We start from the raw sequence: 72089 nt of genomic DNA on the forward strand, positions 1-72089 counted from the left end.
TTGGTCTGTTCATGAAACTAGACAAGAGAAAAGGTTTTTTCATAGTTAACGTCATACTCCTAATGAACCCTTAGGCCACAAGATGAACTTTATATTTCTCAGTAGTGTTATTGGAATTAGTTTTAATCTTGAGGACATGCGGAACCAAATACATGAAAGTGTTGATAGTCAAGAGTTGAACCAAACACCCTCTCATAATGTTATAATGCTATTATCTAATCTTTTTTAAATCCACATTTTTCTACATCATTATTAGGCGTGTACAAAAAACCGTTTAGACTGAACTAACCGACCAAATTGGATTGAAAATTTGGTCTCGTTTGATTTTTTTTAGGGATCCAATCAATCCCAGTCCTCCATTTTTAAAAATTTGGGCTTCAATCTTGGTCTCGGTTTTGCAAACAAAAAAAAGACCAGACTGAACCAAATTCTTTATACATGTAATTTTTTTACTATTTTATAAATACTTTTTTATATAAAAAAAAAAACCCTAATGTGATCTTCAAAAAAAACTTAATTTTTTACCCTAACACATAGTACTGTAATTTCACACAATATCCCTGCCATTGGATTATATGTCCTTTACGTTTTTAAAATTTGTGCCAAATATTGTGTTAATCAAACTTTATTTTCTATTTGATTCATAAACCCATTTTTTATTCATAATTTTAAACTATAAAAAACTTGAACTTTAAACATTTAATTAATAACATAGTTATTGATATTTAATCATCTTTAAATTTTACAAGTATGGAGAATATACAAAGATAATGTAACCTAAAGATAGATTTGCCAGAATTCATATTCAATTAAAAAATATAGAGTGTAATAATATGTATGTAATGTGTTTTTTTTTTTTTTTTTTGAAGGGATATTTTCTTGAGTTACAAATAGTATTAAATTATATTAGTTTAAGATCATTAGCATTGGGTGTGTTAAAACCTAAAACACCCAAAATGATATTTTAGCACATCACATACCAAACAATGACCTTCATCCAATTGCTATTTGCCAAAAAAATTTAGCATTTGTTACAGTGATTAGTTACTAGCAATGCTACTTAATTTTTATTCACATCTTTTCTCTCCTCTTAGAGCTCTCTCTTTTCTCTCAAGTGACAGCGTTGTGGGTGGCAATGATGGGTCAGCATTGTTGGGTTGTGTATATTGGTTGTGGGTGGTTCGTGGGTTTATAGTGGTGGTGGGTTCTAATCTGGTCACATGTTATGGGGTGGTGGTGCTAGATTTTGAGGGTTCTAATCCGTTCATTTTAACTAATCTAATTGAAATTAAATGAGAAGTGTATGTTTTTCAATGTCCAACTTATATTCTTATGTCTTTCAATTCTCTTTAAATTTATGTATCTTTATACCATCAATAGGGTGTTTTGTTTGTTTGTTTGTTTGTTTGTTTTTTTTTTTTTTTTTTTTTTGAGATGAAAGATAGATACCATCAATAGTTTTAAAAGTAATATATGGTGTATTTATGTGTTGTGGTTGCAAGAATGGGGAAATTAAAAAATCTATGCGTTAATATAAATACTTTTGTTCCTTATTCCGTGTATTTTTTAGTTTTATAAATTTATAGGCGATTTAGGGCCCGTTTGGTAGAAGAGTTTGAGTAATGTTGTTTGTATTTTTTTGAAATACGTATGGTGAAAAATTGTGTAAAAATGCATGTAATGTTGTTTAAAAACTGAAAACATGTTATTAAAATGCTCTACCAAGCAGGCCCTTAATTTTTTTTTATACAAGATAAAATTTATACTCTAACTTAATTTAAGTGTATATGTGTGTGAAACTTCCTCCTGAAAACTTGAACCCTAACCCTTACTCCCCACACCCCACAAGCATTTATACATATGGAATGACCACCACACCAAAGGTGCACGGTGGTCAATTTTGAAACTAAAGACATTCAACATTTTCTTATATATTAAATTTTGATTTGATTAAAAATTTGAACCATGTAGTTTTTATTTATATATATTTTTTTTATTTCTAATTATTCTTGAAACTTCAATGGGCATATACCAAAAATGATGACACTAAGAAAAAAAATCTATTTATTTATAACTTTTGTCTTTTGCGTGTAGTCTAATTAATAGACTATTTCGTGATCTTCAAAAAAAAAAACAAAATCGTGATCTTTATCTTTAATTAGTAGACTATTTGGCTTCAATTAATAGGCCACATTCCATCTCCTTTGGCTTCCCCCATTAATTAATAGGCCACACTCCAGCTTCTGAACAGTCATCGAATTCGAAAGCCATGGCTTCAACAAAGAACGACTACGTTGTCTACTCCCCTCTCCCTCCCAACCCCACCGCCCAAAACGTCGTCTTCCTCCCTGTATACCACCCCGCTCCAACACGACGCCGACTTCTCCTCCGCAAATTCCTCATCGGCGCCACCTCTCTCTTCCTCCTCTCCCTCTCCATCTATTTCCTCTACCCCTACGACCCCACCATCCAACTCGCCCGCCTCAGACTCAACCGCATCAAAGTCAACTCGTCCCTGGGACTCACTCTCGACCTCTCGTTCTCTCTCACCGTCATGGTCCACAACCGTGACTTCTTCTCGCTCGACTACGATTCCCTCGACGTGTCGGTGGGGTACAGAGCGAGAGAGCTAGGGTTTGTGAGCTCCCAAGGTGGCCGCGTCAGGTCCAGAGCTTCGTCCTACGTGAATGCCACGCTCGATCTCAACGGATTGGAGGTCATTCACGACGTCTTTTACTTGCTTGAAGATTTGGCCAAGGGAGTGATCCCTTTCGATACTGATACCCAAGTCAATGGCGTGTTAGGGTTCTTCTTGTTCAAAATTCCTCTCAAGGTATATATACATTATAGAACCTTGCTCATCATAATTCAATAGTGTTGCATTTGATTTTTACATTTGTTGGCATTGTTTTCGATTTATGGTATGATTTGATTGGATTAAATGAGTGCTTGTGCTTTAATTAACTTATGCTTACATGGTGGGGCTAGGGTTTGGTAAAATTAGGGAAATTCGGAATCTAGGGTTTCAAGTGGTTAAGGAGAGGCATTGGTGTTCTTGTTAGAATGAATAGAGATTAAATTGCTAGGATTTTTTTTTTTTTTTTTCCTGATAAGTGATGAAATTTTATTGAAAAGAATTGCTCCATATTCACAATGATGAACACAAAGTATCTAAAAGAATTACTAGAATTAACCAGAAAAACTAAGAGAGTTGTGAAACTCAAAAAGTGGAAGTATAATGTGTAAATCCCCAAGCTGTAGACCACTCAAACAAGGTACAAACTACAAATCAATGAGGATCTCAAATGATTGCTTTTGTTTGAAATTATAATTAATAACTTGTAATGATATGGAGGAGAAACCTCTTTTACACCGGGTGTGCTCACTAAGTGTTTCTAAAGAAATATGTTATATAAGGCTTCAAGGTTTATTAAAAGGTCTAAAAGAGATCATGGTGTTGTAGTTGCTCTGTTTAGTAGTTGGCATATGAAGGCTTAGAAAGCATAATGCTATCTGCTAATTGGTTGGGTGAATTTACAAAGATGGAAATATTGTGGTGGATATGCATGGACTTAGAGAGGAGTGGCTGGATTGGTGATATGGTTATTGAGTTTCATGTTCATCACCTTCCTAACTAATTAACAAACTAGGATGGAATTTTTTTTTAAAAAGAAATATCGAAAAAAAAAAAAATATATATATATATATATATGGAAAATGAGAAGGATGGGGAAGGGGGATTCTAAAAAGTGAGCTCTGTTTAATGGTTTGTGTCTTGCGAAGATGAGTACCAATTATCTTTGTAAATGTGGTATACTTATGGATATAATGGTGAATGAGAGAAAGATCATAATAGAGTTTTTCTGTTTTTTGGATAGAAGATTCAATAATATATATAGAGAGAGTACTGGTTAACAATGGTCTAGCTGAGAGGATGTGAAGTTAGCAACTTAGCATGGTTTGAATGTGTAGAAAGGAAGGGAGGGGAGTGGTGGGTTTATCTTTGAGGATTAATGCCTTAATTAAGGATGTGATTTTTCACAAGGTCATATGTCTCAATTATATATGCCCATGCTGCAGTTTCAAAATCTTCAAGGCAAAGCTCAAATAATGTCACGATAACAATTGATTTAGATATGTGCATCAAATAAGTTGGCAAATTTACTCTTTTACCTTTTTATATACTATCATTATTTGCTTTACTTGACATAAACCAGTCATCAGTTCACATAAGTAAAGAAACAATCTTGAGCTCTGAATCTATAGATTGATTATTTGGAAATATTTGTATGTGATTGCGTGGCTTTTTGCAATAACTAAGTATGTTGCAAAACAGAAGCAGTACGCTCACTGCATTAAGAAACGGTATGTTAAGGAAATTTTAGTTTGTTCTGATAATTCCATAGCATTCTCCTACAAGCTTTATTCTGTTACATGATGCATCTTCTTTCTCCATGTGTTTAAACTGTGTTCCAACATGTACATCAGGCAAGAGTATCCTGTGAGGTGTATGTAAATACGAACAACCAGACAATTGTCCACCAGGATTGCTACCCTGAGGTGAGCTTTTACTTACTTTACTGTATTGCAGATTATATAAAATTGCTGTTTCAGTTGCACACATAAGGAAACTTTTCTGTCATATCAAAACTAGCTTTTGATTTCGAGATTGAAAATTTGGTGCTCGCTAAGTATAAACACTTACTAAATCTAGCTGAAACACAGTTCTTGATGTTATAATTATACATTAAAAGGATCACTCCAATTCTAATGAGCTCTAGCTCAACTGGCTCTTCCTCCCCTTATAAGTAGTGCTCAGTGGAGGGTGAGGTTGTTGGATCAAGACCCATTGGGTGCATGTGTAACTTACCAATAAAAAAAAGGTTAAGCCCAGTTCCATCTATAGATGAAGTTGAGTTACCTCCAGCTCCAAAATTAACTATCATCCAGTTTGGTTTCCTACTAAGGCACATGGTTATGAAAATCACAACCCAGATTGTAGGATAGAATGAGAAATAGATCTTGATCAGTGCACCATCATTAATACAGCAAACTGGGGTAGAATCTCATAGGATCTCAATCCCAAGCCAATCTATATGATTATATACCACAAGTACTGCCGATTTGAAAGGGATATTGTTTGAGAGAGGAGTTTAAGAAATATATGGTTGGTGCTAATATGTGTTTGGTGACCTCAAGAAATGGCCATATATTGTAACTGACTTTTGGGAGGGGGTGGGGGGTGGAAGTTCAGATATATTACTATTGGGTTTGTTTTGTTCTATATCCATTGACGAAAAATAAGGATCAAACTAGGTTTAGAAGAGAGGTGACATTTGGAGGACTGGAATTTTGTCACTGATGGGATTTGAATCATATGATATTGTGGATAGCCAGCTTGGTAGGTGGACCTTTCACCTTTGTTGTTTTTTATTTGTTTGGTCAATTTGACAGGAAAACCCATTCTGCTTCTTACAAATTTCCCGAAAGGCAAATTTGCCTCCTTGTTTCTGATGCTATATAGATACCTATATGCAACCCTGGATGATATTTAAGTTCCTATATACTAAGCAAATTGAAAGTTGAAATTAGAGGTGATGAAAGTATAAATATATTACAAGTTTTGCCCATCCATTAGGTTGAGTCTAGGGTGCTAAAAGATGTTAAGATTTGATGAATTGAAAGTTGAAAGCATCTTTGAATTTTGATTATGTTTGTCATGAATAATTTTTGAGCTTGAACAACCATAATTGGAGTTGGTCTTGAACCGAACTTAAGGTTGCAAAACTGAAAGAGTGCTAAATGAGTTTCATTAGCTTTTGCGCACTGAGAAGGAAATTCCATCTCCTGGGATGATTAATGAAATACTCAAGTTCCATCAATTGTATAAATTAATTACTAGCTTCTTCGCACTTGCTCCCATGCGTGTTTAAAACTTTAAAGACTCCTTTTTTTATTAAATAAAAGCTAATTTTATTCCTCTATTTGTAGTTTTAGATTGTTATAGATAATTTAATTTGATACTTAGCAACATGGTGTCAAATTTTTCTTCTTTCTTTTTTTATTTTATTTTTATTTTATTGATTCTTTAAAATACATAATCATTTTTATTTATATTTAATGGAAGGTAGTCTACTAGTCTTACAATCCTCAATCCAACCACATAATCCAATTCGTGAGACCCTCTCACCAATCATACATGGGATCCTAATTTTGACAACCATGTTGATTGCTAATGCATACCCATCCTTTCCCAACAGAGAGGGTAGCAATTTACAGGATATGCTGCCCGTGTGAAATGTGGTTTCCTGTGCATGGCGAGTGGAAACCAAACAAGAAATGAGATGAAATGTGAGGAGTGGTTAAGCTCATGTAATTGTCCTAATACTGTAGCTATAATTGTTGATTTCCCCCCATTTTTTGGTTACATATTTAATATTTTGAAGCATCAAGGTTTCTTTTGCTAATCCATTTACTGGTTTTTGTTTTTTGCAGTGATGGGGTAGATATTATATAAATGCAGCAGAGATTCTTAATGACAATTGACAAGATGGAAGCTGAACATTGAGTTGGGTGTCGGAGGTAAATTATTGAAGGCCTTGGGACCCAAGTGAAGAATACAAATACCTGATTCCTGTTTATTCTCAGTGCATTTGTGGCCCAAAATTCTGAGGGATGATTGGTATGGTTTGTATTGGTCTTAGTCTGGGTGTTGAACCAGCAGATCTTCTGTCAAACTCTCTTTTTCTCCTGTATATATATATATGAAGAGATGTAATACAGTCTTTGTGATATGGTGTGACCTTTTCTAAAATCTCAGTAATAATTAGAATATTTACTTTACAGATGGGTGGATTAAGAAACAAAAATTTAACAACCTCAGCAAATTAAGTGAAAAATATTGAGTGATGGTGCCAAACGGGTAGGGTATTTTGAGTGATGAGTGATGAGTGATGGAAATTGAGTAACGGAAATTGAGTGACGGAAATTGAGTGATGAAAAAAATGGATCCAAACACTGCCTAAGTCTTGTTATCTCTTTCTTGTTGGACATGCCTGATGGTTGTGTCCGATTGGCTTGTAAGAGAATTTTCAGTTGGGCACATGTTTGGCTGCGAGGTATGTGTGGCTTATGTGATACCTGTCATATGGGGTCTAATAAAGGAGTTCTTGTTATCAAGAGTTTTGGAACTCATTAGTATTATCTGCACTCTTTTTTAAAAAATGTCAGGCATAGTTGTCAAAATCGCGATCTAAATCGTAGGATCACACGATGTTACGATCTTACCGCACCAAAACGTTTAAGATTGCACTAGGATTGTAAAAAATGTGAGATCGTATGAGATTTTATCGATCCTACTAAAAACATAAATTTTTGGTTTTTTTTTTTAATGAAGCTTTAAGGGGTTTATTTTTTATGTTGTGATGGTATGACTTTTTATTTTATTTTTATAAAATTATGTTAACCTAAGCAAATGTTTTTTAGTTTCTAGTTCATTTGTAATCAAAATGAATGAATGCTTCATTATTTCTAAATGAAGAATTTGATGTTGGCTTTGTTGTCTTTTAAGCTATAATGTTATTCAATTTGTTTGGTCAATATACTAATTTGTTTTTTAATATTACTAAAATATTTTTTTTTTATCAGTTATGCTTGTATTTGTATCTTGATTGATTGATTGATTTTTTTGAGTATGTTCTTTAATTGTTGCTGAGTGGTATAACTTGAATAGTTGAGTGTGAAATTGTATCTTAATGTCTTTTGCAGTTCTAGTATACAAATATATAATGTCTACATAGATGATGAAATGGATGATGATATCTTTTACAGTTCTAGCATACAAATATATAATGTCTACATAGATGATGAAATAGATGATGATGTTAGGAATTTAGGATGGTCGTTATAAGAACCTTAGAATGGAAATAATTAAATGTTCACTTCACCTTAATATTCATCTTGCTTTTGGATTTTATATTATAGTTAGCTAGTTTCCATTTGCTAACTTATTTTGGATTTCAAACTTGGAACTTAGAACTTAGAAAATATTTTTCATATGTTTTGATAAATATTTTGGTATTTGATTGCTAATTAAATATTTATTGAACTTTTTAAATATATTGGGTCAAAACTTAAATATATTTGTTTTGTTAGTATAGATTTAGCGATGTATGACATGTAAATTACATCATATGATGTAAATCTTAGTTTTTTTATGAATGAATTTATAATTTACGTGATTATTCAATATACAAAGTCATTATCAATGTGTTTTTTGCTTTAAATCTGAAAATATGTAGGATCTTATGATTCACGATCCGATCCTACGATCTTACCTATCTTCAATGATCCTACGTAGGATCTTGATTTTGACAACCTTGATTCCAGGATTTGAATCCCTCTTCCCTAATTATTATACCTATCGAATTATCTTTAAAACTAAATCATGATATAGGAGCTACAATTGTATACTCCCAAGGGGAGTCTGAATTACTCACTCAAATGCAATTATTAATTACTTACGCCTAACATTATTGGGTATCTAATACGGAGGTTTCCAAAATTAGAATTTTTCATTGGATGTGAATCCATGATGATTCTTTTTTTTTCTAAGCTTGATTACTATTGACGTATATTCTAGCAAAAACTAGAATCCTTCGTTAGACGTGAATACTTTGATTACTACTGAAGTCTATTCTAGCAAAAAGAAAAATCATCTACGGCATTCTAGCTTATTCTAGGAATTGGATATGTGCCCGGTTCCTCCTACATGAAATATACAAAAATCAGCCTTGTAAGGATAAACATACAGACTATTGGCATGGGTTCTTAATTCTTATTTCATAAATCTGTGAGCTCCGATCCTGACCTCTGCACCACCTCAAAACACTTTCTTTCCACAATCCACTAATTTAATCACACCTTGAATACTATGGAAGCATTGTAATGCGGCAAGATAAATGATTTTTTAGTTATTTTTCCATCAAATTCATCGTTGAGAAAGCCAATGTTTTTTCCTATATAACTGCATGAGAGGCAAAAGGCTAAAGTCTTCTCATGGATGTCTTATTGCATGTTTAACATTGGCTTCCACAATGCAGAATTCATCACTATCGCTATAAGTATTATACAAATACAACCCTCGCTTTTTTTTCTTTCTTTCTTTCTTTCTTTTTTTCTTCTTTTTTTTTCATTTTGGGAAATTATTTGGAGGACTTAAAAAACCTCATTTCAGACAGACCAAAAATAAAGGAGAGAGAAGAAAAGTGATTAATATAAACAATTAAACAAAGACTGAAAACATAAGCCGTATACGGTATAAGAGAAAGAGAGGACTCAAATTTCCTCTGATCCATCCAGAAATATCCAAATTCATTCATGAGAAACCGTGAAAGGAAGGGATTATATATAGAACAACCATAAATCAGTATATCATATTCCTTTGTTCTCTTACAGAACTCAACAAACAGACCTTTTAACATACTTTAACTAGTTGTGGACCCATATTCTCTTAGCACCCGACCACCCCAAACATACCCAGCTGCATGATGTTGCCTGCAACGAAATGAACCTGGATGCCCCGTTGGTGAACACACACACTGCTTTATCGAGCCTCCACCACCACCACCACCACCTCCTGAACCCTCTCCAGCCACAGCTGTTGATGCATGCCTTGTCACTGTTTCAACCACCATAGGTGCCTGCAACTGCAAAACAAACCATCTGTGATGCACCGTTAAGTCTCTAACGCCACCCAAAGGCATTCCTGCAGGGTAGCACATTTTTCCTCTCCTTTTTTTTTTTTTTTTTTTTTTTTTTTTTTTTTTTTTTTTTTTTTTTTTTTTGTATGTGAGGAGAGGTTTAAAAGAAAAGAATCTTTATGGCATTATATGGGTAGGAAGGAAAGAAAAGGAAGGAGAGGTGACTAAGTAAAGTTTTGGCATAAAGAGCTTTTTTAGTTATTCCCCTCAAAGGTTATATATATATATATATTTGCTCCTTCCTAATTAAGCTTTAAGAAGGAGTTGTCATTTTTGTGTGTGTAATGTGTAGTGTATGGGTGAAAAATTCTAGTACTACAACTCATTTTATATTTGTTTTCACAACTATTCATTCATAACTATTCAATATGACAAAATATAAATAATAATAAAAAACGATAAATTTATATAAAAGTAATAAACACTATTCTTAAACAGACTATTATTGTATAGACTGGAACTATATTAGTTCTCCCTTACAAAGAAGTGAGTTCCAGGAAAAAAATGGGTAATTACCCATAAAAAACAAACTATTTAGTTAGTAGGGTCCGTTTACAAACTATATATATTTTTAGCAACTCGAGCCTCAAAGACTCGATTTTGGCCCCTAAATCGAGCCTCTAAGGCTCGATTTTCATGGGTTATTCCTGTCTGATGTGGCACTTTGTCCAGGTGGCATCTACATGGAAATCGAGTCTCTAAGACTCGATTTCCAACCCAAAAATAAAATATTAATAACCCAAAATGCAACCCAAAATGCAGAAACAGCGGAAAAAAAGGCAGAAAGAAAGAAAAAAAAAAAAAAAAAAAAAGAGAGAAGAAGAAGAAGAAGGAATGGCGACACAGGCCGCACGCGACAGATCCAGGCCGGCGACCCAGGCCGCCGCGCGACCCGGCGACCCAGGTCGCCACGCGACTGTTTTTGGGTTTTTTTTTTTTTTTTTTTTTTTTTTCTTTCTTCTCTGATGAACACATTCTTCTCTGGTTTTTTTTTTTTTTTTTTTTTTTTTTTTTTTCCTTTCTTCTCTGATGAACGCGTTGTTGTGGTTTTCTTTTCCTGCTGCCCTTGTGGTTTTTTTTTGTTTTCGTTTTAAATGTAAATCGAGTCTTAGAAACTCGATTCTCATGTAGATGCCATGTAGAAAAAGTGTCACATCAGACAGGAACAACCCATGAAAATCAAGCTTTAGAGGCTCGATTTAGGGGCCCAAAATCGAGTCTTTGAGGCTCGAGTTGCTAGAAATATATATAGTTTGTAAACGGACCCTACTAACTATATAGTTTGTTTTTTATGGGTAATTACCCATTTTCGCCTGAGTTCCATCATGCAATAATTTTCCATCATAAACCTGCCACTTACAATAATCATTAAAGTTGATATGGCAATGGTGGTATTCTTTTGGAATAATTATGTATGCGTTCGTTAAGGTGACGAGGCCTAAGAGAGGAGACACTCACATGTACACCTGTCCAGACCATTGCCTAATAAGATAAGGCACCGGCCTACATGTTTCCCATCAAAGATTGGGTGCCACGTAGGTTAGTTACATACAGTTAGTGCTGCCATCTGGCACTGCACCACTGGCTTTGGCAGACTGGCACATAAAACTAAGTGCCACTTCGTATTTGCTAAGGTGCCTAAGTTTTTCATTAGGTCTTGTTTGTAGCTGATTATTTCTTTGACTTGGATGAATTAGGGGGTGTTTAGTATATTCATTTAAAAATTAAAAATACGTGTGGAAATATATGTGAATGAAAAAATATATAAAAATACGTATAATATTGTTTAAAAACTGAAAATATCTATTTAAGTGAGTGTACCAAATGCGACTGTAAGGACACAATTTGTAGCGACCCCAAAATGATATTGGGTTCGTATGTTTAAGGGCCCAAACAATATCATTTGTAGAGCGTGGGCTTGAAAGGCTAGACCTGGGTCACTGAACAGCGGTTAGCCATGGTTTTTATGGAAATTTACATGAAGGTAAACCTAACGTGTCTAACAAAACCTTTTTCTGATGCGGCAATGAGTGGTTCCGGTCTTTAGACCTCGTCCGAGGAGCTTAGCGTTCTTCTTCTTCTCCTTTTTTAAGACTTCGTGGTCTGGGGAACCCCCTTTCCATTGGTTCTTTTTCCCTTTTATATTAACATTTACCCTCCCTCTAGTATCCACGTGTAAGCTCCACTTTCTGGGGTTGAGACTTGTCCTATCAGCCCATACCTAGAGTGGTTAGGAGTAGTTGTAAAAGTTGAATAGTATGGTGAAGAGCATGGACCTATCAGACGCGGAGTTCTTTATTACAGTATTGGCAGCTTTTTCACTTGGCCTGTTCCTGCACTGGGCTCGTCCTTTCCTTTAGGGGCTCTATGGGGTGCCGAGCATAAGATCGTCCCCGGCCATATCCTTAGCCCTTTTTTAGACTTTCATTATGCGTCCTCGGCAATAGTTCTCCTCGGCTCAGACTTTGGACCCTAATGTAAAGGGGGTCGGGGCCACAAATTCTCTGACCCCACAGCAACCTTAACCCCTAATTTCTCAAGATGCCTGCATGCATGGCTTTATTTGGTAATTGGTAAAGGAAATTGGTATGAGATTAATTAGAATCTAGAATTATAGGAAAGTAAAACTCTTTTTTTTTTAAGGAGGAAAGTAAAACTAAAAGAAAGTTTACATCCACAATATTTTCACAACAATATATTTCACAACAAACCCTAAATAGTAAATTGTTATTAGTTTTAATTTGAATCCACCACTAAAATTATTATTTTTACCTATTAATAACAGCTAATAATAACTTACCATTTAAAATTTTTTTGTAAAAGTATTATAAAAATATTGCGAGCTAGCATTTCTTAAAACTAATAAAATCAGTAAATGCTTTTAGCTTAATTTCTAAACTGCCAATTTTAGGTTAGAGTGGACGATTTTTTTCAATCAAGGGGATGAAACTTTTAGGTGGGTGAAGGATGAACGTAGGCTCTACTTTTCCTAGTCAGATTCTTAACCTTAGTTCGGTTCCTTTATGGATGGTAGGAACTAGCACTGTGGCTGTAAAGCAGTGCCACTTCTAGTACGTGCGGCGGTGCGGGTTGCAGCCACACATGCCCTTTGGGAAATAACAATAGAGATGCCAAGAAAGGCACTTATGATATCACACATCCAATTTAATACTGAAAATGTTATATAACCTTTACTGTCTAAGGTTTAGTGGGTTTTAAAAATATGAAATTGTTACTAAGTTCGTTGTAGGTTAAAACTTCTTTTAAAAAATCGATTAATTCAATCCCTTGCCTATACCAAAAACTAATTGATATCTTAATCTGATGATAATAAACTATTATCAAGAGCAGATATTATAAGTTGAAACTTTCTTTACAAAATTAACATTATTAAATATTTTTAAAATACAACCGTTAGATTGTATATTCTTTATGCTTTTATTGCATATGTCAAATTTTGTGCTAATCAAATATTATTTACACTTCATAATCTATAAACTTATTTTATATGTATAATTTTAGATTACAAAAAATTGCAATTTAAACAATTGCTTGATAATATATCTATTGTTCTTTAATTTTTTGAAAATTTTGCAAGCATGGATAATATAAAATAAAAATGTAATCCAACGGTTAATTTGTCAAAATTTGCATCCAATAAAAAGTTATTAAGTGAAGTTGTAACATTAGACTACAATCAAGTTTACAGCCAAACTTTGCTCTTAAAAATATAATAAATAAATATCATAATTATTTTTGTGATTCGGAAGACAGTGATACTGATATGATATCTAATCTGTTGCACCTTACTTGATTCAAATGGTAGAGTTTATTTATTTATTTATATAATTATTTTTCTGAATAAATGAGAATACAAAAGCCTAAGGGCCAAGCCCATCTCAACTTTGACAAAAAAAACTAAGACGGGAAGGTAGAGCTGAGGACAGGCCCCCGGGAAGAACAAAAAACAGCCCAAAAAGCTAAATTATGGGCTAGAAAATTTAAGTCTTTCTGAACAAAATTAGCTAGCCAGATCGAGCAAAATGAATCCAAAATTGATCTAACCTCAGCAACATTGTTTTTTCAATTTCTCGATTAGAGTAACTTGGGACTTGGTTTATTGAATTGATGACATTCAGCATCCAAGAAAACATATTTGAGCTCAAGCTTTGATGCTTCCTCAGCCATCAAAAGAGACGCATGGGCCTCGGCCCAATTTACAGATTCTTTAACGTGAGATCCTGTCCAAAGTCCTAACATGGCATAGCATTCCAAATCGAAAGTTTCAAACTACCTTTACTTATTTATAGACAATATTTTTACAACAAATCCTAATAGCAGGTTATTACTAGTTGTTATTGTCGAGGCAAAAAATAAATCTTAGTGTTAGGTTCAAATTTAAACTAATAACAACTAACTACCTATGATTTGTTGTAAAAATGTTGTAAACATAACATCTCTCTCACTTATAACGTTGGTAATAATTAAAACAATGTACGTTGAGAAAGAGTTGCTTATAACCCTTTTTTTTTTCCTTTTTTTTTTTTTTTGAGAAAGAAGTCCGCATATTATTAAGGGAGGCCAGTGAAAGAGTTGCTAACTTGATATGCTCTTCTCTTAGCAACAACAAAAATAATAATAAGGCGAAAAACTCATTTTCATCCCTACATTTTAACGCGATTCCCACTTTGGTTCCTATCTTTTATTTTCACCGCTTTTAGTCCATATTTAGAAAAACGCGTTCTGTTTTAGTCTCTACCGTCATCTCACTAACAGAAAATATCCACATGACAGACAGAGTGCATTGTTGGCACTCGAAACGCCTACGTGTCCATTAAAATAATAATAATAAATTTTAATTTGGCATTTAAATAATGCTACATCAGCATTTTAATATTAAAAAAAGCCACATCATTCTTTTTTCTTTTCTTTAATTATTTTAAAATAAAATAAATTAATAATTAATAATTAAAATAAAATTTTCTTTTCTTTTCATTATTTTGTTGGAAGATCATCTTTGTGTTCTTCGTGTTCTTACCATTCATATTCTTCATGTTTTTAGTAAATTAATTCCTATTTTCTTGTCTTTTCTTTTCTTTGCCTTTCCAGTACTTTCTTTATAACCAAACAAATCAAAATTCAAAACTTAGATCAAACAATAATCAACATACACCAACCGAAATCCAGAAATCAACATACACCCACTAAATTGAAAACCTAGAAATCAACATACACCAACAATCAAACCCAGAAACATATCTGCATATTCAGAAATTTTAACCCAACATACACCCACTAAAATCAAAAGACCCACATCCTCTTTGTTCACAAAATCAACACCAATCTCCAAGTTGGAAACCCACCAATCCATCGAAACACAAAATCAAATCCAACTTGGAAACCCATCGATCTCCACCATCCTCCAAATCCCACCATTCTCTCAAACCCAACCTTTGGAATCATAACCCACAAATCCACCACAGATCAATGTACCAATCCACCATAAACCCAAATCAACAAATCTCACAAACCCACGAACCCACAAATCCATAAACCCAAATTAGCAAAACTCACAAACCCACAACCCACAAACCCAGATCTACACCACTAAGTTGAGAGATAGAGAGATGAAAGAGAGAAACTTGCCTATCTGGGAGAGAGAGACAACGATTCGTGAGAGTGGGTCGGTCACAGGTGGTCAAAGAGAGACTTGAGCGAATCATGAGAGTGGGTCAGTCACAGGTGGTGAGGCGATGAACCACCGTCGGTTTTAGTGGCGGCGGTAGTGGAGATGAGCAAAAAGGCCGGCCATGGAGTTAGAAAGAGTTGTAAGCTTAGTTGGGGAAGAAAATGAAGAACACATAGTTCTAAGTTCTTCATGTTCTTCCAAAAAAAAAGAAAAAAAAATTAACTAATTTCTTTTCTTTTTAAAAAAAAATAATTAGGTTAGAAATTTTATTATTATTTTTATTTGATGTAACTTTTTTTAAAAATTAAATTGCTGACGTGCCATTTTTAAAAATGCAAATAAATTTTTTATTATTATTTTAATAGATGCGTAGGTGTTCTGAGTGTCAATAGTGCACTTCGTCTGCCACGTGGAAATTTTCTGTTAGTGAGATGAAGATAGGGACTTAAACAGAACATGTTTTTCTAAATAGGGACTAAAAGCGGTGAAAATAAAATATAGGGACCAAAGTAGAAATCGTGTGAAAATATAGGGACGAAAATGAGTTTTTCGCCTAATAATAATAATAACATGCTCTTCATTTTGTACATCTTGCTCTTAACTAAATGCAGCTTGACGGTATAAAGTTTAAACATTAATGTCTCGCATTGGTAGAATGATGGTTCTTTTTTTTTTTTTTTTTTTTTTTGGCTAAGTATGATGGTTCATATTCTTGGTAACTTTTAGGCCGTGCTTTTGCAATGGAGAAAGTTTGCCCTCCAATCCTGATTAAAAACTGACACGTGTCATTGTCATATACAAAACATATGACCAACTTCCATACTTTATAGTTAACTACACCCATCTATTTCTGTCAATTAAAAGAAAAAATAATAATTTAAACTAATCTGCTCTCTCTCTCTCTCTCTCTCTCTCTCTCTCTCTCTCTCTCTCAAATAACTCAAACTAGTTTGAAGCCAAACTTTGTGCCTTTTGTAATTATGCATGTTTTCACTAAGCTACCAAAAGAGTCTAAATTTTCAAAGAATTTTTATAATATTGCATAACAACAATATTGTAAGAATTTGAAAACTTTTGGCTTTTTCTTTCCAAAAAAGCATTAAAAAAATATATATCTATTAACAAAAAGTTTGGATTTATTAGAACATCTCTACCGGATTTTACTTTCTCACCCAATTAACGACGAGAGAAGAAACCATTTTTTTTATTTTGCCTACTTACTTTTTCAAATACACTATTTATTATCTCATTTAAATATTATAATCTTCTTTTATTCTTCCTTTACTCTTTCTTTCTCAATAAATATATTTGAGAATTGGATCTCGCGAAGCACTTGCATTAACAACATATTCAATCATAGGATTGTATCATTTTAATTTTCATACTAACATTTTTTTTTCAAGAGCTATATTTTTCAAATCAGATCTCACAAAGCACATGCAGCAACATCATATCTAGTCATAGGATTATCAAATTTTAATTTTTGTACTCACATTATTTAACTATGTTTTTTTATTATAATAAAATTATTTAATTATGTTATTCTTTGTTGTAATTTGAAAATTTTCTAATCTATATTAGTCTTATTAGAAAAACAGAGGAGAGTTCTGGAGAATTGAAACTCTACTTCATTGAACAATCAAAATGAATTGAATACACTGATACAATCAAATGCGTATATATATACATCAAATCCCTCCACAAGTAACTAACTAGCAGCTAGCAGAAATAACAAAACTAATACACGTGCCTGTCACATGCTGAGTTAAATACATATACAAAACTAAACTACATGCCGTTTACTGTACAAACTGATTCTCTGGAACTTTGCTTCTTATCTGTGCTCTTGATTTTGCTCCTCTTAGCTCCATTACTTCCTTTAGCATCTTGACACCCCCCCCCCCCTTCAAGTGGAAGAGGGCCATGAATATTGACCATATTCAACTTGGATACAAGAAAGAAAAATTGTTGGGCATTCAAGGCTTTGGTTAACAAGTCTACAATTTGAGAATTGGTCCTAACATGTAACATTCTGACATACCCTTCCAAGACTTTATCTCTGACAAGGTGACAATCAATCTCTATATGCTTTGTTCTTTCATGAAAAACAGGGTTTGCAGCAATGTGAAGGGTTGCCTGACTATCACAGAACAAGAGGGTTGCTTGAGGGTGCTTTATTTGAAAATCATGAAGAACATATAAGAGCTAAATGATCTCATAGACTGCTACTGCCATTGATCTGTACTCAGACTTTGCTGAAGACCTTGAGACTGTTTGTTGCTTCTTTGACTTCCATGAAATCAAAGATTCACCAAGGAATATGCAAAAACCAGTGATAGATCTCCTAATGTTAGGGCATGAAGCCCAGTCTGCATTAGCAAAAGCCTTCAAGTGTAGTTCTGATTTGCTTGAGAAAAACAACCCTTGGCCTGGTGAACTTTTTAGATATTGCAAGACCTTATGAGCTGCTTACAAATGAGACTCTCTAGGATGTGCCATGAACTGGCTTTAGTCTATTCATAGCAAAGGTTATGTCAGGCCTAGTTATTGTCAAGTATAGCAACCTTCCTATCAATCTTTTGTAGGAGCTTGGATCTTGAAACTCCTTCCCCTCATACTTACTAAGCTTGAGATTTTGATCCATAGGCACTTTGGCTGGTTTACAACCTAACATGCTAGCATCACCCAACACCTCAAGTGTGTACTTTCTTTGGCATAAATTGATACCATCAGTAGTCCTTGCAACTTCAAGGCCTCAGAAAAACTTCAAATCACCCAAATCTTTTAACTTGAACTGTTGATCCAATAAAATCTTCAACTCATCAACTGCTTGCTTGTTATCACTAGCAATCAATATATCATCAACATAAACCAATAGAGCAATAAAGGAAGTAGAGGTCTTCTTAATGAAAAGAGAGTAATCAGCCTTGGACTGTGTAAATCCGAGAAGAACCAATGTAGTGGAAAACTTGGCAAATCACTACCTTGAAGCTTGTTTTAGTCCATACAAGGATTTAGTAAGCTTGCATACCAGTGACTTCTTCCTTCAATTCACCATGAAGGAAGGCATTATTTACATCATGTTGACAAAGATACCAACCTTGCACATCAGCCACTGCAAGAAGACATTTAACAGTAACAAGCTTTGCAACAGGTGAGAAAGTTTCAATGTAATCAAGGCCTTCTTTCTGTATGAAGCCTTTAGCCACCAACCTGGCTTTATATCTTTCCACAGTGCCATCAGATTTGTACTTCACCCTATATACCCACTTACAACCAATTGTCTTTTTATGAAATGGAAGAGCTGTGGGAGTCCAAGTGTGATTAGCTTCAAGGGCAGAAATCTCAGCTGCCATAGCCTCTCTCCACTTGGGATCTTAAACTACTTGGTGATAGAATTTAGGCTCCTCAATTGAAGAAATGGCATTATAGAAATGCCAATATCTAGGAGACAATTTGTGGGAAGACAGGTAAGAGGATAAAGGGTAAGCAATACTAGGTTGAACTTGAGACACCTGATTGCACTTATAAGCTTGCAAATAAACAGGCCTGTGTGAAATCCTAGTTGATTTTCTAAGAGGTGGAATGGAAGCAGGAGGTGCAGCTGGAGGTGTAGTATGGACAGAAGATGAGGAATGATCAAGGAAAACATTAGACTGATTAGGATGGACATTAGATTAATTAGGGGGAATAGCAGACTGATTAGAAACATCAGAATGACCCAAGTGAATCGGTAAGGAACCAATAAGAATAGAAGAAGAAGAAGAAGAAGAAGAGGAAGAAGTGTCTGAACAAGTATGGGAATGAGGAACATGCTCAATAATAGAAGTGGAGTCTGCAAGTGGAAGTGGAATAGAAATTGGACAAGAGGAAGAGTCAAAATTAGGAGTAGATGAATTAGATAAAGGAAAAGAGGTGACACCAGATAAGGAAGAAGAAGAATTTGAAAAAGGGAAGATAGACTCATCAAAGACAACATCTCTAGAGATAGTAATCTTTCTAGTATGAAGGTTAAGGACTTTGTAACCTTTCATATTAAAAGGGTAGCCTAAAAAGACCCATGGGGAAGCTCTAGAATCAAACTTCAACCTGTGGACAGAATGGGTTGAAACAAAACACAAGCAACCAAACACTCTAAGATGAGTAAAAGAAGGCTGTTTATGAAACAAAAGCTCAAATGGGGATTTATGACCTAACAATGGCATAGGCAACCTGTTAAGCAGATAAGTAGCTATCAAAATACATTCTCCCAATATGCTGAGGGCAGATTGGATTGAAACTTAAGAGATCTAGCAACATTCAAAAGATGTTGGTATTTTCTCTTAACCACAGAATTTTGTTGAGGTGTATAAACACAACTCTTTTGATGCACAATGCCATGATCACTATAAAAGTTGGACAAAGAGAATTCAGGAGCATTATTTGATCTGATTGCCTTAATGCCAATGTTAAATTGAGTCAAAATCATATTATAAAATGAAATCAAAAGCTGTTTAACATCAGACTTAGCTTTCATGAGATATACCCAAGTAGACCTAGTGGCATCATCAACAATGGTAAGAAAGAACCTAAAACCATCATAAGTGCAAACAGAATAGGGACCCCAAACATCTACATGAATCAAAGCAAATGGCTCAATACTCATATTATTGTTTGAAGGAAATGGCAACCTCTTCTGCTTAGCCAAAGGACAGATGGTACAAATGTCATTACATTTGGAAGAAAAAGGCAAAACATCTTGCAAAGATGACATTTTATTAAAAGAAGGGTGTCCTAATCTAAAATGCCACAAAATGGATATATCTTTATTATAGACAGATGCTAAAAAAGCTGACTTGGGAAGCTTGTTGGTGGAGAGGTAGTCTGACAGAAAAGGTGGAGTCCTAGAAGTGTTGTTCTGCAGCAAGTACAGACCATGTTGGACTTCACCCACTCCAATCGTCCTCCAACATGAAAGGTCCTAAATGAAGCAAAATTGAGACAAAAAGGCAATCTTTGAGTGAGTTGACTGACAGACACAAGATTAAATGAAAAAGAAGGAACACAAAGAACATGTTCAAGGGTAAGTGAATTGGACAGTTTGACAGTACCAATGTGAGTAACATGAGCAGATTCACCATTAGGTAATTCAACAACACAATGGGAAACAACAATATAAGAGTGAAAAAGTGAAAGAGAACAAGCAATATGATCACTTGCACCTGTGTCAAGAACCCAAGTACTACCACCAAAAACAAATCTATTCACAAGCTTAGCAGAGAAAATGGAATGCTTAAGATTACCTGCCAAAAGAGTTGATTGAGAAGTAGAAGCTTGGTTGGAAGAAACACTGTTAGCCATAGCAATTGAACTATTCTGAGAATCAGATCCTCCAATCATGGCAAGCAATTTCTGACATTGCTCCATTGTGAAAGGAAATTGCTATGGAGTTGGTGTTGCAACAAACTCTTGAACAAAATCAAGAGAAGAGACCTGATTTGCCCTTGCCTTAGTCTTATATCCAGGAGGATATCCATGAATTTTGTAGCATTTTTCCACAGTATGACCAAGCAATCCACAATGGCTGCAAGTAGGCCCCTCCTTTCCTTTCTTGAAAGTCTTGGAACCAGAACCAAGATTCATTGTTTGGCTGTAAGGGCTGTGGATTTAACAAAAGGACCATTGTTGCTATATCCAACTGACCTCTGCCTTTCATCTTGAACCAACAATGAATGTACCTTATCAATAGAAGGAATGGGATCCATTAACAGAATTTGGCCTCGAATGTAAGAGAATGAATCATTGAGACCCATTAGAAGCTGCATAATTGCTTCTCTGTGATGAAGATTGGAAATCTTTTCATTCACATGGCACACACACTTCTCACAAGAACAAAGAGGAAGTTTTTTTTTTTTTTTTTTTTGAGAATCAAGAACAAAGAGGAAGTGGTTCATAGTTTTGTGTTTCATCCCATAAGATTGAGAGATTGGTAAAATAATCACTCACAGTGAGTCCCCCCTGAGAAATTATAGCAAGATCTTTCTGCAATTGGTAAACCCTAGGTCCATTGCCTTGAAAGAACATATTCTGAAGCTTCTTCCAAACTTCCTTGGCAGTCCTCTGATACACCCTACTAGTTGCAATTTTAGGGGAAACACAATTGATGATCCAAGAAACCACAATTTCATTGCTTCGTGACCAACTTTGAATAAGAAGAGGAACTTTCTCCATGGCAGAAGTCAGAGAAGTAGAGCCATCAATTAACCAAAATTTATTCTTGATCCTAAGAGCTCTCTCCATAGATCATGCCCATGTAGGGTAGTTTTCTCCTCCAATCAGTGGCTAAGATACAAGAATTGCACCACGGCTCTCGACGTGGTGAAGGAAGAAGGATGTGATTCATCAATGGTAATGCTTGTAGAAGCTTGATCAAAAGACGCCAATGATGAAGCTTTGAAAGGAAAACCCTAGCTTTTGAAAAAGAAGAAATTGAAACGAAGAAATTAGGCGGAAGCAAGAAATGATTGCTCCGACACCATATTGGAAAAACAGAGGAGAGTTCTGGAGAATTGAAACTCTATTTCATTGAACAATCAAAATGAATTGAATACACTGATACAATCAGATGCGTATATATATACATTAAATCCCTCCACAAGTAACTAACTAGCAGCTAACAGAAATAACAAAACTAATAGACGTGCCTGTCACATGCTGAGTTAAATACATATACAGAACTAAAATTACATGTCGTTTTTATCTATTATGTGAGATGACTATTGTCGTTTACTGAACAAATTGATTCTCTGGAACTTTGCTTCTTATCTGTGCTCTTGATTCTGCTCCTCTTAGCTCCATTACTTCCTTTAGCATCTTGACAAGTCTTGTGCAAATCCTTTAGAAATTACATGTAGGTTGTAGCACCTAACAACATATCTTTACAGGCAAAAACATCAAGATCACCCTTTTCATTCTGGGGTGACGAATGGATTATACCATTTGAACCTTTTTTTTTTTTCATGCTTTTCTAGGAGGTCTAGAGAAATATAAAATTACAATCAATAGGTTTTGAAAAAGACTGCAACATAAAATTGAATATCTGTTTGAAATTTATCAAATATATGTAAATTAAATGAACTCATAACTAACTATAAATCCATTAATTTTTGCAGGGTGTATATTTTTTGGAACCATTCAATCCATCCGATTCTAATTTCTATCTTTTAATATGACAAAAACACTTTCCAGCCCTTTCTAAATTTTAATTTTAGGGTTTACTATTATTATTATAAAAAATAAAAAATCAAACATTAAAAGCCCCACCACTTTGTCCACCACCCAGAAAGAGATGCATATTTTCTTTAGATCTATTACATTATTTTATTCCCCTAAGCTACAGTGACTCTCCACACCAAGAAAAAAAAAAAAGTCATTGTAGCTCTTCAAAAAAGTTTCTCTAATGTAAAGAGATTGTTGGACCTTGATATTAGGAGTTTCCTCTCTAAAATAGAGATTATTTTGGGGTTACTTAGTTTGTTGGAAATGCTTAAGAAACCAAAAAATAGGTCTCCAATGGTCTCTCTAAATCACCTTTTTTTTTGCTCATGAATGGTACTCTCTCCGTCCTAATTTGTTTGTCTTGTTTGAAAAGTCAAATTTTTAAGGGAACATCAGTTATTGTCTTGTCTGCTTTATAAAAATGTATAAGTTTACAAAACTACCCTTAAATAAATTTATCAGGCTTTTAAAAAAAAAAAAAAGTTATTCTTAATGAGACAACTAAAAAGATACCCCAATTAGATTGATTTTTTTAAATATTTATTAGTTTTCTTTTCAAATAGTTTTGAAAATAAATTATGGCTATAATAGGAACATTAGTAAATTAATGATTTTTATTTTTAAAAACAGGACAATATTTTGAGACATTCCAAAATGGATTAGAGGACAAATAAATTGGGATGGAGGGAGTAGTTTACTAAGTCTAATAGGCTACTATTCATTAGCAATTCAATTTTTTTTATTAAAAAATTCCAGTAGGTAGTATTATATCAATTCTTACTCTTTCTTGTTGATTAAAAAAAGATGAAGAAATAATAAAGAAATAATGAATAAATAATATTTAAATAAGATAAAGACAGTAGCGTAACTATCAAAGGATCAAAGGGCGAAGAGGGCCTCCCCGCCCCTCCCCCCCCCCCCCCAAACTTTTGAAAAAATTTAAAAAAAAAAATTGAAAATTTCTTAAATAATCTTATAATTTTGGCCCCCCATACTAGATAATAAACATATATATTTAAAAAGTCTAGGGCTTATTTGTACATAGCAGTAAAAATTGAAAAGTCATAAACTTTGTTGATGTGCCACACCACCAAATCTCTCACACAGTTACAAAATATTTTGCCTCTCTCTCTCTCTCTCTCTCTCTCTCTCTCTCTCTCTCTCTCTCTCTCTCTCTCTCTCTCTCTCTCTCTCTCTCTCTCTCTCTCCGTGCGAGTTTGCCACTTTGCCTCACCTTTCTTTTTTACACAGGTCACTGCCGTTGGCTTCTCACTGTGCAGAGTGCAGTAGCTCTATCTAAGCCTTATAGCTAACTGGTTTTAATCTTTATCTATACCTGATACCCATTGCTTTTAACTCTTTGACTCTTTCCAAGTACTATTTATTTTGTTTTGATTTTTTTGCTTTACTTTTCATTGCTTCTTTTTTTATTCTTTATGATATATTATTTATTATTATAATAATCAATATATTATATACAATATATACTACTATATTAAATTTAATTTAGTTGTTGTTTATTATATATATTTTTTATGCATTGACATTTGAATGATTGTTTGTCTTTTATTTAGCAATCTTTGAACTATTAGTATTTTTTTAGTATATTTTTTTAAATCTTAGTCATTTTATTTTAATGAGTGATAATTTAATTTAATAAATCTATGTTCATGGGCAAGTTTAGGAATATTCTCTCATTCTTCAAAAAAAAAAAAATGAAGACTGTAATTCAAAAAATATTACACTTTTGGATTCTAATGTTGAAGGGTCAACTTCCAATGAGTGTCCTTCCAAATCTCCAAGGATTGATCCCGAAAAACATCTTTCTAGACCGTCAGTGGTGGAAGTGGAACTTGAAGAAATTCATTTAAAATTTTCACTACTTAATTCCAATGAAGTTGATGTTAGAATTTTAAAACGAGATCCAGGATAACACACTGAAATGTGTAACTATCCAGCCAATATATGCGATGAAGTTAGATGTGCTTATTTAAAAGCTAAACCATATGAAATCTGTCTTTCAAACTATCCATTTTCTAGAGAAAATCATCCTCGTCGGTTTCAAGCTTCTTGATTCACTCAATTTTCTTCTTGGCTGGAGTATTCACCTGCTAAAGATGCTGCATATTGTCTGCCATGTTATCTCTTTACCATGGAAAGAAGTAGACGCCCTGGCTGTGATGCTTTTACTTTCATAGGATTTAGAAATTGGAAAAAAGTCAATAATGGAAAGAATTGTGCTTTTTTGAATCATGTTGGGGAGGATCCTTGCTCACCCCCACAACAATGCTGTGAAATATTGTGATGATCTATTGAATGAATAAGTGCATATAGATAAAGTGATGAATATGCAGAGTTCTGAACAAATTCTAAATAATGACTACGGGTGAAAACTTCTATTGATATTGTTCGATGGCTCACCTTTCAGTCCTTTTAGAGGTCATGATGAAACCCCTGAATCAAAAAATTGGGGAAATTTCCTTGAGATGATTAGAATTTTGGCATCTTATAATGATAAGGTTGAACAAGTTGTTTTGGAAAATGCTCCTAAATCTGCTAAGTACACTTCGCCTACAATTCAGAAGGAGATTCTGCATGTTATTGCAAGTAAAGTGCGGAGTAAGATTTGTGAAGACATTGGGGATTCCAAATTTTGTATTATTGTTGATGAGTCACGTGATGAGTCAAAGAGAGAGCAAATGGCTCTTGTTTTGAGATTTGCTGACAATGAGAGCTTTATACAAGAATTTTTTTTTTTCTCTCATGTTAAAGACACTACTGCATTGACTCTAAAGAATGAAATATATACTATTCTTTCTCGTCACTGTCTTGACATTCAAAATATTCGTGGACAAGGATATGACGGTGCTAGCAACATGTGTGCATACTATGTGCACATACATACAATGGAAAGGATTGCAAGCCTTAGTTCTTAATGATTGTCCTCGTGCATACTATGTGCATTACTTTGCTCATCGGTTACAATTAGCATTAGTTGCTGCATCAAGAGAGGTAATCCCTATCCATGAATTATTCTTGAATTTAAATTTCATTATCACTACAGTTGGTTCTTCATGTAAACGTAATGATGAACTAAGAGCTGCTTAAGCTGTAGAAATTGTTAGAATGTTAGCTATTGATGAACTTGAAACGGGAACAGAAGCAAACCAAATTGGGACTCTAAAACAGGCTGGTGATTCTCGTTGGGGGTCTCATTTTAATTCTATTTGTAGCTTAATGAGGATGTTTGGTCCAACTTGTTTGGTGCTTGAAAATATAAAGGAAGACAGGTCCACCTACTTGCAACATGGAGATGCAAATGTAGCTCATGAAATGATTGATTCATTTGAGTTTATATTTAGTTTACATCTAATGAAGGAAATCATGGGTATTACTGATGTTCTTTGTCAAGCTTTGCAGCAGAAATCTCTAGACATCGCAAATGCCCAAAATTTAGTTTCAACAATAAAGGCACTCATCCAAAATTTAAGAGTAGATGGCTGGGATAATTTTCTTGAGAATGTCATAGGATTCTCCAAAATATTAGAAATGATATTCTAGATCTAAGTGCTTGATTTGCTGAAGGTAGAGGTCGTAAGAAAAGGGATCATGTTACAATGAGCATCATTATCATTTTGATATATTTAATGCTACAATAGATGTTCAATTGCAAGAGCTTAACAATAGGTTTGGTGAACAATCAATAGAACTCTTGACACTTTGCTTAGCTTTGGATCCAAAGGATGCTTACAAATCCTTTAATGTGGATGACATATGTCGTCTTGTTGAGAAATATTATCCTCTTGATTTTTCTGAGCGTGATAGGACTGGTTTGAAAATTCAATTGAAGTTATTTGAGCATGATGTGCAAAATCATTCGAAGTTTCAGAATTTGTCATCTATAGCAGAATTATGTCGAAGGTTAGTAGAGACAGAAAAGTCACAGGTATATCCTCTTATTGATCGATTAATCCGCCTTATTTTGACTCCTCCAATGTCCACAGTAACTAGCGAGTGAGCCTTTCTAGCTATGAAAACTGTTAAAAAAAGACTGCGCAACAAAATGGAGGATGAGTTTCTCTCAGATAACTTAGCTGTCTACATTGAAAGGGAAATTGCTGAGAACTTCACTACTGACTCAATACTTTATGACTTTAGATTTCTTAAAGAGCGTAGGTTACAATTTTAAAAAAAATGTTTAACTTTTATGTTATTGTATGTTTTGTGACTTTGCCCATTTCATAGTTGATTAAAGATATTTAATTGTTTTGTCAATCTTGTCTCATGATTGTTTAATTTTAATTAAATAAATTTTTGTTTATAGCATATATTGAGTTATGAAGTATTGCACATTACTATTTTACATTTCATACAAACAAAAAAAAAAATTATATATGGGCTCCCCAAAGATAAATTCCTAACTCCGCCACTAGATAGAGAAAGGATAGAGAGAGACCATTGGAGAATCTACTGTTTGTACTCTCCAAATAGTACAAAAATTTAGAAAATCTGCTAGAGATATGCTCTAAAAGCATCTCCAATAGCATATGTAAAAGCAAAATAATCTCTACAATAGATAATGAAACCCAAAAAAATGGTCTCCAATGGTTTCTCTGAATCACAAATTTTTGTTAGCTCATGAATAGTAGTTCATCAAGTCTGATAGGCTACTATACATTAGGAATTGGATTTTTTTTTTTTTTATTAAAAAAGAATTACAGCAACTACTATTATCTCAATTCTTTCTCTTTTTTCTTGATTTTTTTTCTCTCTCATACTATTATATCAACTAATATTTAAATGAGATAGAGAAAGAACAAAGAATTTGTTGAAAAATGTATTTGAAAAAGTAGGTAGGTAAATGGTAATTGTAACTGTTCACTCTTATGCAACAATGCTGTAGACAGAACAACTTTTATAATTTTTTCCATAACATCACAGGTGATAGATCGTGATTAGTGTTGTAATATCACTTTTATATGGAACTATTACTGACATCACTTTTATTATATACTAATCATAATCTATTACTCAACAGTGTTAAAAAAAAATTATGGAATTTGTTATGTAGGTAGACATTAATGTAAAATGTGTAAAGTAACTATGAAAAAATTAGTCAAAACCAACTAGTAAAATATTAGAGCCTCTACCGTGTCGCTTTCTAACTACAAACATATTAGGAATAAAACAAATTTTGTAATACTAGATTACTTGCCTAATGGGCCTATGCAAGTAATTGGTCAATGCCCATGCCCATGTCTACTAGGGGTGACAATTCGTGTTCACGTGCTGAATTCATGTCATATCAACTCATGAGTATTCGATTATATAGGTCAACATTAACCTGACATGTTTATTAAACGGGTCAAGATTCCACAATCCTAACACGGCCTATTTATTAAACGGGTCAGGCGTGTCGATCTGTTTATCAGATTTTAACAAAATAAAATAAAAATTTATGAAAAAACAAACAAATAAATATTTTTAATATAAAATTCAGAACTAACGAATAACTGCATCACAAATAATCATTCAAAACTAAAGCATATCTCAATATTACAACTAATCAATCACAATATGTCAAAGAAAATAAACCACAACAACTAATAAATTTATATACCTAGAGTTTGAATGGTATATTGGTAAAATGTCATTTAATTAAATGTGTCAGATGTGTCAAACAGGTTTCATGTGTTCAACATTAACCTAACCCGTTTATTAAACGGGTCTACAATGTCAACCCGAATATGATATGAACCCGTTAAACTTCAATCCATAACCTATAAATTTCGTGTCGTGTCGTGTCATGTCGAGTTCGCAGGTCATGTCCAATTTTGCCATCTCTAATGTCTACTCTTCTAATTCTTGTTCCCTATTCCTAAAATACAATGATTTGTTCGGTAAAAGAATAATAATAATATTGCATCAAAATAATAATAAGTGCATCAATCAAAATCTTGGGGAGATCATAAATGATAAATGTTCCCCCAATAAGTAGGAAAGGAAAAATCAAACCCTATTTTACGAAACAATTTAAAATTGGATAACGCCATCAAGTGAGTGAGGGAGGAATAGACAGTGTTGGCTAAAATTACTGTTGTTGATTTTTTTTGGTTTTGCTGGGTAACCTAAAACTACTTCGTTCTTTATTAGATGTGGAAGTGGAACCGTACATGTACTTTTCTAAGTATTCTTGATCTTGCAGCGAAATTTGGCACATGACACTTTAATTTTAGTTAGGGGCTCTCCGCTTTAGACCATTCTCTTTCTTTCTTATTTATTTATTTATTTTTGAAGAATAGACTATTCTAAAACATTACATAATCAAATACCTCAGTCTTTTTGACCTTCCAATTTGACTTTTACAGGATACCTGCTTTGACAAGGACCAACATGTTCACATCTTGCATTGCTACCTGCACTTTCCCGGGGTGGTTATGTGTAATTGTCAATTTCGATTGATTTATTTGCTAAAATTGAATAAATATATAGTTATATTTTGGAAAAAAAAAAAACAAAAGAAATCATATATAAACAAATAAGATAAAAAAAATTCAGGGAAAAAAAAAACATAATACACATCCCACTTAAAAGGTCATCGTCACTAATTTCTTTGGTAGTCCTAGTCCTAGAAAAACCCCCTGCAAAGCAATATCAAAAAGAAAATTAAAATCGTTATGTTGAGGTGAGTTTGGACTTTTTTTTAATTAAAAAAATTATTTTTAATTTTTTATGTGTACGATTTTTTCTTTTTGAGAAGATTTTATGTGTACAATTTTAGAGCTTCATTTTTTTTTTTTTTTAAGCAAAAAATATAACCGTATTTTTACCAACTTTTAATAATTAATTAAATAGAATTTCAATTCAGAAATAAATATATAAATATGATAAAAAAAAAAACTAATATAAATTCTAAAGGAACACTTGAAATCATTGTTTATCTGATACATGAACCCCTTCTACGTACTTATCCAAGTTGTGGCTGTTGTTGGAAGATTCACACGGGACTTTCATTGTAAATGCCTGAATTAATCACTTTCCCAAAAAAAAACAAAATCAAAATGAACTGAACCGAAGATTTCACGCCTTTCAAATGAATCCAACCCCACGTGTTTTCACAAGCAAAGAATCTGAAAATTATAATGCCGTTGCCAACCCATTAAAATTTTAATAATAATAAATATATAAATAAAAATATACGAGAAAGAAAATGAAAAATCATGAGCTGTCAAAGTGGTTCTAGAGAAAAGGAAAAGAAAATTCCCATCAGAAACGAAACTTAAACGCCACGAGGCAATATCCTAGTCATCCAAATGGAAAGTCGTGTTCGAGTCCGAGTCTATGAGCCGCCAACCGAGTCAAATCTCTCGCGTTTATCACGCGTTCCTTCACCCAACACTCACTCACACTCAAAATTCACCTTCTTAGAAGATGCACATGCTCCTAGGCCCTAGCTCCTAACTCTTCTTCTATGTCACCCCAAACCAAACCCACCCTATAAATATCACCCTATTGCCCACTTTTCCTCTCAAAATAAAAAGTCTTTGAATTCCTCCCAATTACTCCAAAAAATTCTTTATTCATCTCCCATTTATTCTTCTCCAATTCCCAATTGAAAATGAATTCCATGAGATTGTACGCCCTCCCAGTCATTGGCTTCATGTTCTTGGCACTTTTGCGACTCAGCCATGCGCAGTCCTTGGCTCCTTCTCCTGCACCCCAGGGCCCAACCAGCGATGGTAATTACTAACTCTACAAATCTTTATTTTTGGGAAACAAATTTCTATGCTTGATTTTTGGGGTTTACCAGATTGGTGATAATTAATTCTTTTTTGTTCTTGTTTGATGCAGGCGCAGCAATAGATCAAGGGATTGCTTACTTCCTTCTACTCCTGGCCCTTGCAATCACATACCTCTTCCATTGATTTTATTTATTTAAATTTTGTGTCGTTAATTAGGATAATTAATAGAAATTCTTTATGTACTTTCTCCTAGTATTCAATATAGAGATCTTGTGTATCAAAAAAAAAAAAAAAATGGAGATCTTGGAGCAATTTTACACTGCTTTGATTCTTGTGTAATATAAAGTAATAAAGAAATGAATTAATATTAATTATTTGTCCATTTAGCAATTTTCTATTCCCAAATATTTTCTAATTTGATAATGTCAAAATTTTAGTTGGGCTTAGACACCGACTAATCTAATGTGTAATTTCATGTCTCGAGAGGAATGTAATATGTGGAACTTGTATAGCAATGTGCATCTGAAAATGTGATGCATTTCTAGTTGGTTCGGAAAATGTAATTTGACTAGTCCATTGAATTTTATTCCATTCGGAAAAGTCGTGCGAAAATTTTCTTTGACCTTTACGTTTTTGATTTTCATCTTATTCAAAAAGGTGCACCGGCATTTTTTATTTATTTATTTTTTTTGAGAAGAAAAAGAATGAAAATAATCATTATTCTATTTTCATTAACGATAATAACTCAATTCAAGATGCAATTTTTTTTTCTTAAAAAAAAAAATCAATTCAAGATGGATTTGAAGGATGAATCAAGTAGTACGTTAGCACCATAAAAGAAGAGATTTAAGAGCCATTTTTTTTTAGTAAAACCGTCAGACGTTTGCCAATTTCGCTAAAAATCTTTAAGATAGTCTTTAAAACTTGAAGTCCTAAAAACAGTTTAATAGTTAAAGTTGGAATTTGGAGTCATTAGGTAAAAAAAAAACTCTATAATTTATTGTTCATATTTTAGAAACCCATATTTTTAAAGCATTACTCACTGACATTCACTGTATTTGTCAAATACTGGTAATCTCAAAGAATTTTTCAATTAGGGTGTGTTTGGTGGAGTGGATTTTGAGAGGAAAAACTTCTTGAAGGATGTTTGGTTGGGAGGGGGAGAGGGAGAGGGGAAACTGATGGTGTGGTGCCCAGGTGTTTTCTCTCGCTTCTTTTTTTGTTAGGATAGTGCATCTTTTTTTTTTCTTTTTCTTTTTTTCCTTTTTTCTTTTGATTTCCTAGGCTGTGGCATGGTGCTTTGTTTTGTTTTTGTTTTTAATAAATTTGGGTGATTGCTTCTTTTTTTTTTTTGGGTTGCTTGTCACTTTTTTTTGTTTTAATTGGGTATCATTTTTTAATACTGGTATATGAGTAAATTTATATAAAATTATTTTTTCCATTCCTCCACTTTTTCACTCCCAACCAAACAAAAATGAGGGAAATTAAAATCTTTTCTATTCTCCCACTTTTTTATCTTCTCACCATTTTCTATCGTTCTACCATTTTATATCATAAAAGCTTTAGGGATAATTACAGTAAACTCACCTATAGTTTGGCCTATTTACACTTTGCTTATCCGTGGTTTAAAATTTAAGATTTTGTCCACCTGTACTTCATTCCGTTTGCTCTTTGTTACCCACCTCACCTTTTGACTTTAAAAAAACACTTTTTTATTTGAAATTATAACATAAAACGAATCAAAACTTCTTCCCTCAAGAAATTTCTCGTGAAACCTAGAACTTCAAAGTTCCTCTGCATTGAGCTGGGTTTGTGATTTTCTGCATGTGTTTCAAGAGTATTTTCGAGTTTCCAACAATTTTGACTTGTGGTTGTTGCGAGGCTTTTCTGATTTGAAATTTTCAAGTTTCCAACAATTTCATACAGCAAACCAAGTATGAAATTTTGAAATTTTTTGGGTTGGGTTTTCACCTTTTGATAAATTGGTACGTTGGAATAGCTGAAATCTATGAGTTTTCACCTTTTGGGTTGGGTTTTCACCATTTCAAGGATGGCAACTGTTCTTGCAGAGGTTTATGGTGAATCAAGGGTGAGTAGGGGGTTTGAATGTAAAGGAGTTATTATCTTAATTAAAAGAGTTGCAAATCAAGTTGATTCTTAAGAAATGATTCGTAAGTCGTTGTAAAATGGTTTGTTGACTGAGACAAACATGCTTGGTTGAGGACTTATGGTTAAGATCTCTTATTCATATTGGGTCACTTAAACAAAGACATAATTCACAGTTCAAACATTGTGATTGCTCTTCTACATAGAAGCTCCTTATATGTCTTTTTACAACCTAGAGGAGTTTATGAATCATGATGTCTCGCGTAAATGGAATTTTCTTGAAGAATCCTTCTATTTCATGGCTTTTGTATATAGTCAACATGTAGGTTTTGTCTTGCATTGTAAGTAGAAGTATTTTCCTGTCTCAATAGACCTTGGAAGGCATAATATTTATTTCATATGAAAATAGGTCTCGTGAGAAATATCCTGAGGGGAAGAAGTTTTGATTCGTTTTATGTTGTGATTTCAAATAAAAATGTGTTTTTCTAATGTCTAAGGGTGAGGTGGGTAATGGGGAACAGACGGAATGAAGCATAGGTGGGCAAAGTGTTAAGTTTTAAACCACGGGTAAGCAAAGTGCAAATACGCCAAACCACTAGTGGTTTTACTGTAATTATCCCAAAGCTTTATTACTAAACCTCTATGTCTTCTTCTAAAAAAAAACTAACTTCTTTTCCTTTTGATATTATGGTAAGAAATTATAGATTTTTTTTTTAACTCTAAAAATAAATTAAATAAAAAAAAAAACTAAAATTTCTTCCCATAATGTCAAAAGGAAAAGAAGACATATTTACCTCCTTTGAGAGTTTAATTTAATTAGAAACTTGAAGAAAGTCATTCAATTATTAAGTTAGTTCTTTTGGTGTTTTTATAAATCTAGTATTAATATGGCGTTTTGCATATGGAGACTGAATATATATTTATATATATATATATATATATATTCTAGAGTGTTTGCTGTATGCAATGGGAATACTAGATACCTTATAGGAGAGTGGAAACTTTTCAATTATAACTTAGCTCAACTTTTGCATGTGAAATAATAATAATATAATAATCAAATACAAATTTATTGTGGCACAAATAAGTGAATAACAGATATTCTAACTGAACAGTTGGATGTATATTGAATTTGGAACGACAATTGTTTGATGAATATTACATTTGGATTATACTTAGGTTGAAGTGGTACTAAATAACTTGGTGTGTATGAGATGGGGGATTATACACACACGAGAATAGAGTTAGATACTTGAAGAAGTTTGGATATCCTCTTTTTTATTTTATAATAGTTGATTTTTTTTTTTCTCATAATTTGATAGTTGAGGGCAAAAAGATTTAAACCCTAGTTTATTGGAAAAATAAAAAAGTGACAGTTTCACCATTAGGCTCTAAGCCTATAATAGATTAAATTTGTTTTTACAATATGAGTGTCATCATAAATTAGTACTCTATCCTTTTTTTATCTACTTGTTATAGTGGTTCCTATTCCTAATCATGTCCCTATTTTTAATTTATAATGATAATCTTATCAAAGATTTTGAGTCTTGAACTTTTTTAAAACTGATGCCAAAATACAATTTACACCCTTAAACTTTGATCAATTGTCATTTTGGTCCACTAAAATTAAAAAGTGTCATGTTAGTCCATTAATTTTAACATCTAGTTAAATTTCTTTCAAAGGATGATAAGAAAAACATCCAATATTGCAAAAATAAATAAATAAACAAAACAAAAAGAAAAAATCGAAAACATATCACATTAGGACTTTGAAGTGCCAATTAGCACTCAGAAAGTGCAATTGGGCACTTGTGGCCCTAAAATTGAAATTTCAACCTAGCTCTTGATTTTTTTTTTTTTTTTTGTTTTTCAAATTTGCAACTTAATCTCATCGTAATTTGAGATAAACCTCTAAATTGTCAGCTTAGGAGAGTTAGTAACTCATTCCAACTCATCAACCAAGGGTTTCCCCTCTCTTTAAATAGAGGAGTGATCCTCACTTTTAAAGCACAATTCAACTTTTGATTCTTTGAGAGAGCTTTTGAGAAAGAGTTATTAGGTGATTGCTGATCCTTTTTCTCAATCACAACATTTTATCCCCACAAAAGCTACAAAATTTATGACTTCCTTAGCATAAATTCGTCTCAAAGTAAGCTCCAATCACTTCCTATTATCGAAACATTGACAATCTATTGTTACTCAGTCAAAATTCCTGAAAAACCGAAGGAAATTTCAAGAGAACCATTGAATAGATAAGGTGCTACCAAATTTTTAAAGCTTGAAGAAAGGAGTTGTTGTCCAAATTTCCAACCATCCAAGGAACTTTGAAGGGAGGAGTTATTGCCTGTGGCCCAATCTTGAAGAACGTTCGATCCTATTCTTGAAGTCAATCGTGCATGCATATATAAAATCCAAATCGAAGTGGTGTCAAACTTTTGTTTTATAATTGCTTCAAACATGTTTGTGATTTATGGTATGATTTAGAATCAAGCATGCTAGCTTTATATTAGGACTTTCACTTGATCACATGCCTTCAATATTGTTCAAAACACTTTTTCAAAATCCTAAATTTTCAATTCCTTTATATGTTTATGTTGGGTTTAGAATTGACCCAGTGAATTGACCAATCATCCAATTTCATTAATTAGATTAATTTCATGCAAGATTCAATTACTAAGCGGAATGCACAGCCATTTCACGTAAGCTAAATGCAATGGAAAATAAAATGACAAAATAATATGGTCACGATGGAAAAACCCTAGCAAGCAAAACCCCATTGGGTGATTATATAGGTCACCACTCTTGATTAATCCATTAAACAGTAATCGAGGTTACAAGTATAGAAATTACCCAATACCAATACCTACAATTGTAGAACCTACTAACACTAGTTCAACTCTAATCTGGATGGACTAAGATAAATAGTAGACTTTTTCGGTTAGCATAGATTTCCTATCAACGTCTAATAGTTGAACAAATCTCCTATCAATGTGACGACTCCTTACAACAACTTTTGATTGATGTAGATGGTTGGTGCAAAGTTCTTCGCAGCAACACACTTCAATAGATGAACCATAAGTAGGTTGGTTCAAAACAACCACAAGGTTGCAGCAACTTTTCAATGATATGAGTTTGTTGTGTGTGTGATGATAGCTCTTAAAAATAGTATTTAAGTCGTACTGGAACCCTAGTGCAAAAATCCCAATGCTGCCACGTCATCTAATCTAAATATGAAATTCTACATAATCAAAGCTCCATCAATCGGCTGCTATCGAGACTTCTATTGAAACAACAGTTACAACACTAGTTTAAGTATTCTTGAGCTTGTTCTGATTGTGTCTTCAATTGATACCACTTAAACACTTAGTGAACAATCTAAACTATGACTCAATTACATCAAAAGTGCATTTAGACTCGGATATGCCAACTCATACAAAAAATGACTATAACAAATTATAACATGCTTATTTTAAAGATATATTTGGATGCATCGATAGAGTGACATGGTCATGGCCCCTACATTCTTAAAGGTCGATTAATTGGGCAAAGTGGATGCCTAATACATTCACACTCCATAACTTAGCCTTTGATCTTAGAACAATAGTTTTAGAGTATGTCTTATCAATGAAATTTTCAAGGAAATAAAAATAATGTAATTTTTTAGGTTGCATCTAGGGAAAAAGCCATGTAATTTTTCTTTATATATTCTGAAAGCTCGATAGTATAACTACTAGAGCTAATTAAAACCCCCAATTTTAAATTAGGGGTTAAATGCTTTTAATCTACTCTACCAGATGTAGAATTAGAGCAATCAATGCGCAATTAACCCAGAATACTTCCTAATGCATGGACATACATAATTAACAATTAAGTATAAAACAGAAGGAGTAAGGGAAGAGAGATGCAAACACAAGATAACACCGCGATGTGTAATAGAAAAGGAAAACCGAAGTGCTCGGCATAAAAACCTCCCTGCGGCCCTCTAAGCTGAATCAATCTACTAGTGAATAAGTTGGAGTACAAAGATTACAATATAGACCCTCCAAGCCTAGACTATCCTCTGTACTTAGACCCTCCAAGTCCCAGCTACCAACGAGCTTCACCGAGCCTTATCGTCACTAGCTTTCTGGATCTCGCAATTAGCACCAATTGCATCCACCATAGAATGGCATAACCCAATGTTTCCCAAGAGCTCCAAAAAAACTCACAACACTCAGAATGTGTGAGGTATGTATTTGGGCTAAGAACCTCTCAATGGATATGGAATTAGAGAGGTAGGAGTATGAGGAAAACTAAGAGAAATGTGTAAAGGATTGTAGGTAAGCAATCTCTAACTCTTTAATGTATTTCTAGGGTTTTTTCTCTGAAATTATCCTTACAATTTTGTGGGTAATATGAGCTTTATAGTGTGGGTAAAGAAATGAGGAAAGACACACAAAACAAGCTGGCAATGCATCTCGCAAGTCAGGTCACGAGTTGGCTAAGTCATAAGCCACTCGCAAGATGCCCTCAACACTTGAATCTTTCAACTTCCAGCATGTGCTCTTCACTTGACATTTCGCAGGTTGCTCCACTCACAAATTAGTCGCAAGTTGTCTTACTCTTCATAGTTCTTTACTAATTTCTCACACTCATTACATTGAATCCCATAAACATATAGGGAAATGATTGATGAATTACAATCAAATTTGACATGGAATTAATGCCAACAAAACCTAATTGAAAATCACAACTTTACATATTCCACCAAATGCAAATTTTCAATTTGACAATAAAATGAGGTGTTTTTTTAATTGTAGTTTTCTTATTTTTTCTAACTTAATAAAATAAGTGGCAACTCCATATAAAAATCTCAATTCGAGGGGTCAAATGTCATTAGTCAAATCGCACAATTTGGGAGGAATTTAACATGATCTTACCCATTTATGTGGGATTTATTAACCTTGAGGTCATGGTTTATCATTCATCAGTTTGGTTGGTCAATTATTTGAAGTTTATTTTTTAAGCCAAAATAAGATGATGCACTTCCAATCAAATGAAACCAAATTGCACTCTTAGATTGGGGTGGATCGTCTAAACCACATTCAATTTTCATTAATGTTGATGCAATTGGTTAAATTGGTTAGGTTGGTTGTTAGGGTAGGATTAAATGTATGATTTTTTTTAAAAGCAAAATGGATATTTTGAGCTGGGTTTTTCAAAATATCAAGATTTTTTCTAAACTAGGCTAGGTCTATATAACCCATTACACATAACATAAAATCAACCAAATCTTCATTTTCTAATAATAATTCAACAATAAAACCACCAAAGAGGTAACAACAAATAATATACTCTATAAAACATGAAAATAATACAAACAACATCAAAGAAAGCCAATATAAAAATGAAAATGACACAAACCACCATGACATAAAATATTTTCAGGTAATTTTCTCCATAAAAAAAAAACACACAAAAAACAAAGAGAAATTTATTATCTTTGGGGAAATGGGGTTCTACCGAATAATAGCAAAAAATATATATTTTTATTAATTATCTTAATCTTGATCATCATTTGACACCACTTAAACATATTTGAAATTTCATTCCTTTAAAACACGTAAAATCAACATATTCATACATGGAAATGGTGAGATTGAAAGCTTGAGCATTAGGTTGTGCATTTTAATTGCGCAATGTAAACCCAAAGTTTGAGATGAATAAAAAAAATAGAGAATCCATGAGATAATTAAAGAAATGGGAGAATTAAAAATATTTGAAAGCATGAAACTCACTAGTTGTTGTCTAGCTGATCAATGAGAAAGAGAGACATGAAAAATAAACTTGGGTTTTTTTCCCCCACAGAACAGTAACATTTAGTATGTGTAGGTCTATGAATCAAATTATTGTTTTAGGATTGAGACAAATGTCATTAATAACTACACTTGATAGTTAGTTTTTCATATCCTAAAAACACCCCTCCCACCTACTAGTTTTTCATTTAATAATTTTTTCTTAAATATCATTTTTCATTTCTATATAGAATAATACATAATGAAAATATTAAACTCAATTCATTGTAAGCTTTTCTTACAAACCAAACGATTATGAAAGATGTTTCAAAATTAATATTTCAGGAAAACACATATTTTTAGCATAATTATGCATTATGAAAATGTTAAGTCTATTTCCTCCCAAAATTTTCATATTAACTAAAAAATTACAAGAGAAATTACAAAAATAGCACCCTAAGAACACGCATGCTATTAAACAACATTGTTTGTCATTCCATACAAATCTACTAAACTCTTTAAAATAAATCCAAATCACTTTTGATTTAAAATTGGGGTTGGTTTCAATTTGATCCATACATTTAATTGCATCAATTTATTCATCTTATGCTTGTACTAATTTTATTGTTACCCTTTCCATTTAAATAGAGATGAAACTTACTAATGTGGCAAATGGGAATTAACTACACATTATTTTTGCTTATATAAACCATACAACATGGTGTCACACCACCTAAGATGGTATGTGTCACCATTCAAATTGTTGCATTTATTTTTTTCCATGTTCTTCATTTATTTCATTCTTTCCTTTTGTCTTCTCTCTCTCGCTCTCCCTTAACACTTGACTTTATCAATGACACATAATCCAACTCATGTCCATTTATCAAAACTCTACTAAAAACCAAACATAGCTAGTTTTCTTCAACTAAAACAGCTCACACCAAAGCCACCACACACGACAATCAATAGAAACCTAGAATTATACCTAACATAAGCCACCGCAAATTATTCTTACACATGCACGCGTGCTTGGCTAAACCCATTCTTACAAACCACCAAACACACTTGTCATGAATAATTGAAAAAGTTAGCCACATATGTACTAAACCCCAAAATAATTCATCGAGTAACAATTTAAGCTCCTTCTAGGTATTTATATGGTCTATGTTGATATAGTATATGCCTAACATAAGACTCAACACACATTTGTAGAACCCACATTCATATCTAAATAAGTATCAATCCAAACAATATTTAGTATTATAATCTCCCCTACCTATATCTCTGACGTCTTCTTCAAGGCTTATGTGACATTGTAGTGTCATGAGTCACATGGTGCTAGTTGGCTATGATAGCATTTTTCACAATTCATGGACATGTTCCAAGAGAACTAATCAAGTTACAATTAAACTCGTCATAATCGTTTATATATCTCATATTGACCTAGCAAACACTTAATATGAGACTCAACACATAATCGCATAACACACACTCATACAATCTAATCCAGTCAAATGCATTTAGTATGAGATATCACAAAACTCAACCTCAAAATCACCAAAAGTCAAGCAATTGACCCATAAACCAAATCACCCAAATCCTACCATCAATAATCTATTCGACACAATGAACAATCATGTTTCCCTAGTCTAAAAAACCCATTATATTTGCCCCAATCAATCTCCCCTAAAATTGAGGCTAGATTTATCCATCACACCCAAAAGACTTAGACACTATTGATTACAATAACACCCTCAACCCATTAATTTTAAAATCAACTCCAAAGCCACCACATAAAGGCAAACTATATAACTATAGATCCCTAATTGATAGCTAACCATACTCCCCTACTAGACCCAAATAGTTGAGATCTCCATTCTCTATTTATCTCTCTCCCTACAAAAGTAGCTATGAATTTTGGTATTGTTACTCGACAATTTTGAGATTTTATTGTTAAATATTCTAATGATCTTTGCTAAGTCATCATTGATTTCAAATATTATGTCTTGTTCAAAATATATATTTTTTATTGGATGATTGGTTTAGACTAGGTCGATCACACGATTGAGAAAACTTAAGTTTAAGATTTAATGTGGCAAAGTAGAGAAAGGGTGAGGTAGGATGTGACACCCTAGAGTTGGCAAGGCTTTGGTATAAAGTGAGATTATGAGAAGAAAAAGGGAAAAAATTATCAGCCAGATTAAAGTGGACTAATCACCATGTGGGCCTTATGACCTTTTGGATTTGAAAACAAAAAACTATTTTCAAATCAAGGAACCAAACAAATTCTTAATATTTTAGTTGTCACATTTCAAATTTCATTAATGTTTTGTTGTTGTTGATAATTCGATAGTTGGGGAGAGAGAATTTGAATCTTGGATGTCTATATTGAAAATACCGAGAGGTGTCAACTAGTTTAGTTATAAGGCTCTTGACTTTGTCCATATTTTAGAGGTAAAGAAAACATTAAAATCAATTAAAAAAAAAATAAGAGGATTAATTGACACAATTATGTTGAACCACCAAATTGAAACCAACCCCAATATTGGAACACCATAAATGTATATTCACAAATAATAAATAAAAAATCCAAAGGACCATAACAATGCTGGGTATCTATGAGTTTGGGATTTTTTGGTGTAAAGTTAGGACTTGGTACCCTTTCCAACCATAAGAACTTGTCTTAAAATTTTGTTGATCCATTGTGACACCAATTCCTAAAATAATAAGTAAAATACAATTAATATCCATGAGGTTTGGGGTAATGCTAAGCACATCTAAGACAATTGGAAAATAACCAATTTAGTCCTTAAACGCAACGACTTATTACTCCATTTGTGCGCTTTACCCTAAAACTAATTTTACACAGTAGCTTTCCATTTCCAATATTGCAAGTTCAGAAAGCAGTACCCAAAAAGGTTGATTTGTTCCTACCAGCTTAAATGCAAATGCAAATGCGTTCTAAATGAAATGAAGATGCTAGATAAATTTTTTCTAATTGTGACATTTTAGTCCAACAGGCTTTACATCATTTGTCACTTTTTCCAAGACCAATAAGTGTTCTTAATATAAACCAAAATGAATGTTAACTTTCCTAATTTATGGTTGTTTCTCTTCAATCTTCAACAAGTTCGGACATAACATTTTAAATTTTTACAAAAGAAAAAAAATTACAAATGGAGCAAAGAGAAAAAGTACTTTTTGTGAAAGTCTTGATCTGAAGGAGAGGTGCAAATAAGTTTTTGATTTCATAATCTTTATATAAAAAGCGGCTATGCTGCTACAGTGCTTCGGCACTATGCACTTAGTGTGTTTGCACTGTGCAAGCACTGTAGCGATAACAGTGCTTTGGTTTCGTGAGTCCTTTTTTTTTTTTGTGCTTTTTTGTTTTTTTTTTGTCTTTTCTTTCTTCTTTATATACAGTGCTTTTGGTTTAATTAATCGGCACTGGAGTTACAGTCCCTAAAGTTTTTTTTTTTTTTTTTAAATATTTATGTAAGCTGGTATATATATTGTTATACTGATGCAACAAATTTCACAATATTTTCACAATTATTGACCGGCACTATAGCTACAGTGTCTAAAGTTTTTTTTTTTTTTTTTTCAATAATCGGTTTGTGTTTTTTTTTTCTTTTAAATATTTATGTAAGCTGGTATAAATATTGTTATACTGACACAACAAATTTCATAATATTTTCACAATTATTGACGTGTCAATTTCTTACAAGTTGAAATAAAATAATAAAATATGAGACTGTGATCAACCACAATTAAAAATAAATGTTTTGAAAAAATGTTACAACACTTATTGTGTAGTGTTTTTGCTTTATCACGAATGTGCATATGCACGGTAGCTACAGTGCTTTTGGTTTAGCTACAGTGCCTAAAGTTTTTTTTTTTTTTTTCCCAGTAATCGGTTTGTTTTTTTTTTTTTTTTTTTTTTTTTTAAATATTTATGTAAGCTGGTATATATATTGTTATACTGACATAACAAATTTCACAATATTTTTACAATTATTGACGTGTCAATTTCTTACTAGTCGAACAAAAAAAAAAAAAAAAACTGTGACCAACCACAACTAAAAATAAATGTTTTGAGAAAATGTTACAACACTTATTGTGCAATGCTTTTGCTTTATTCAATTGGCATTGTAGTTACAGTGCCTAAAGTTTTTTGTTTTTTTTTTTTTTAGTTTATGTTTTTTTTTTTTCCTTTTAAATATTTATATAAGCTGGTATATATATTGTTATACTAATACAACAAATTTCACAATTTTTTCACAATTATTAACGTGTCAATTTCTTATAAGTCGAAATAAAATAATAAAATATGAGACTGTGACCAACCACAACTAAAAATAAATGTTTTGAGAATATGTTACAACACTTATTGTGCAATACTTTTGGTTTATTCAACTGACACGCCTAAAGTTTTTTTTTTTTTTTTTTTTTATATATATTTATGTAAGCTAGTATATATATTGTTATATTGACACAACAAATTTCACAATTATTGACGTGTCAATTTCTTACAAGTCGAAATAAAATAATAAAATATGAAACTGTGACCAACCACAATTAAAAATAAATGTTTCGAGAAAATGTTACAACACTTATTGTTATCACAATATTTTCACAATTGTTAAGATCTCAGTTTTTTATAGATCAAATAAAAAAAGATAAGTCTACAACATTTTAACATTAATTTCTATAATGCCTAAAGTTTTTTTTTTTCTTTTAAATATTTATGTAAGCTGACATATCTATTAACTATATAAAATGAGCCAAAGGCTCATGAATAGTGTTTTATTGGTTTATTCAATTAGTGAGGTGCATTTTTTTTTTTTTTTTTTTTTCATGTATGCTAGTTGGTTTGAGCTTTGTTTTTATTTTTGTTTTTTTTAAGATCTTTATATGTTTACTTTGTACTTGCAATGCAAGTTTACATTGTAAATACACAAAAGTGGTTAATATTATACACATTTGCACAAAAAATGGTAAATATTATACAAATTTTGTAAATGTGTACAAAATTTGACAATTTTTTGTGTGTCTATAATATAAAATTACATTGTAATTAAGTACAATGTATACATAGAGATATTGTGAAAATGTTGTGACGCATGTATCAATTCCTTATGAGTCAAAATAAATTAAAATAAAATAATAAAATATCATACCGAGATCTCGCACAACTAAAAATGTTGTAACATATTGTTGTTATTACAATATATTCATAATTAATGAGATGTAAGTTATAGGTAAAAATAAAATAATAAAATATTAAACTGGGATCCGTCACGGTCTTATTCGAATGAGATTAACTTTTTATGACATAATTATCAAAATTCTTAAAATTAATGTCTCTTTTGATTAATGTAAATATCTATGTATTTTAAAAATCAACTGATTTATATTTTTATTTTGTAATACAAATAAAATTTAGAATAGATCCTAATCACTACTTTTTTTTTCTATGGTTAACACGTCTCTTGCACGTGCTGCCCTAACTATATATATATATATATAAACGTGAATGCACTAAATCACTGTAGTTATAGTGCTTTGGTTTCGTGAACCACTTTTTTTTTTTCTTATTTTTCCAAGTTTTGAACAATAACTACAGTGCCATACAATAGCTACAATTTTTTTTTTTTTTTTTTCAGTAATCAGTTTGTGTTTTTTTTTTTTTTTTTAATATTTGTGTAAGCTGATATATATATTGTTATACTAACACAATAAATTTTACAATATTTTCACAATTATTGACTTGCGCGAATGCGCTAAAGCACTATAGCTACAGTGCTTTGGTTCTGTGAGCCACTTTTTTTTTTTTTTCAAGTTTTGAACAATAACTACAATGCCAAGTGGCACTGTAGCTATAAGTTTTTTTTTTTTTTTTTTTCCTTTTAAATATTTATGTAAGCTGATATATATATTGTTATACTGACACAATAAATTTCACAATATTTTCACAATTATTGACATGTCAATTTCTTACAAATCGAAATAAAATAATAAAATATGAGATTGTGACCAACCACAACTAAAAATAAATGTTTTGAGAAAATGTTACAATACTTATTGTGCAGTGCTTTTGGTTTATTCAACTGGCACGGTAGCTACAGTGCCTAAAGTTTATTTATTTATTAATTTATTTTTCAGTAATCGGTTTGTGTTTTTTTTTTCTTTTAAATATTTATATAAGCTGGTATATATATTGTTATACTGACACAACAAATTTCACAATATTTTCACAATTATTAACATGTCAATTTCTTATAAGCCAAAATAAAATAATAAAATATGAGACTGTGACAGACTGTGACCAATCACATCTAAAAATAAATGTTTTGAGAAAATGTTACAACACTTATTGTTGTCACAATATTTTTACAATTATTGAGATCTCAATTTCTTATAGATCAAATAAAAAATGCTAAGTCCACAACATTTTAACATTAAATTCTTTTTTTTCCCCCCTCTAATTATCGGTTTGTGTTTTTTCTTTTTTTCTTTTAAATATTTATGTAAGCTGGCATATCTATTAACTATATAAAAAGAGCCAAAGGCTCATGAATACTGTTTTTTTGGTTTATTCAATTAGTGAGGTGCACTTTTTATTTTCTTTTTTTTCCCCTTCAAGTATGTTAGTTGGTTTGAGCTTTGTTTTTGTTTTTGTTTTTTTTTTTTTTTTTTTAAGATCTTTATATGTTTACTTTGTACTTGCTATGCAAGTTTACATTGTAAATACACAAAAGTGGTTAATATTATACACATTTGCACAAAAAATGGTAAATATTGTACAAATTTTGTAAATATGTACAAAATTTGCCAACTTTTTTGTGTCTACAATATAAATTTACATTGTAATTAAGTACAATGTATACATAGAGATATTATGAAAATGTTGTGACGCATGTGTCAATTCCTTATGGGTCAAAATAAAATAATAAAATATTATACCAAGATCTAGCACAACTAAAAAATGTCGTGACATTTTGTTGTTATTATAATATATTCACAACTATTGAGGTATAAGTTATAGGTCAAAATAAAATAATAAAATATTGGACTGGATTTGTCACGGTCTTATACGAATGAGATTAACTTTTTATGACATAATTATCAAAATTCTTAAAATTAATGTCTCTTTTGATTAATGTAAATCTCTATGTATTTTAAAAATCAAATTATTTATATCTTTATTTTGTGATACAAATAAAATCTAAAATTGATCCTGCAGGGTTAAGGGCCTGGAATCATGCATTGGGCCTTGGGCTTTGTCCAAGGATGTTGGATGATCCGAAGAGGAACAAATAGTTATTAGAAATTCCAATTTAAAGTCTCATGAGTAAGGAACGAATGGAAGGTGGTCCGAGGAGGAACTCCTCCTCGGATATAATGAATGTAGTTCAAGTATGTACCCCAGCAATTAGGGTGACCTTCTAAGAAACTCCAATGATAGGGACATGCCTCATGAACATACGAGAAGGAAGGAAACTCAAAAATATCTAAGGGAAAGCCGCCACCACCGCATTAAATGCACTGCAGCTACTTTTTTGATCGCATTTATGTGGAGAAGACCTCTGAATAGCACTGCCTTGGCTACCACAACTTACAGAAAACTAAAGAGGGTGTCTGATGGGACAGGTACTTAAGGGCTTAGATGATCAACAAGTGTAGGATGAAGATGGTCTAAAGGGAGATATATAATGTGAAAGACCCTCCATGAGAAAAGGTTGGAAAAGAAAGAGAGAGAACACTATATCCATCTAAATTGTTCTTGTATTCAATTGTAACCAATTTATATAAGTTTGATCTCCTCGGACGGTGAAGTCATTCAGCTTTAGCTTCTTTGTTCTTGCTTAATCATCTTCCAAATTCATACTAGCCATTGTCAAATTCATTAGGGCCTAGTTCTTCGACCCACTCTCTACAAATTTATTGTATTGGACTCATTGGACCAAGATCCCACACATTTTGGGCTTGAGCTGTAAACCGTGTCCCTACAATTGACACTGTCTGTGGGAAGAACTTGTGTGATAGTGAAAACAATGGTCAACTATGGTAGGTTCAGGTTCACACCAAGCAGAATCCATAGCATCTCAACGTGAAAATCATTTCGCTAACCTTAAGCGTAGGAGAGATCAAGAGGGCAGCGTGCACACTACGCATACAGGCAAAAGCTCCTTTCGAGTTGGGAGTCACGTCTCTCAAGAGCAGCATAATAAAGCCATGCAAAGGGAAAATCGACCATCTAAAGAAGAAGTTACGCCATGCACAACGAAAATGAACTCCCACACCGTCTGATTCCTCTTCCAATGATGAGAAGGATAGCGGTTATCGACGTAGATCAATGACTCCTCTTAGTGAATCATTCTCATATGAAGAGGAGCACAACTGTGAACACAGATGCAAGAGCCCAACTCACAGAGGGCTGGGAAATGATGCGATGAGCAAAGCCTTGAACCATATTTCCAAGTCGCCTTCACGCATAGGATTGAAAGGGCAACTATTCCTCGACGTTTCCATCAACCAACATTCACCATCTACAATGGGCGAATGGACTGGTAAAGCATGTGAGCCATTTCAATCAGAGAATGGCTGTCTATTCTAAGGACGAAGCCTTGATGTGTAAGGTGTTCCCATCCAGTTTGGGACCCGTGGCGATGAGATGATTCGACAGCCTGAGGACAGATTCCATAGGTTCCTTGAAGGAGCTTACTCAGGCATTTGACTCTCTTTTTATTACATGTACCAGGGTCCCTCGGCCCTTGGACTCCCTACTATCTTTGTCCATGCGAGAAGGGGAGATCCTGAAAGCATATTCGGACAGGTACTGGGAGACATATAATGAGATAGATGGTAAATTTGATGACGTTGCCATTAGTACTTTCAAGAGTGGCCTCCCAACCGAGCATGGTTTAAGGAAGTCCCTAATAGGAAAGCCTGTCACCAGCCTGCGTCAACTCATGGACCGGATTGACAAGTATAAAAGGGTTGAGGAAGACCAACAACTGGGTAAAGGAAAGGCAAAGGTTATCCCTCAGGAGAGGAGGGATTTCAGGTCGAACCGATTCAATAACAACTGACCTTGGAGAGATTTTGCTGGATAATCAGGGTCTACCAACACCCAGACCATTAATGCAGTATTTCGAGAATCGATGCATCAGGTTCTAGAGAAGATTAAGAATGAGTCGTTCTTCAAATGGCCGAACAAGATGGCTTGAAACCCCATGAGACACAACCAAAGCCTTTATTGCCAATATCATTAGGACTAGGGGCACACTACAGAAAACTGCAGGAATTTGTGGGACCAGTTGGTCCTAGAAGGGAAGTTGAAGTAGCTACTGCACCATTCTAGTGGCCAAGCGGGGTAGACAGGTTCGGATCCCTGGAGAGATGCTTCTTCAAGATCTCTTCTGGGAACAATCAATGTCATCTTCGCTGCCCTTGGTAGGACCGGTTCTTGTCTCTCTAGAGTGATGTCTGTGGCTTGGCTATCCACCGAAGACAGCAATTCAGAGCTAAAAAGAGCCATAATAGAGGCCCCGCTGGTTCTGGGCCTCGATCGACGATAAGATCGGAACTATCCAACCCCATAACGATGCTTTGGTGGTCACACTCAGGATAGGGGGGTATGATGTGAAGAGAGTGTTGGTAGACCAGGGAAGTGCTGTCGAGATAATGTACCTTAACCTATACAAGGGGCTGAATTTGAAATCCAAGGACCTAACGACATACGATTCTCCTCTAGTAAGTTTCAAGGGGAAGACTGTTACTCTAAGAGGTCAGATTAGACTGTCCATACAGACCTGTTCGGACATGGTGGAAGTGGACTTCATTGTGGTGGACGCTTATTCGCCTTACACGGCTATTGTGGCTAGACCTTGGCTTCATGCCTTAGAAGCCATCTCTTCTACCCTGCACCAGAAGGTGAAGTATCTGTCCGATGGCCAGGTTAAAGAGATTGTGGGGAATCAGTCCATGGCTAGACAGTGCATGGTGGCTGCCATCTTACATAGGCTCAATGCTGAGTCCTCGGCCTCTACTGAAAGGGACTTATAGTAATAAAAAACTTCGGTATTGCCCAATAATGGATCAACCGAGGAAGTGAAGTGCGAAGATTTAGAAAAAGGTCATTGTTGGCGATGATCTGGAGAAGTTCTTCCAGGTCAACTCCCAGCTACCTCCCCAAAGGAGAGAAGAGTTAATTGAGTTCCTTAGAAAAAATGTGGATGTATTCACGTGGAGTGCTTATGAAGCTCCGGGGGTGGACCCAAACTTTATTTGCCACCATTTGAATGTCAATCCATCTATTACCCCCAAAAAACAACCTCCTTAGCGCTCATCTAGAGATCATTTTGATGCTGTCAAAGATGAGGTGACAAAGCTTAAGCAGACAGAGGCTATCAAGGAAGTTTTCTATCCTGAATGGTTGGCCAATATTGTGGTAGTGAAGAAAAAGAATGGGAAATGACGAGTATGTGTGGATTTCATGAATTTAAATAAGGCTTGCCCAAAAGATCCCTTCCCTATGCCTCGAATAGACCAGCTGGTGGATGCCATTGTTGGCCATCCTCGAATGAGTTTCTTAGATGCCTTTCAAGGATACCATCAAATACCACTAGCCTTGGATGATCAGAAGAAGACAACCTTTGTCACTCCCACTGGAAACTACCATTACAAAGTAATGCCCTTTGACTTGAAAAATGTGGGATCTACCTATCAAAGAATGATGACTAAGATGTTTGAGCCGCAGTTGGGCAAAAGTATTGAGGTCTATATAGATGACATGGTGGTGAAGAGCAAGGCGGTGTCTGAGCACGTGGGAGACCTTGGAAACATTTTTGAAATTCTAAGGAAACACAAGCTACGCCTTAACGCTTCCAAGTGCTCTTTTGGTGTGGGATCAAGCAAGTTTCTAGGCTATATGGTGATTCACTGGGGGATCGAGGTTAATCCTGACCAGATTAAGGCAATAAACAATCTACAACCACCTCGGAATCTAAAGGAAGTTCAGAAACTAATCGAAATGACTGTTGCCTTAAACCGGTTTATCTCCTGGTTCGCGGATAGATGCAGACCCTTCTTCCTGTTGATGAATAAATGGAAGAGATTTGAGTGGACCGAGGAATGTGCTTTAGCCTTCCAACAGCTTAAGGAATATCTCTCTCATCCACCTATCATGTCCAACCCTGAGGTTGATGAAATTCTATTTGTTTACATTGCTATGGCCCCTCATGCCGTGAGTTTAGTGTTGATACGAGTTGACAGTGGCATACAACAACCAATTTACTATGTGAGTAAGTCACTACACGAGGCCGAGGTTCGTTACCTACCACTAGAGAAAGCCATCCTGGCAATAGTGTATGGTACGCGAAAGTTTCCTCATTACTTCCAAGCACATACAATTGTTGTCCTAACTCAGCTTCTACTCAAGGCCATACTTAGAAGTGCTGATTACATGGGGAGGATTGCTAAATGGGGCACAATTCTAGGGGTTTTTGACATCAAATACATGACCTCGTACCTCTGTCAAGGGCCAGGTCCTTGCGGACTTGGTGGTCGATTTCGTTGAACCCCCATCAGAAGTAGCAGCAGCGACATAGAACATGGATGGAAAATCAGTTGGCACAATCTCCCTACAAGAACCTTTGTGAGACCCATGATTTTTTGGATTTGAAAACAAAAAATTGTTTTCAAATCAAGGAACCAAACAAATTCTTAATCTTCCATTGGCCACATTTGAAATTCTGTCCATATTTTGTTGTTGTTGATAATTTGATGGTTGAGATAGGAGAATTTGAATTCTGGATGTCTCTGTTGGAAATACTAAAAGGTGCCAATTGAGTTATAAAACACTTTGTTCCGTCCTTGCTTTAAAGGCAAAGAAAACGTTGGATTCTAACAATAAGAGGAATATTAAATTAACACAGCTATGTAGAACCACCAAATGGAAGCCAACACTAGTATGGGAACACAATTTATTTTAGCAAATAAAAAAAGAAAATCCAAAGGACCAGAACAGTGCTGGGTGTTTATGAGTTGGGATATTTTTTAAGGGTAAAGTTGGGTATTAGGACCCACTCCGACCGCAGGAACTTGTCATAACATTTCTCGGACTCATTGACACCAATTCCTAAATAATTAAGGCTAGATTGTTCTACACCAATGCTTATTAAAATAACCTACACCTCCTCTTCACACGCTACACGTAATCCACATCGCTATCGTGTGTATCAGGTTTCACGTGCACCGCCTTTCCCATCGTTGCTTCTCTTTCTCTCTCTAACACAAACCCACACACGCACACCCACCCCACCCAAGTCACGACCATCAATTCTTTTATAGCCATCGTCTTCCTTCCATTCACAGCCTCCATACGTTCAAAGTTTCAATCTTGTTCAACTTTTGTGCACGGCCTTTGTGATCATTCGTCTCCTAACACAAATTTAAGTTCATCTAACAAGCCAAGGTACGTGTTTTGTAAAGCTTTTTTAGTTTCTCAATCATCAAATTTTTATTTTTATTTTTTTGGGGTGATTTAGCAGTTGTAGCAAATTTAAACCTACCCATTATTTCATATTTTGTCAATGATGATAAATAATAATAATATAAAATTTTGTATATTTTTGTACTGAAGGTGCATTGGTATGTGTGAATCTGTATGTGGGTGTTGATGTTTTTGGGGCTTTTGTGGGTGTATGAGTGTGTGTGTGATGTGTTTGTTTGGATTTTTTGGATGATCGGCTGATTGGTGGGTGACCAAATTGAGGTGGGCTTCGATTATATTGGTATCATTTTGGATTTTTTATTTTTATTTTTTTATGGTTTATGGATTAGGCTTCTAGACTTTAGAGCTTAATTCCTTTTTGTATGATTGAGATTTTTGCATTAGAAACTGATGAGTTAATCTTTGCATTTGAGTTTTTGGCTAACTGATGAAGATCAAAGAAGTTATAGCTTATAAAAAATAAAGGGTCTTCTGGATAGAATTTATAGTTTTAACTTGAATCTAGCTATGTTTGATGTATATTTGCTATGTGGATATAGCTTGCAAATTGCAATATAGCACCAGTGAACCGGATTCTGTCTTAACTGTTTTTGTTAAGAGAAAAAGAATGAAATGACGAAACAGGAAACAACTGCAAATGCAAAAAGCGACAAAATTGAAAAAGGAAAGATGAGGAGGAGCACTCAGCCGAAGTCAACCATCAATCCATGTGAATGTGGTGTGTAAAATGAGCAGTGCTTCATCCCTACCTGCTATTGTTGCTTCCAAATCTATCATGTCGGCCACAAGCAACTTGATGACAGAGTTTGGCCTGACTATGAATTTATGAAAGTAATAGAAATTTTCAGGTTGAAGAAATTACTGAGATTTCCTTTGAAGAGGCATGGGGGAGGATAGGAAAATACATTTGGTGGATTGGAAGCTGTTGTATTCTCTGCTGTGTGATGGGCCTTGGGTATTGGAAGTTGAGTTCTTTCAAATATGTTTTGTTAGGAAAATGGTTATGTGGTTTAGTCTTGAGAATGATAATCTGTGGAAATGGTTGGTGGAGGTGAAATATGGGGAGAAGGAAGGAGAAAACGGGCTCTAAACTATGTTTGTTACTTACATAGGGTTGGAATTTGGAAGGGGATTAGGGAAATTTGGGAAAATTTTTGTAGATACATTACGTTAATAACTGGGGATGGAAGAAAAGTGCAGTTCTGGTTTGATGGGTTGTGCATGGACAAGGCATTAATAGATATATTTAAAGAGTTGTTTCAAATAGCAGTACACACAATGTCAATGGTATATGATTATATGGAGATTAGCTGCCCCTGTGGAGGGGAGGGAATGCTAAAAATTGGAATTCCACTTTTGTGAGACCAGTGTAGGATTGGATTTGTAATCTGTCAATTCTCTTTTCAACTTGCTATATTTTGTTAAGATAAGAGTGGTGTGGAGGATAGGGTATGTTGGAAGCTGAGCAGGCAGGTAGGTAATTTTACAACCAGATCTTATCATGAGGTTTTGAGAGGGAATAATGGTTCAGCTATTTGGAGACTAGAGACACTACCACGGGTGGCTTTGTTAGCATGGACAACAGCTTTGGGGAAAATTCTCACAGTTGACAATCATGTTAAATGTGGGATGACAGTGCAGTGCTGGTGTATTATGTGCAAATTAAGTAAGACTATAGATCATTAGTTTTACCATGTTAAATGTGGGATGACTGTGCAGTGCTGGTGTATTATGTGCAAATGAAGTAAGACTATAGATCATTAGTTTTACCTTTCTCATTTGCTAGGGAGCTTTGTACCTTCATATTTGTGCTGTTTGGAGTTGATTGGGTGATGCCTAGTTTAAGGATCTGCTGCATTGCTGGAGAAGGATGCTTAAGTTTTTTACAGAAAAAGTTAAGACTAAATATTTAAAGTGCATGCCATTTTATCTTATGTGGGCATCATATTTTCAGTTTGAAGTCTTAATTTCAAAGATTATGCTTCTATGCAATCAAATTTAAGTTCACATCTCCTCTGAAAACTAGTAGCCCATTTGACTTTTTTGAATAAAATAGAGCTCCTGGGCTGTTCACCATGATTTTAAACAATACTATGGGACTGCTTTCTCAAACTAGCTCTTAAGTTTGGCTGAATATGAGTTATCTTTTTTGGTCATTTATGTACTTTGTTTACCTTTATGGATGAAAAAATTGTGTTACAATGGATATTTACAATGGATTTAGCAATGTGTTATAATATTTAGATTATATTAAGGACATTGAATATTGAGAGGGAAAATCAAAGGTTTAAGTAAAAACAGATTGTTTTGGTTAAATATCTGAGTAATCACTGAAAGTGTAAAAGTGACCATTTTCTAAATTAAATGGTTACAAGTTACCACAAGATAGTTTGTTCATTTTTATTTTCGCTTTTATCATATGATATATTATTAACTGTCCCAAAAGCTTAAGCTATTACGAAAGGGTGAGTTTAATCACTTAACCATCTTTTTACATCATATTTATTTTTCAGGTTAAATTTCAATTGTATTAAGTTCTTTGGGGTTGGGGAGGAAGGTAGAAAAAAATTTCCCTTTGCATGGGAAAAGAATGCCGGATTTGAGAAGTGGAGTTCGGCGATCAAAGAGGGTCAATAATGTCCAAGAGAATGCTGACGTTGTAGTTCCAGCTGTTTGTCCTGGTGCTGGAAAAGGTAAAACGAAGCTTCAGTTCTGAACTCAACTTTGTGATATCCAATTACCCCAGTGTTTCTTTTATTCCAATCCAGGTCCAGCTGGTAGAGGCAGAGGTAGAGGGTTTAGAACTATGAATCAAGGTAAGAATGCCAAGCCTCTTGGTACTGGAGCTGGTGGCCGGGGACGCGGGGCTTTGGATTTACCAGGGAGAGAGGTGGTTGCCATTCAGGATGAGCCGGTGGTTCAGAAAAGTGCGGAAAAATTAGCTGCTGCTGGAAAGGAGGGAAGCACAAGTCCACTTCCTGAAAGAGTACTATTATTTTTAAAGCCCTTCTGCTTTCAATCTGTATACATAAAATTGTGTTTGCTATTTTTCTCTAGCTTCTCCAGTTCATCCTTTCATTAAATTTGTACTTATCAATGATTGTATGTACATGTCAACTTACTTATATCCCCCATAGTTGTTTTTACTTTTTAATATCTGCATTGTGTATTATTTTTAAGTTTACCCAGATTAGCATTAGCACCTTCAAAATGAATTGCAAAATAATCTAGGTAACTTTATTAAGTGTCCTGGCCTAGCAACAAATTTTGCCCCATTTACCTAGTTTTTTTAAGCTCACCAACTTTGAGGGAAGACTCTTGGAGGTGCTAAGTGGGGTATCTTTGCTTCAAAGAGGCCTTCTTGCTTTGAGACACTGGTAAATTGACTTCTACAAAATTATGCTGCTGAATTTTTTTATGCTTTCTCTAAAGGATAAAGTTTTTTTTTAAACCAGGACCAGGTTGGAGGAATCTCTTCGAACCTATTATGCGGTGGTTCATAAGACCATCTTTGTGTATTTTAATCACATGATTCATTAAATCATTTAAGCAAGCCATATGATTATTAAATAGATAATGTGATTAACAATACATGTGGATGCTCATTTGAGGTGCTATGTAGTGGGTGGAGGAACTTTCCTCCAAACTACTTTGAAGGAAAATGTTGTTAGACCTTTTTAACTTTCATTTCAAAGATGGTGTAACAGTTATTGTGGAAAAAATTAAAATGTCTTTCTTGAAAATTTTCAAGCAATTGAAGTGTACATGTTTTTCACTTATCATATCATATATTTTAAAATACATTCAATATGTACTTATTAATGGTATGCATCGTTTTACATAATATGTACATTTTCTGATGCATGCTTGTACTTATTACATTAAGATATTAACAACTTTGTGTTACTTGTGTACATTGTCTCCGTGCCTTTCATGTTTTAAAACATGTCTTTTGAAGAAATAAACGATTTTTTTTTTCTTTTCTTTTTCGATTTGTCATTTTCAGGTTCAGGTTGGTAAGTCCCCTGTGTACAAGTTAGATAGAAAGCTAGGCAAAGGGGGTTTTGGGCAAGTATATGTTGGAAGAAGAGTGACCGGTGGAGCAGGGCGCTCTGGGTCTGATGCCTCTGAGGTTTATTCTCTCGTGCATCCTTAGTATACCTGTGTAAATTTCTGAAGGTAGTTGGTTCGTCTGCTAATGGCTATTTCCTGTACTCTTTTGTAGGTTGCTTTGAAATTTGAGCATCGAAAAAGTAAAGGATGCAATTGTGCTCCTCCTTATGAGTGGCAAGTATATAGGTAAGTTAAATTCTTACTATGATACTATTTTTTGAACTCTGATATGTATGATGTGACTAATCTTTCTTTTCAATTACCATAAAGCACTCTTAATGGGTGCTATGGACTACCCTTGGTCTATTACAAAGGTCAACAAGGAGACTACTATATCCTAGTGAGTACTTTGCTAGCACCATTTATTTTTGAATGTCTATGTATGTTGAACCTGCTAACTGTCATTGATACATGATCATTCCTGATTGCAAATGTAGGTGATGGACATGCTAGGCCCTAGTTTATGGGATGTCTGGAACTCTAGCAACCAGTCGTAAGTAAAGTTTAATGCTTCTTGAAATTGTTTTCTTCCCAATTATGAAGTTCTACTGTTCAATACTTTGTTTTATCTCTTATCATCCTTACTCCCCACACAGGTTGTCCGTAGAGATGGTTGCTTGTATAGCAGTGGAGGCAATATCAATTCTAGAGCAGCTTCATTATAAAGGGTACCTTGCAACTTTTTTGTCTTTTCTTTTCTCTGTATCTTCTTTGGGGCTAATAATATATTCATAATTATTGGGTTTCTACTCCAGTTTTGTACATGGAGATGTTAAGCCAGAGAACTTTTTGCTTGGTCAGCCTGGAACACCTAATGAAAAGAAGTTGTATCTTGTTGATCTTGGTTTGGGTATGTCTTTTCTGTTAGAAAATGTAACAACCCTTAATAGACATCTGGATATGTATCTATACTTTTTGGTATTCTGGTTGTAATTGTAATTGGTCTATTTCTTGTTCAGCTTCAAGATGGAAGGATGCTTCTTCTGGTCGTCATGTTGATTATGACCAGAAGCCTGATGTTTTCAGGTGACTACATGCCTCCCTAAGGGTGTCTTTCTTTCAGTGGAGGATCAGATTGTGAATATGGTTCTAGAAACTCCTTAATCTTGCTTTCAAATACCCAAGGAAACAAACCTTGCTTGAGAACAATTCTGTAATATATCAAAACAAAGGAAAAAAGCCTTCTTATTTTTCTAGAAATCCTTATTTCAGTGATAAGCTGGCTTAAGTGGTTCAAAATCTTATTTTTCTCATGTTAAGCCTTTTATTCTATTTTATTTATATTATATTTGTGCCTCTTCTAACTCAAAATATATATTTTTCAGATCAAGTGCACATATAAGCTTTATATTAACACAACTCGATTTGTCTTATGTTTCTGACAGGGGAACCGTTCGTTATGCAAGTGTACATGCTCATTTGGGTAGGACAGGGAGCCGAAGGGATGACCTTGAGTCATTAGCATACACCCTAATATTTCTCCTTAGAGGGAAACTTCCCTGGCAAGGTTATATTGTAAGTTCACTCCACCCTTCCACCTTGTATTAATTGGCATTGGAAAAATTGGGGAATTTGTCTACATGTGCTTGTGGTGGGTTTAGGGGTAGGAAAATTTGTGGATCTAGGGTTTAGAATTATTGAAGAAAGGGTTATGAGGTTGTGTTAGGAATTAAAAGATAGTTTGATGAGTTATTTGATTACTATTTGGTAGAAGAAAGAATGTGGAGTCTTAGGGTTTTAATTTAATAGGTAAAAGGGCTTGAATTGGGGTAGTAAGGAAGAAGAAAAATTGAGAATTTCATGGTGTTTTAGGGGCTATGTGAAGAGTACCTGTGAGTAAAACCCCAAGAAAGAGAAGAAGAAAAGAGAGAAGAGAAAGAGAGAAAAGAACACTCAAAGGCTAACATGCCTCAATGCTCAAAACACAATATTTTTATTATCATTTTTTGACTAGTAAAATATTGCATTAATTAAATGAAAAAAGGGTGTCGGTCACATACACAGTATGTATACACCAGGTACACCAACATCAAACACTAAAAGTACAACTGTCAAGCATCTTAAGTAAAATAGTAAAAGAAAACAAACTTGAGGCATTTATCCAAATCACAAAACTAGTACATCAGGTCAGAGACAGATTTTTTTCATCCTTCAAAAGTCCTAGCGTTCTTCTCCCACTAAGTGGCCCACATGAGACAATGGGGGACCACTCTCCAAATCACAAAACTAGTACATCTGCCAAATTTTCCTTTCCAATGTGCTAAAAGCTCCACATCACCCTTTGGCATAACACAATGAACCTCAAAAAGAGAAAATACCATGATCCAAAGCTCTTACACAATAAAACAATGGAGGAGAAGATGATTGATGGTCTCCCCATCCCTCTTATTCAGGCAACACCATTCTATAATAATTAGTCATTGCTTTCTGAAGTTATCAGCAGTTAGGATTTTTCCCCTAATTGATGTCCAAAGGAAAAGACTGTCCGTTGTTGGAACTATAGGCTTCCACAGACTCCTCTTAAGGAAAAGATGAATGGGCTGTGAAATGTAACATTTTATAATAGGATTCAACTTAAAAGACAGTCCATGAAGAAGGATTCAGCAAAGAGTATCCGCTCCACCTTGCCTTATCACCCCAGAATAAATTGTGTCCATAAAAGAGGCAACAGACTCCAGCTCCCAATCTTGGACTGGTCGAATGGAGCTGACATCCTAGTGGTTATTATCCCCAAAAAAAGTCCAAAGATCTGCCACCAAAGCATCCTTATCTTGTGTGATACTAAATAGTTCCTAGAACCTCTATTGCAACAGTAGCCCGCCACACCAGGAGTCAGGCTAAAACTTTATAGAAGAGCCATCGCCTACCTTGAAGCTGATGAACCAGTTAAAACCCTCCCAGTCATCTTCCTTTGAACACATTGAGCACATATTTATAGGATTCTTTCTTGTACTAGGAATCTTAGGCCTCCTAGTTTGACTGGTAAACTAAAAACCTAATAAAATGCTTACTTGGACCCAAATAAAATAAAACCTAAAACACTTAGTATCTTCTAGAAAATTCTGGACTCAACTGAAGTACCCAAAATACCCTTAATTTGCTTCGTTTGCACTATATACAGATTTGCTGAATGCAAAATTGACCATAACTCATAAAATAAAAACCCAATTAAAAAACTGTTTTAACCCTAAAATAGACATATCTATAACTTTAAAGCCATACAATAGTCACTTCATCGCTATATCATTAACAATTGCAATTTCTTAGCTTAGATTACCTAGCATTTTGTTCCCATTCTATTTTCCCTGTCCCTATGTTTCTACAATGTTTAATAGTCTCTTGGCTGTAGGGAGAAAACAAAGGATTTCTTGTTTGTAAGAAGAAGATGGCAACTTCTCCTGAGATACTATGTTGCTTGTGTCCTCCTCCTTTTCAACAATTTTTTGAGATGGTGACCAATATGAAGTTTGATGAAGAACCAAATTACTCAAAGCTAGTTTCCCTTTTTGACAACAACATGTGTTCCAATGCAACATTGCGACCTATCAGAACTGATGGAGCTATAAAGGTGGTTTGGTGTTTTAAACTTATTGATCTTCTTTCTGGATAATCTCTTAAATATTTGTTGTTGAATCTACTTATCCAAAAAAAAAAAATATATATTTGTTGTTGACTCTTGCATGCATTATAGGTGGGTCAAAAAAGGGCAAGATCACTTGTTGAGTTAGAAGATGGTGGGCAGCTTAATAAGAAAGTTCGACTAGGAACTCCTGCCACCCAATGGATCTCAGTCTATAATTCCCGATCAGCAATGAAGCAGAGGTGAATGACACTCAAATATTGTTGGACTTAGAGGCCACTCCCCCTTCTTCTATATTAGTAATAGTACCTAGAGATTTCTATAAAAATATATATATTGTTTCTGTCTGATAATTTTTTGGTTGATGTGTAGCTTTGATAATAACTCAAAGTCATGTTCTTTGTTTTGTATGGTTAAAAAAATTAACATTGGAGTCTTATCATTAAATCATTTGAAGCACAATTTAAGGTCACTGTGGGAATTAGTTATAGATATTTACATCATATCTTGGTGTTTTCCTACTACTTGATCTCTTTCTGAAAGGAGAATGCATATTAAAGTTATAGATATTATACTGGAATCAGCTGTTATACCTGCTTTTCGTTGGTAGTCTTATTCGAACCTTTACAGAGGGAAAGAGCCTTTTGAGATTGAATCCATGATCACCTTTGATTGCGTTGGCTAAAACTTTTACTTAATGACGGCCAATTATAATTGTTAATGTAAAATTATCTGTTTTCACTTGTTGGTTTTAGATTCTTTATCTTATTTACAAGTAATGGCATGCCTTAACTGCAGGTATCACTACAATGTTATGGATTCAAGACTAAACCAGCATGCGGATAAAGGAAGAGAAGATGGTTTGTACATTAGCTGTGTATCTTCATCATTGAATTTGTGGGCCATCGTTATGGATGCAGGGACAGGTTTCACATCCCAGGTTTATGAACTATCACCCATGTTCTTGCATAAGGTGGGTATTACCATAACTTGTCATCATCACTGACAGCATGTCAAAATCATGCTCTGAAAACTTATCCAAATTTCTACCTAATTCACTGCCTTTCTCTTTACCTGTATAAAAAAGGAAAACTATAACTTGACATCTTTTTTTGAACTTCATATTCAATAACATGGTGGTTTAGCTACTTCATTTCTTCTAATTTTATTTGTCAGGAGTGGATAATGGAACAGTGGGACAAGAATTACTACATCACTTCAGTGGCTGGTGCATGCAATGGCAGTGCCTTGGTGGTAATGTCCCAAGGTAAGTGACAGCGATTTAATCTTTCCTTTATTTCTGCAACCTTCACTCTGTTTATCTAATTCTTAAGAGTGGCATTTGAGATGCTTAGGTTTGGTGACCACAATTTGTTTCTCAAAAAGAAAAATGAAAAAAAGAGTACATTTTGACATCCTTGTATGACTGGATGCGTGCTCATGGTGTCATTCTATGTCTTTTGTTGGTTTCTCAATTTCCCTCTCTTTATGGTTTGTAATCTTTGCTCTTGGGATTGTTCACACCCTTTGTGACAGTTTCATTTCTTTTTCAAATGAAACTTTTACTCATATATAAAAAAAAACCACAACCTTTTTCATGAGTTAGCAAACATTAGCTTAATTATGGGAAACCAGCTTCTGAAAGCTGGTATTATTTGGGCATGATAACTGAATTTCCTGGGTTAATGCTCCTGTTACTTTTATTTTTATCTGATTGACATATCTCTTACTTGATGTATTCTGGAAAGAGTATATACTATGATATTATAGGATTCTTTGAAGTAGTGATTATTAAATTTGAACATAATTTTCTTCACTAGATCCTACATTCCTTTTCTTGTCACTTTTCACCTTTATTTGGGTGGATTTAATTTATTTCTAGAGTATGTAGTCTTACTTGTCAAAAAAGAAATCTGTTTAGCAATTATTTCTTTTATGGCACTTGGACAGTTTTGGTTGGGAGTTTCTTCCAAAAGCTGGAAAGTCCCTTTGAAACCAACTGAGCCAAACTTTGCACAGCCCTAGTTCTGATGAAAGTTATTGATTCTAAATTTGTTGGTTATCAGATTGCATCAGAAATTGCAAGTTTTTTTTTTTTTTTTTTGAAAAATAGTTCTAAAGTAGGCTTCATAGTAATGATCAGGTCTTCATTATCTTTCCCCTGCAAGTTTTCTGGAGCTATTTTTTTGGGTAATATATTGCCAATATTGCTTTTCTTGCTATTGAAGGGGTGCCTTACACTCAGCAGTCCTACAAAGTCAGTGATGTTTTTCCTTTCAAATGGATCAATAAGAAGTGGAAAGAAGGCTTTTCAGTCACCTCCATGACCACTGCAGGTAGCAAATGGGGTATTGTCATGTCCCGAAATGCAGGTTATTCTAATCAGGTAGTTCAATTTCTTATTGCAATATTCCTTTCAAGATGAAATACTGGAAAAAGCACTTACGCCATTTACTGTATTCTTAGGTTGTTGAACTTGATTTCCTCTATCCAAGTGAAGGGATTCATAGAAGATGGGAGGGTGGATATAGGATCACCTCTACTGCTGCTACTGCAGATCAAGCTGCATTTATACTTAGTGCACCCAAGAGGAAATCACTAGATGTGGCACAAGAAACTCTGAGGACATCAGCTTTTCCTTCTAACCATGTTAAGGTACTTTTCCCGATTTATTAGCGAGTGTTTACATAATGCTATAGAATGATTATTTATATCTACGTTAAATCTTGTTTTGTGGAATATAGAAAGTTATTGTTGTTATTTTTGAAAGAAGTTTTTTTTTTACTCCTCCCCTCCCTTCCCCCTAAAAAAAAACTGGGTTTAGTGATTCCATTCTAATAGATTGCATTACAAATGCTATATATGTGTGTACCTATTTGCTTTATAAAAAAAAAAAAAAATACAAACCTATTTGCTGGACTGTCCCAAATATCAGCAGAAGTGGAAAGTCTTGAAGCTCCCCTGCCCCACCCTTCATTTTATAGTTGAAATTTTGGAATTGAACTTAATTACTAAAGAGTGACAGCTTTCGATAATTTGGATCAATAATTCATAAAGATGGAGAAATTGAAGGGATCATAGGATAAGAGTAGGGTTGATGAAGTGGAGAAGCGCATTAAGAGTGTTGTACGATCGTAGAATACCCATTAAGCTAAAGAGAAAATTTTATAAGACTGCTATGTGACCAGTTATGCTTTATGACACCAAATGTTGGGTTGTTAAGAAGTATCATATTCATAAAATGAGAGTAGCTGAAATGAGAATTTTAAGATATGGATAAGTGGAAATACATAGAAAGATAGGAATTGAAATGAAGAAATTCGCCTAAAGATAGGGGTAGTCCCTATTGATGAAAAGATGAGGGAGAGTCGTATTGTTCATAGGAAGGCGACTGATGCACCAGTAAGAAAGAGTGAGTTTATCCAAGTTGAAGGAACGAAAAAAAGGTAGAGGAAGACCTAAAATCATATTAGTAGAAGTAATTAAAAATGACATGTCAATAAGGGAGTAACAAAAAGTATGACTTTAGATAGAGTAGAATGGAGGAAAATAATACATATGGTTGACCCTAACTAATTCGTCAAGGATCTATAGCTGAACCCAAAATTTTAGGATTAAGGCTTTGTTGTTGTACTTTTAACTACCAAGTATTTTACAGAAAACTGATATGTTTTTGCCTTCAGCTGAAGTTTGAACTAGAGTAAATTATATTCCTCCCCAGGGTGTCACTCTTAATTTAGAGTTGTCTTATTTATACATAAACCATCATTTTATGTGATTAATTGGGATAAAGGATGTTAAATGGTCCAACTTTACATAATATACTACCAAAAATAAATTTTTTTTGGGCTGTACTGAAACTATGGAATTAGGTTTATTTTATTGGATCCCAAGTTCCAACTAAGTAAACTGAAGGCTAAGTTTTATCATTGGGAGGCACTGTAAAGAAGTCTATGGTGTCAGCCATACCTTATGGAAAACATACTTAATGTGTAATTTACAGAAAGCAGAGCACAACTAGGCCTATGCAAATGTGTTCATTTATGCTAAAAGACATGTTCTACTCTTCTCACGAGGAAATAAAATTTCAGGATTTTATGAATGTGTGACATATTTGGGGGAGATAAGATTATGGAAATAGTTTTAGCTCTCAATGACCTAATGGAAGATTGTCTGCAAAATCCTTCTAGTGAAACAAACTTGCTTGGAATGTAGTGCTATAGAATTGGAATCATATGTTATTTTGATTACTTTTACACGTGTATATTTGTTTCAACAATTACTTAATGGTTTGGTGGATTTCTCACTCAAGTACTTGCATTTTGTTATATAAATGGATGGGCCAATGAGCTCTTGCTCAAATGGCACCTCCTCCTTTTGTAAGAGCAAGTTAGAGGGTGAGGTCATGGTTCGAGACCCATTTTGATCTATTAGAAATATTTGCTATATAAAATATTTGATCTTTAAATGTTTGCTATATAAATGGATGATTTTGATCTAGTGGAAATATTTGCTATATAAAATATTTGATCTTTAAATATTTGCTATATAAATGGATGATTTTGATCTAGTAGAAATTGATCTTTGTTTTTGGCTATATGGCAGGAGAAATGGTCAAAGAATTTATATATCTCATCTATCTGTTATGGGAGAACAGTGTCTTGAAGTTTCGGACTTGGATAGAAGAAGAAATTGCACTTGCATTGTTAGCAGGTACAATATTTATACATCTCATTTTCATCTTCAATGTTGGATTCCCTTGTTAAAAAAAGGCCTTCAATGTTGGATTCAATGATGAGTTTCTATTGTTTCAGATCTCAACAATTACTGCCTTTTCTTCTAGCTTTATGCTTGACAGTAATTGGTCTCATTGTTATTTTTCCTTATTGGCCTGTATTCAAATGAGGAGCATATACCCTGCAAATTTATTGCTGCACTCCCTGAATACTAAGGACTGAAGAAACATTTCTTTTTAATATTGCGCTCGCTTAAACTTGTAGTTCTATTACAATTAAAGACACAAGTCCTAGAATTTACCTACCAGTACAAAAAAGGGGTGTTTAATGTCAGAAAAGCAATTACTAGATTACAAGGATTTTATATTTTCATTCCTTCTTATAGCTAGAGTCGCACTATCAAGAATTTGATGCCAGATTGGATATGTATATATTTTTATGCTGGCAGAAAACTTTCGTAAGATCACATCTTCTTGTCATTCTGGATTTTCTAATCCTATATGGACATTGCCCCTTGCATCTATTTGAGTAACATTACCCCCCACAAACTTTTGGAAGGCAAAATAGATTTCTTGTGAATCTTATGAGCTTAGACTGTTTTGTTTCTAAATGAGGACCTCCAAAAATTTTGGAATATGCACAAGTTGTGGAGTGCACATATATAAAACCTGACATTATTTCTGCAAAGCTTGTCTCCCATTAGAACAGAATATTAAAAAAGGTTTGGCTTTATTTCTGTAGATGCAATCGTTCAAAAGATTAGGTTGTGCCCTAGAAGTGCCTTACACAATTAAAACCTTTGGTCCACCGTCTCTCTCTCTCTCTCTCTCATATCCTAGAGAGACGCTAAGAGTCTCCCATACTAGGGAATCACCACTCCCCAAACCAGACCTTGCGAAATTGGGTGGTCCCTATGGTAGTAGGGTTAGTAGTTCAATCAAAATATTACTTGTTCATCCTAAAAAAGGGTATGACTTGAACCTGCCTAATGAGCCCTAGTTCACATGGCATTTTCTCCCTCAATAAAGAATGGTGTAGAGGGTGAGGTTAATTCAAGATCCATTGAATAAGTTGTGGAGTGAGAACTAACAACTAAGTGACCTTAGTTGTGTGGAGGTTAGCATTTCAAACTCCTTGAGCATTACTCCAGTTGGGTTGGCACATTGCATGGGTTATGGGGGGTGATTGGTTCCATCCCTTGTAAAAATTAAAAAGACAATAGTGTAAGCATATGGTCTTTGTAGGCTTGCGTTTTACTCCTGGGACTCATTGACCTCAATCCTTTTAATTATTGTTTATAAAATTAAGTCCTGTACTTTTGTACTAATAACTCTTAATTAATTTATATATATCTACTTGAATAGGTCTTAACTTTCATATTATCACTTTTATACAGGCTGGCGATTGCATGGCACCACCTGTTATTGGTCCTATTGCTGGGGCTTTTGAGTGGCTCGGAATGTTTTGGAGTAAGCATAAAGTTGCTTTCATTCATGTAGTCTTGCCTGCGAAGAAAAGCGTACAGAAAGAAGCTTGAATTATGCCGGCATCATTCTTTTTGGTCATGTCTGGCAGAGGCTGTTCAATTCTGTACAGTTCCCTGTGGATGGGGTTTATCCTATGTTTTCTGTAATAGTTTGATACGAATAGGATCAGCAATTTGAAACCTTTAATAGGCCGTTAAAGTTTGAAAAAGGATCAGAGATGTTCGACAGCTCTGTTAGTGCTGCAACAGTGGTTTACCTCAAAATATGTCATGTCATTGTTATGATCATAAAGGCTTGTATCATTATCAATGGATGTATGTTGTAACAATATTACATATTTTTTTTTTATGAATTATAATGAGTTTCATTAGAAAAAGCGTAAAGAGTTCAACTCTAGTAAGACGGGAAGGTATCTGTTGCTGCATATAATTGTAGAAGACAATTCCACAATTCCCCTTGAATAAGAAACGCATACCATTAAACACATGGTTTAAACACCATTTAAACAAAATGGTGTGCCATTTGATTTTAAACTGTTTTACTATAAAGAAAACACAAACAAAACAACTATAGGAAAAACTATGTCAGATTGAAGGGCAGAAGAAAAAAGAAATAGAAAAAGAAGAAGACAGATTCCATATGTCAGATTGAAGGGCAGAAGAACAAAAAAGAAAAAGAAGAAGACAGAGATTCCATATTCCGTGAGACCGGAGAGAGATACCATATCACCACTGGCCTACCGCCACCGTCAAACGGCTGAAACCACTAGACAGAGGGCCACTATTGCCAAAGTTTTCTCTTTTTTCTTTAGGATTAGGTTTGGGTATTTTGGTTGATATATATTTATATATATATATATATATATATATATTTTGGATCAGGTTGGATTGTTTTTAATTTAGGATTCATGTTAGATTTTGGATTATATTAAGGTATTTGGGTTAGAATTGGTTTCGTTTTGGTTTTTCCGGTTTCTAAATATAATTTACAATAGGTCTTCTCAATTTGTTATATTTTTATGGATTAGAGAAATTACAAAAAGTATTTGATTATTCACCGCAAAGAAACGGAGTTCAAAACAGTTGTATGTAACTAATCTTTTGGATTAAATTAGTCTTCTTTCTAATTTTCTCAGGCTTTTTTTTGGTTTTGTAATGGACTCTGTGTCGAGGCTTCTATAACAAGTGGCACTGGCAAGTGTTGTATTTAAAAAAACATGTTTTCTTAAATAATTTAGAATGTTTAATTTGTTCATTAAAATTTGTTGAAGATAATTTATTTTTCCTAAAAATTAAACAATTTTTAAAATTATTTTTCATATTTCTATCTCTATCAATATTTCATTCTATTATTTTATAGTGTGTTATGTTTGATTGAAATTATTTTATAGTGTGCTATGTTTTTCCAATTTTTTTTTCTCAACAGCTAAACTTTTTAAGTTTCAAATAAATTATTCAAATTCTTCATTCTTTTAAAGGAGATTATCATGATAATAAAAACTCATAACAAAATTACTTTTTAATATTACTCAAATAATTGATGGACACATTTAAATGCATAGCCAATATTGTGTTTTGATAAATTCAAATTCTCACTTCCAAAATAGCTAAGTATGAACTCAAACAAAAATCAAACCAAAGTTGAGAGAGAACTTGAGTTGGGGAACTCAAAAATACAACACCAAAATGCATTAACCTAAAATAGAGTTATAAAAAAACACAATGTTTCATCAACCTAAAGCTGAGTTGCAAGAAATAATAAAAAATCTAGAGAGAGAGAGAGAGAGAGAGAGAATAATAATAATTTTTTCAAGAGAGAATGTGAGAGATAATAACAAATTTATAGAAAATTGGATGAGAAGAAAAAGAGTTAAAAGATATAGTAATAAATACAAAATTATCATAGTCATACCATGTAATAGAATATCACTATATTCGTATATACTATCTTTTTAATGCAATAGGATAACATCTATGAAATTAAATAAAAGAAAAAGATAACAACTTAAAAACATAAAACTAAATCACATCAACTCAAAGTAGAGTTCTAAAGAACACAAAAGTTAATCAACCTAAAATAGAGATGCAAGATAAAAAAATCCACCAAAAAATGAAAAAGAGAGAGAGAGAGAGAGAGAGAGAGAGAGAGAGAGAGAGATAACCTTTTTGTGTGGGAATTGGGAAAGTTATGCATAAAATGTGAGAGAATTGCAAATTTATAGTAAAATGATGAAAATAAGAAGAGGTAAAAATAAATGAAGATAAAAAGATAGATGAAGAATAATATTAAGGTAGATAATAGTAGGGAGATAAAAATGTAAAATGGAGGGGAAAAGTTGGAGAAAGTGTAACAATAATTTGGGGATTAATAAGAAGAAAAAGAGTTAAAAATAATAGAGAGAGAGAGAGAGAGAAATAGGTGGATAATGGAACTGTTGATGTGGCTCAATAGGAACATATATAGATGGTATATCTCTCACAAAAGGCACCGTTTTCAGTGACATCTAGTTTCCATAAAGAAAATGGAGGTAGAATTGTAAAAGTGGTGAAAGCAGAGTTAGTGTTCCCAACCCGCCTTTGTTTCAACTTTCAAGCAAATCCAAAGGCAGGCATTAGAAACATTCATTGAGGCCAAGAATTAGAAGAATTACCCTCCTGAAGAACCCACCTGTAAGTTCTGGGAATTAAAAAAAAAAAGGGGAAAACTTTTCTTTTAACGACTTTCTTTCATTTTCGGAAAAGCATATATATATATGAGAGATACTACGTCTACAACATTTTTACAACATTTTTACAACAAATCATGGGTGGTTAGTTGTTATTGGTTCAAATTTAAAACTAACACTAAGATTACTTTTTTGCCCCAACAAAAACAACCAGTAACAACTTGCCACTTAGGATTTGTTGTAAAAATGTTGTAGAAATGTTGTAGACATAGCATTTCTCTATATATATATATATATTAATTACTAGAAGGAATGACGAACAGTAAAACAGTGGCTTTAATGCTTTATATTATATTAAATAACTCAGGAGTTATATTAAATGCTTTTATTTGATTGTGGAAGTTGTCTACGGTTTCAAGGGCTTAAATTTTCTGTTTCTGCCGATGTAGTTTATTAGAAAAAAAAAAAAAGAAAAAGAAAAAAAAAAGGATGGAAATAGACATATATAGTCCACTCCTTTACTTCAAGTAAGCAAACAGGATTTCTAACTCTTGCTACAATGTTGTTTTGATTTTTTTAATATATTTTTAGTATGTAATGAAGAGTTGAAGTTTTAATATAGTGGGTTTTATCTATGTGTTGATGCTAAGAATCTTGATTAAAATGTTGATTTAAAAAAAAGAAAAGAAAAGAAATTACCTGACCTATACGGTCACATTTTTTTTGATGATTTTTTTTTTTTTGATGGATGACCTATATGTCACACCATTCACATTATTTTTTTACTTACTAGTAACCACTTATTACATAAGTAATTTATAAAAAACTTGCAGCTCTAGCATTTTCCTCATTTTAGTGACTATAAAAAAAAATTTATAGATCTAAAATCTAAAACAAAATATACAAGCCCAAAAAAAAAAAAAAAAAACTCAACAACAAAAATTACCAGTAAAACTAAAAACAAAATTAAGCTCAATTAACTAATTTTATCCAAAATAAATAACTTTGTATTTAAAAAATTCTAAACAAAAATAATTTTGTTCTTACTTAACAAAAAAAAAAAAAAAAAATCTTGGTAACTAAATAACAGAATCAAAGATTAAAATCACTGCACACAACTAACAGTAAAATCGCGCCTAACTCAAAGTTCTGGCTGGCTGCGTCCCTGCAAGGGATCTTGCATTTAAGACCATTTTATGTAAGAGTAAGACAGTTTGCCAAATAATTTTTCGGTTAATTTGTGACTATAGCATTTAAAAAAGAAAAAAAAAAAAAAGTGGAGTAGAACAGTGAAAAGTGAAAACATCATCAGCAGCGTGAATTGCGGTTGCACCACAAACCTGAGGGACCCAATCACTATAGTTGCAGAGTCCTTGATTACAGTAACTCAAACGTGTTGGCGCTATCATTGCTTGTTGAGTAATGCCGTGGTTTGTTCAATTTTATAAATATTGCATGAAAATCTCAATTTAAAGCGAAGGGATTGATTCTGAATCCTGATCAACCCTACATCATGGGATTATTTTTATTGATTCAGTATTGAAATCTTGATTGGCTGGCTTACGTCAATAATGGAATTTTTTTGTCCTGCAAAAACTGAAAGTAGCCGAAAGGCTTTTTTTGAGCCCTCCACAGTCACATGGGAGTGTGACTCAGTGACATGCAGCCTGCAGGGAAGTGATCACGTGCTCACGTTCTTGTATCAGAACCGTCAATTGGATCCACATTACCCGGATATAATGTTTATAAATCAAGATTTCGTTGGTATTTAAAAAAATTTGGCACTCTTTTTTTTTTTTTTTTTTTTTTTTTTTAAAGTAAAATTTTTAATATTTAATAAAGGAATGCCACATAAATTTTTTTTTAAAGTAAAATTTTTAATATTTAATAAAGGAATGCCACATAAACAAAACTTTTTAAAATCTTTTTCACAATTAGAGTCGTGATAAGTTACCACCGCACACCCTTGGTGCGATGGTCATTCTACAAGTATTAATACTTGTAGGGTGTGGGGGGCAAAAGACAGGGTTCAAGTTTCCAACAGGGATCTTCACACACATATACACTTAAATTACGTTGAGTAAATTTCTATTTTGTATATATATATATATATATGTATGTATATATATAAAGTCGTGACAAGTTGTAATTGAAACATTGCTTTTATATGACTCCTAGCCTCCTGGTTGAACTACAATATTGGGGGTGAATGAATTTTTCATTATGGACATCTCTATTGGAAACATAAAAAAATGTTGATTTAATTATAAAGCTCCTTCCTAAAATAAATAAATAAAAAAGAAAAAAAAAAAAAGCTCTTGGTCCCCGTACTTATTGTATTTAATATGACCCTTGGTCTTGCAATTTTCAACAACATGTTGCATATTTATTATTTATGGGTTGTGTTAACGGACATCGCACGGTGCCCGTTAAGCACACATTTTTCTGAAAAAAATTGTATGTTCTTCCTCAATTTATGTTACTTTTTTAATTTACAGATACCATTTTAGGATATTTTTTACTTTTTCTGACAAATATTTTTTGTTTTTTTTTTGTCCTTAACCAGCACCAAGCGGTGCTGGTAAACATTCTCCATTATTTATTACTTTATCAAACTGAGCTGAGCCGATTGGAAACTCTCAGCATTTCTATAAGCTAGCCAACTTGGACCATTCTATAGATAGCCAAACCAACTACTCTCAGACAGGACCTTACTATACCACATTACCATGTGCTTCTATCCACTTATACTATTCTTAACTTGAAATTTTAGCTCTCTGGGAACTGGGAAGCAAGCACTGGGCTTCCAAGTTTCACTGGTAGAAACCTTACTTTTGTACTGAAATGGACCTCAAAAACTTGTGCTGTTCTGGCAGCAAAACTATCCAATTGGGTGAGTGTTACCAAGAGGTTGAGTCTGCAAACCTACCATCTACCAGATCAAACAATAAGTTGAAGTGGAGAGTGTTGTGGTTGAAATTGAAGAAAGAAAGGAGGAAGATTTTTGAGTCTCCAGCTCCAACTCATATCCCCTATGATGCATACACTTACTCTCAGAATTTTGACCAAGGACCTGCATTGGATGAGCCTGATAGTCTCTCTCGATCTTTCTCCATTCGGTTTGCTGATCCTTCCAGGATCTTTCGAGAGGAAGAGGTTGTGTAAGCTAAGTTAAAAGCTATTTGGTATAGTATTTATGCATCAATATTTAATCATTGAATGCTATGTACTAGTATGAAGCTCTCTATGTGTGTGCGCGGGCGTGCCAATATGTATATATGTGTGTGCCTGGTGGGATTTCTTAGCAAACATACCAGTCTTTGCCTTGTATCATCTTCTTCCTTGGTATGGTCTTTTTAATTAGGAACCAGAAAGAGAAGTGGCAAAAAAAAAAAAAAAAAATCCTTTTTCTTAAGTTTATAAGTGTCTAATTATTGTTATTGTCCTGCAATTTTATTTGTTTTGTTAAAAGTATAGAAAGTAATGGGTGACAACTGAAAAGAATGAAAGTTTTGGTTAGTAACTATATATTCAAATACAGCACATCGCAAGATAGAAACCAAGTTGAAGATTTTGGTTTAGCAAGTACTAAAAGGGAATATAAGAGAGAATTGATCAATTGTTCTTGGTTCCTTGAACTTTATTCAGCACCAAGCTGAGATGCTTTATTAGAAGAACTTGTGCTTTTAGCATCTTAACTTTATATATTCTTGTTTGAGGCAATCCATTAATATCAAAAGGAATCTTGCAACAATATTTCTTCATGACTGAAAGTTCGGTTGTAATTTCTAAAAAGAAAATGAAAAGAAAAAAAATATCCACCTTCTATTAAATGGATCACGGACGAAGGAAACATTAGAGAAATTATTATATACTTCTAGAGTACTATAAATGTATATTTTCTCATCTCACATGAATAGTAGGTCTCATCAATTAAATTTATTATGGAACTTACCATTTATGTGAAAGGAAAAATTATGCATTTATGATTATATGAGAGTAACTAATAATTTTTGGAAACAGAGAATCGACAAACAAACTTTTCTGAAATTGTAGGGTAGATGAGCATCTGGAAATTACTGTTGTGTTGGTTGAATTTGTTGTTGAAACTTCCCAATTAATGATTACATTTAGTTTGACCAGAAGTATAGCCGAATTGGTTTATAGCTGGCTACACAAGCTATTGTGATGGAAAATGTTAGAATTGAAGTCATTTTCATTGAAATGTTCCTATCTTTGAAAAAGCTACACAAATCTCAATGCAATTGTAGCAAGTAGCTTCCGTGTGTAACAAAAAGTGGAAGATCGCTTCTTAACTTTTTAAGATCAATAAATTCATCATTACTCAATGTATCATAAGACAAGGCTAATTTAAGGAGAATTTTTAAAGATTTAGTTCACATCTGTGACAATGCTCAAAAAGAATATGCTGAATGGTTCTGCATCAGTAATCAAATGCTAAGCAATACAGCTGGGAGGATTTTTCAAGAAACAACTCTACCTTTACATGTACGCTATTTGCTTCCTTGGTAAGCATGACAAAAAGTCGATGATGACCCTCAAGAAAGGAATTCATGTCAGGTCGACTTCTAGTCTTCCTCTTACATAAATGCAATACGATTTTTCGTTCTTTTTTTTTTTTTGCTGAATAAATAATCT

The 72089-nt window shown here is 33.7% G+C and overlaps 3 protein-coding genes and 1 long non-coding RNA gene across 4 annotated transcripts; 3 read left to right on the forward strand and 1 right to left on the reverse strand.

Moving 5' to 3' along the window:
• Positions 1 to 2172: 2172 nt before the first annotated feature.
• On the forward strand, positions 2173 to 6845 carry LOC126715248 (uncharacterized). The gene is made up of 3 exons (XM_050415761.1): positions 2173 to 2833; positions 4489 to 4560; positions 6496 to 6845. Exons 1-3 carry the CDS (start codon positions 2270 to 2272, stop codon positions 6496 to 6498), a joined length of 639 nt encoding a protein of 212 aa, XP_050271718.1. The 5' UTR covers positions 2173 to 2269; the 3' UTR covers positions 6499 to 6845.
• A 14026-nt stretch (positions 6846 to 20871) lies between these two features.
• On the reverse strand, positions 20872 to 21729 carry LOC126703981 (uncharacterized). Its single transcript, XM_050403031.1, has 3 exons — positions 21436 to 21729; positions 21133 to 21284; positions 20872 to 21088 (listed from the first exon to the last, which is right to left on the reverse strand). Exons 1-3 carry the CDS (start codon positions 21727 to 21729, stop codon positions 20872 to 20874), a joined length of 663 nt encoding a protein of 220 aa, XP_050258988.1.
• An 8233-nt stretch (positions 21730 to 29962) lies between these two features.
• LOC126715249 (uncharacterized) lies at positions 29963 to 30820 on the forward strand. Its single transcript, XR_007651829.1, has 2 exons — positions 29963 to 30446; positions 30559 to 30820. It is a non-coding gene; the product is annotated as an uncharacterized LOC126715249 (long non-coding RNA).
• A 19782-nt stretch (positions 30821 to 50602) lies between these two features.
• Positions 50603 to 65141, forward strand: LOC126715250 (casein kinase 1-like protein HD16). Its single transcript, XM_050415762.1, has 19 exons — positions 50603 to 50810; positions 53363 to 53542; positions 53618 to 53835; positions 54856 to 54981; positions 55075 to 55148; positions 55233 to 55302; positions 55400 to 55455; positions 55559 to 55630; positions 55718 to 55812; positions 55922 to 55988; positions 56348 to 56477; positions 58312 to 58530; positions 58654 to 58784; positions 59341 to 59515; positions 59719 to 59809; positions 60771 to 60928; positions 61009 to 61197; positions 63148 to 63255; positions 64675 to 65141. Exons 2-18 carry the CDS (start codon positions 53440 to 53442, stop codon positions 63205 to 63207), a joined length of 2034 nt encoding a protein of 677 aa, XP_050271719.1. The 5' UTR covers positions 50603 to 50810; positions 53363 to 53439; the 3' UTR covers positions 63208 to 63255; positions 64675 to 65141.
• The last annotated feature ends 6948 nt before the right edge of the window (positions 65142 to 72089 follow it).

The sequence above is a fragment of the Quercus robur genome, chromosome 2 (assembly GCF_932294415.1).
Source record: "Quercus robur chromosome 2, dhQueRobu3.1, whole genome shotgun sequence".
NCBI lineage: Eukaryota > Viridiplantae > Streptophyta > Magnoliopsida > Fagales > Fagaceae > Quercus > Quercus robur.

Bases quoted from the DNA above. Each gene is read 5' to 3' on its own strand.
- LOC126715248 (XM_050415761.1), top strand. From the start codon at position 2,270: ATGGCTTCAACAAAGAACGACTACGTTGTCTACTCCCCTCTCCCTCCC. The intron at 2,834-4,488 runs GTATATATACAT...CATGTACATCAG, and splicing joins TGTTCAAAATTCCTCTCAAG to GCAAGAGTATCCTGTGAGGT.
- LOC126703981 (XM_050403031.1), bottom strand. From the start codon at position 21,729: ATGGAGAGAGCTCTTAGGATCAAGAATAAATTTTGGTTAATTGATGGC. The intron at 21,285-21,435 runs GTGAGTGATTAT...GTGAATGAAAAG, and splicing joins TTTCTCAGGGGGGACTCACT to ATTTCCAATCTTCATCACAG. The intron at 21,089-21,132 runs GTCAGTTGGATA...TTAAATCCACAG, and splicing joins GTTCAAGATGAAAGGCAGAG to CCCTTACAGCCAAACAATGA.
- LOC126715250 (XM_050415762.1), top strand. From the start codon at position 53,440: ATGCCGGATTTGAGAAGTGGAGTTCGGCGATCAAAGAGGGTCAATAAT. The intron at 55,989-56,347 runs GTGACTACATGC...TGTTTCTGACAG, and splicing joins CAGAAGCCTGATGTTTTCAG to GGGAACCGTTCGTTATGCAA. The intron at 56,478-58,311 runs GTAAGTTCACTC...TCTTGGCTGTAG, and splicing joins TTCCCTGGCAAGGTTATATT to GGAGAAAACAAAGGATTTCT.